Genomic DNA, 72,089 nt, shown 5'->3' on the forward strand with positions numbered 1-72,089 from the left:
TTGACTAATCATTGAATGTACAAGCTGGTGCTTTCAGGTGATTCCTACAGAATTTGTTTAGGGAATGGCTGAGTTATAAGAAAAGCATCCTGCAAGGTTGATTCAGGTATGGCATACCTAGACATGGCCTTTGTTTTGAGAAATGGTCTAAGTAAGTGGGGGAGTGAGGTAGGATTTCACAGTGATTCAATGGAAGGGAAGCTGGAGCAAAATTCAAAACCAAAACATAATAAAACAATACCAATTAAACAACAACTGAGCTGCTGAGCTGGCCGATCAGAAGATCAGTGATTCAAATCCACGTGATGGGGTGAGCTCCCATTGCTAGTCCCAGCTCCTGCCAACCTAGCAGTTCGAAAACATGCAAATGTGAGTAGATTAATAGGTACCACTTCAGTGGGCAGGTAACAGAGTTCCGTTTATTCATGCCGGCCACATGACCATGGAAGTGTCTACGGACAAATGCCAGCTCTTCGGCTTTGAAACGAAGATGAGCACCGTCCCCTAGAGTCGGACACGACTGGACTTAATGTCAAGGGAAACCTTTACCTTTTAAAAGCAGAGATAAAACTACTTTAAAAACTACCTAGTAGCAGAAATAGGAAAATTAAAAGGCCAGGGAGAATAGAAAGATACTTTCCTGATACTGAAAAGACAACAAGCTTTTCTACAGAGGGATTCAAAAATTGGACTGCTACTACAGATATAACTTGCTTTTGAGTAGCCACAAGCCATATCTCAGCATATGAGGACGTTGAGATAAAGTCTGTAACTCAGGAAGATTTGGGAAGAAAAAAAAAATTATTTCAGAGAGAATATCTGTAGCTCAGGGTTGAACTGTGGAGTCCTTGATTCTCTTGGAGCTTGGTTGTTTTCTTGCAGACGTTTCATTGCCCAATGAGGCAACATCTTCAGTGCGAGATTCACACTGAAGTTGTTGCCTAGTCGGGCAATGAAATGTCTGCAAGAGAACAGCAAGGCTCAGAGAGCTCAGAGAGCAAGGACTCTAAACATTTACAAGAACCAAAACAGGGTCTTTGGATCATTAATTGCAGGTGCAAGGTGATGTCACAAAGAAGGGCATAATGTAAGGCTATGGAGTAGATAATGTGACTGAGGATGGAAATGGCAAGAAAGAATTCATTTGAGCAAAAATAGTTTACATGTTCCTTTACTCTGGTATATATGGATTAAGTAGTTTGGAATCTCAGCCACAGCTCTCACATAAAGTGTAATGCTTGTCTTGCTTCTGTAGTGCTTTTCTGTCATTAGCAGTAACAAACTGAGGGCCCAGCACAGGATTTTTCATGGTGCACTATTAACCACAAATGTCCTTTCCTATAGACAAGATTGGTTTTTGTTTTTTAATGCCACCTTGTGAATAGTTTCCATTAAAAAAAAAGGTTCCCTATCAACTTTGCATAAGTTTATTTTTTGCAGATTCAGCCATATCTTATAAAATCCTATTAAAGGAATTTTAGTGGGAGCCTTAGCCTGTGATGACAGCAAATGCTCTCTGTGAATTGTTCCATATTAAGTATCTTTTTCCAGAGATGTGAACTTCTTTACAACTTCCCTTCCCTTACTCTTTCCCTTTTCTTTCTAACTGCACCACCCCAACCCCGCTTTATGGTTATTTTTAAATTAGAGCAAATAAATAATTCAAACCACGTCCTAAGTGAGATGGACATGGCATAATTCTCAGAAAGATCATCTAAATGGAAAAGTATTTACTAATCCCTAGTTAGATGCAATAAAATAAAGAAATAATAAAAATGGCTGAGCTTGCAAAAAGAATTATTTCATTTAAAGACACAGTAGCCCTTAAAAGTATCTGTGCTATCAGTATTGGATACACTGGGGCTATAATGGATATTATTAAGAAAAAAATAAAATAAAAGCAGGGAACACAGAAAACACCAAGCCAGCAATTTGAAACTATGCTATCTAATGTTTGGTAAAAGGTAAGAGAAGTGGCTGTGGGTTAAGAGCTCTTCTGTATCCGGGACTTTATCATCTTTGGTTCTGGATGGGGTTGCACTGCCCCAGACAGACCCGGTGCGTAACTTGGGGGTCCTCGTGGACTCATGGCTCCTGCTCAAAGAGCAGGTGGCAGTCATGGCTAGGAGGGCCTTTGCTCAACTCTGTGTTGTGCACCAGGTACGTCCTTTCCTGGACAGAGAGGCCCTTCAAACAGTCACTCATGCCCTTGTTATCTCCCATATAGACTACTGCAATGTGGTCTACATGGGGCTACCCTTGAAGAGTATCTGGAAGCTTCAGTTGGTTCAGAATGCAGCTACACAGGCTATTTTTGGCACCCCTAGAAGGGCGCACATAACACCTCTGCTACGCGAGCTGCATTAGATACCAGTTTGCTTCTGGGTCCAATTCAAGGTGTTGGTTATCACCTATAAAGCCCTATATGACATGGGACCGGGTTACCTAAGGGACCGCTTCTTCCCTGTTTCATCAGCCCGTCCCACTCGATCTTGCAGAGAGGGCATGCTACAGACCCCATCGATAAGAGAATTCCATCTGGTGGGGTCCAGGAGGCGGGCCTTCTCTGCAGTAGCAACTGCCCTCTGGAACATCATTACAAGCAAAGTTCTGCAAAAGCCACAGCAAGTTCTAAAACACTAATCAAACTACTTAGCTACAACCACCCTTGCTCTCTGTTCCCCATTCTGAAGGTCCACAAGGCAAAAGTTGTACCCGTGCTAACATATGGAGCCAAATTGTGGGGCCTATCAAAGGTCTCCTTACTTGAACAAAATCAAGCATGCTTTTTAAGAACCATTCTGGGGACCAACAGGAATATACCCGCAGCAGCAGTAAGAGCTGAAACAGGCACCCATTCCATTTATAGTCTATCAGTAACCAAAGTTTTCAACTATTGGTGGCAGATTCTCCCAATGGAACATGATAGACTACCAAAAATGTGCCTTGAAGAACAAATGGGCACACCTCAACCCACCACATGGATCAATCAACTCCTCCAAACCATCGCATTTCTCGGCTTTCATCACAATACTTACTTTCAGCCGGAGACCAGGCCAAGGCAATATTCAAACAAAGAGTCTTGGATGTTAATGCCCAAACAGACATTGAGTCACTTGCACACAATAGGGCTTCAAAATGGCTGGCCAAGAATAAACTGTCCTTTCAAATAGAAAAATATCTGACAATGGGTCTGACTCAATACCATAGGATAGCTCTTACTAGAGCAAGATTTGAGCAACTAGATTCTATGGTCAAATATGGACGATTCCACCAAGTGCCTTACCTTGAGAGGACATGTGTTTGTGAAGCACCTGAAGTAGAAGATATTGCACATGTCCTATTTAACTGCCAACTATATGCCCCAGTAAGGGCTCAGTACCTTCAGACAGTAATTGGTAGAAACACATACTGGGACTGTAACAAAAGATTATGTTACTTCCTGTAATGATTGCCTAATCCCAAATACTCAGTCTCACAAGCTCGGGCTTAAAGATAACTGATTTATTAAAAGGAATAGTATGCAAATACAGAGAAAGCTGAGAATGAGCAAAAGCGCGCCAAATACAAACTTAAAAGCCTTGCTTGCGATCAAGTCCCGCCCTATCGCCCGTCAGGACGCTCCCCCTCCCAGGTGCGAGAATCCGTTAGACGCGCCTGGGAAAGTAACCTTGAACAGGAGCGCAAACCCAAACATGCATTCCAAGCCCTGAAAACAATGAAGGGCAAAGGAATGGAAAAACCCCGGGTGAAGGAACACGGAACAGAAAAAGACATGTGAAACGTTACAATGTTAACCAGACATTGAAATGAGAACATGACATATTGCCCCCTCAAAAGAAACTAGGGAGCCGGTTTGTCAGGATAGGCAGAGTGGAATTGGGTTACGAGACGAGGGGAATGAACGTCAGGAGCAGCAACCCATTCAGGATGAGGGAAATGTTTCCAGCGGACGAGGTACTGTAAAGCGGAGCGCAGGCGGCGGGAGTCGAGAATGGATGCCACCTCGAAATGTTGCTGGTTGTCAATCATGAGGGGAGGTGGAGGAATGGGTTGCGGATGCCAACGGTCCGACGACAGGCAGGGTTTGAGTAAACTACAATGGAAAACAGGATGTAAACGTTTAAGGTTGTGAGGCAAATCAAGTTTAAACGTAACAGGGTTGATTTGAGCAACAATTGAAAAAGGTCCGACAAATTTAGGGCCAAGTTTCTTAGAGGGTTGTGGGGACTTGATAAACTTAGTTGATAAGTAGACTTTATCCCCGACCGTAAAGGATGGTTCTGGGGAACGCTTCGCATCGGCATGGCGTTTATAGGTAGCCTGGGCATGGTGGAGAGCGAGTAGAATATTAGACCATGAGTCTTTGAGAGATTCTGCCCAGTCAGCAAGGGTGGCTGGTAGCGGTTGAGGATGAGGAAGTTCAGGAATAGGAACAAAGTCACGTCCAAAAACTGTTTTAAAGGGAACTTGACCAGTGGTTTGATGAACGGAATTGTTGTAAGCAACCTCAGCAAATGGGAGTAAATCGACCCAGTTGTCTTGTTGATAGTTAACAAAAGCCCGGAGGTATTGTTCCAATGTAGAATTAACCGCCTCTGTAGATCCGTCCGTTTCCGGATGCCAGGCAGTGGAAAGGGACTGTTTTGTACCCAAAAGTTTTAAAAACGCCCGCCAAAATTGTGACGTAAATTGTGTGCCTCTGTCACTCACCAAACGGGCGGGGATACCGTGGAGGCGGTACACGTGGATGAGGAAGAGGCGTGCCAGCTGTTGGGCGGTGGGGATAGAAGCGCATGGGATAAAGTGGGCTTGTTTGGAAAAAAAATCTTTAACGACCCAAATGACAGTTTTGCGTTGACTAGGGGGTAGATCAACGATAAAGTCCATGGAGATGTCCTGCCAAGGGACAGATGGAGTGGCAACAGGTTGAAGGAGCCCTTGGGGTTTGCCTGGTTTGCGCTTTATCGCCGCACATACCGGGCACGCAGTGACATACTCCTTCAAGTCTTTAAGCAAAGTTGGCCACCAGAATTGCCGGCGAACGAGGTGCAGGGTTTTGACGTAGCCAAAGTGTCCAGCTAGCTTGTCATCGTGGCAGCGCTGGAGTATGGTTTTTCGCATTGCCTCGGGGACATAGAGCCGATCGTTGCGCCAGGCAAAATCATCGGTGAAAGTTAAAATGTGTCTATGGGCTTGTAACCAAGTGTCTGTTTTAAGGTGGGAAAGCAACTGTTGTTGCAAATCGGAAGGAATTGACAAGTGCGGCGAGCGGCTGGAAGGCAGAGCGGCTGGAGGCTGAGTTGATTGCGCTCGGGTTTGGCTGCGAGTCACTGCTGCCAAACTTAATTGTTTGTCGGTCCAGACGGTACCTTGGACCGTTGGCCCTGGGCCAGCGTCTTGGGGTCTGCGCGAGAGCGCATCAGCTAAAAAGTTTTTCTTGCCTGGTATAAATTTAAGGGTGAAGTCGAAGCGGCTGAAGAACTCAGCCCAGCGGAGCTGTTTGGGACTGAGTTTTCGACTGGTGCTTAGAGCTTCCAGGTTTTTATGGTCAGTCCAGACTTCAAAAGGTTTTGAAGTGCCTTCCAATAGGTGTCGCCATGCTTCTAACGCCGTTTTTACAGCAAAAGCCTCTTTTTCCCAAACGTGCCATCTTCTCTCTGTTTCAGTGAATTTGCGAGAGAGGTAGGCACAGGGTTTTAAAGCGGCTGATTGGTCGGCTTGTAACAGAATTGCTCCTATGGAAAAATCAGAAGCGTCGACTTGTACAACGAAGGGTTTAGAGGGGTTTGGATGCTGTAAAATTGGTTCTGTGGTAAAGATTTGTTTGAGCGCTTCGAACGCTTGCTGACAAGCAGGAGTCCATTTAAGGAGCGCGCCTGGGTTCTTTGAACGTCGCGTATCCCCCTGTCCTTTAGTTTTTAACAGTTCAGTAAGGGGGAGGGCGATTTCTGCAAAATTTTGGGCGAATGCCCGATAGAAATTAGAGAATCCCAGGAAACTTTGTAATTGTCGCCTGGTACGGGGAGGCTCCCATGCCACAATAGCTTCTACTTTTGCAGGGTCCATTTCAATGCCCTGAGCTGAAATTCGGTAGCCTAGGTAATCAATTTGCGACTGATGAAATGCACATTTTGACAATTTTGCGTACAACTCTGCTTTTTTCAACTTAGCCAGTACTTGACGCACCAAGTGGATATGTTCTGACATGGTTTCAGTATAAATCAATACATCATCCAAATATACTAGTACCCCCTTGAATAGGTGGTCATGCAAAACCTCATTGATTAGTTGCATAAAGACCCCAGGTGCCCCAGACAAACCGAATGGTAAGACTTTATATTGGAAAGCCCCAAGAGGACAGTTAAATGCTGTCTTCCACTCATCCCCTTTCCTTATTCGAATGCGAAAGTAAGCTTCTCTCAAATCCAGTTTTGAGAAAATTTTTCCTCTGGCCAGATGTGATAACATATCTTTGATCAGGGGCAAAGGATATTTATTTAATATTGAGACCGCATTGAGCCCGCGGAAATCGGTACAAAGCCTTAATGACCCATCCTTTTTTGGCCGGAATAGGACAGGAGCACCTACCGGGGAATTTGCCGGCTCAATGAAACCCCTAGCCAGGTTTTTGTCAATGAACTCCCTTAGCGTGGTAAGCTCTTTGGGAGACATGGGGTATATTTTTGGGTGAGGCAATTTTACATTTGGTAAAAACTCAATGGCACAGTCCGTTTTTCGGTGGGGTGGCAAGCGATCCGCTTCCTTTTCCCCAAATACTTCAGCAAAATCCTGATACTGATTGGGTAGTCCCTCAAGAGGTTGAAGCGTTTGCACAGTAGTATACGCTACCCCTCCACCCTCCATGTCCTCCAGTAGGTCCTTTTCTGGTACTTTGTAAAATCCATCTGCAAACGTCACAGTTCTATGCAGCCAGTTGATAAAAGGGTTTTGTTGCACAAACCAAGGCATCCCCAAGATTACCAGAGGACCCCCCACTGGAGCTACCACAAATGGCAGCTTTTCCTGATGGGAGCCCATCTGCAAGGCGACCAGTTCCGTGGAAAGATTGACTGCTTTCCCTCCCGCCATAGTTCCATCCAATTGGGTGAAAATCATGGGTCTTGGCAACGGGAACGTGGGCAGTTCCAGAGCCGCTACGACATCAGGGTGCATTAGGGAACGGGAGCAACCCGAGTCTAGCATGGCCCACACTTCCACCGTTTTGGTTTTTGAACTCAGTTTAACTTTAACAGTCAGTGTGGGGAAGTTTCCACTCACCGAATCATGGTTACGCCCGGTTTCTTCCACCTGCCCTAGGGCGCCCTTCAGGGCAGGTGGTAGGCTTTTCCCGCCGGCTGCTCGAATTGCAACTCTTCTTCCTCATCTCCGAAGGGTAGGTCTGGGGGGTCCAGTTCCGCGAGGGCTGCCTTCAGTTTTCGCGGTGGAGCAGGAGCAGGCGACTTTACCGTGGGTTTCGTCTGTCATTCCTCTGGACGGCGTCTCGGGCACGACGTGGCTCGATGCCCCTCTTTCCCACATCTGAGGCACTGACCCTTGGAGAACCGTCGCTCCCTCTCCTCTTCCCAGGTTTTCGGTTTGGGGCGGCTGGCAAGTCCAGATGTGCGCGCTCCTCTAGCAAGACGTGTTTGTCTAAGCTCTTTGGTATGGGCATAGGTTTGTAGGGCATTTTCTGCGCTTCCCGCCAACTGAATCCACCCATATAGCGTTTTGGGATCATCTCTGCCTAGTGCCCATCGAAGGATTTCGGGTTCTAGCCCCTGCTTGAACAATTCGATGATTGTTGGCTCAGACCAGTCTTCCACTTTGCCTGCCAAAGCTTTAAACTCCAACGCATATTTGGCCACTGAGAGGGACCCTTGGTAGAGTTTCCGCAGGTCATTTTTGGCCGTTTCTTGAGCTAGGGGGTCTTCGAAATGCTCCTTAAGTGCCCACAAAAAGTCATCGAAGTCCTCTAACTCATTTGCCTCCGCTTGGCATAGTTGCACATACCAATCCGCTGCCCTTCCTCTCAGCTTGTTGGCAATGAAATTGATCTTGCCATGTTCAGACCGAAAGTTTCGACCCCAATCTTCTATGTAATGTTTGGCATTAGTAATAAAGAAGGAGAGCGTTGTGGGATCCCCATCGAACTTCACTCCAAATGGTGGGAAGGTTCTTGCCGGCTCAGCTGGCTGTGGCGGTGCCGCGAATGTCAGCGTACGCCGAGCCCCCATGGGTGGTCGATCCCTAGGGGGTCTTGCCTCTCGCTCCCCCCCTTGACGTGCTGATCGAGTCTTGCTTCTCCCCCGGGTCGACATGGTACTGTGCCTGGGGTACCGTGACGGCTCTTCTTCCCAATCCTCCGGGGTGGGCTCTGCTTCTCTGGGTAGATCCTCTCTGGGTAGATCCTTGAGGATCGTCACTATTAAATCCATTTTATCTTCCAATGCCCTCATACGGGCCGGAGTGACCGGCTCCTCCTGGGGTTGGTTGGTTACCACCACCCTCGGTGACAAGGGGACTTCGTGCTCCCAGGACAATTGTGGAGACCCCCTCCCCGGTGCTCTTTCCATGACAGTTCTATGTTCACTCCTGAGACTCTCCTGCATGGATATCAGCAGCTCGTCCAATTGGATATCTCGCAACTCCCGACGAGCTGCTCTTTGCGCTCTCGATGTTAGCGCTGGCCGGCTTTTGGCCGCCTCCCGCTCCTCTTCGCTTCCCTCACTTGCGCGAAGTTGAGGTTCTGTCATCGCTAGCGTTCCCTCTCATCCAAGGATTGGATGGGGCTAGCGGCAAATGGATAAAATGATTCTCAGCTTTATGTAATGATTGCCTAATCCCAAATACTCAGTCTCACAAGCTCGGGCTTAAAGATAACTGATTTATTAAAAGGAATAGTATGCAAATACAGAGAAAGCTGAGAATGAGCAAAAGCGCGCCAAATACAAACTTAAAAGCCTTGCTTGCGATCAAGTCCCGCCCTATCGCCCGTCAGGACGCTCCCCCTCCCAGGTGCGAGAATCCGTTAGACGCGCCTGGGAAAGTAACCTTGAACAGGAGCGCAAACCCAAACATGCATTCCAAGCCCTGAAAACAATGAAGGGCAAAGGAATGGAAAAACCCTGGGTGAAGGAACACGGAACAGAAAAAGACATGTGAAACGTTACAATGTTAACCAGACATTGAAATGAGAACATGACACTTCCTCCAGGGCACAAATATGTATGTGGTCAATAGAACTGTTAAGTTTATGGTTAGGGCTGTACAACTGAGAACACAATTTAAAGAACACATTTGGGTGGCATGTAAAGGTGATGAATTCATTTAAACTCACATTGTTTCTATATTTTATTACCTGTTTTATTACATCTTACATTTTTATCTTACAATTTTATCTCCATTTTACCCTACTGTATTTTATTGGATTTTATCGCACCATAGTATATTTTAGCTAATTTTATTGTATTTTAGTTATTTTATGGCATCATATTTTATATTTCATATCTTATAGTGGCTGATGCCCAACTTTCTGATATGGTCATTTGACTAATCAATAAAGTTACTTACTGGAACATCTTGCCCCTGGAGGTGATATTAGCCCCATCGCTCCTAGCCTTCTGGAGGAAGTTGAAGACCTGGCTCTGCCACCGGGCTTGGGGCAGGGAGGAGAATAGTCATACTTGGGGCTGGCTAATACCTTGAAGTGCCCCTCCTATACTGTTTAGTATATTGTTTTCTGCTACAGATTAAGGTTACTGTGGTAACTAATCATTTTGGCTGGGTGAAGAGGTTGAATTTAATTGTCCTCTTTTCAGGTGTTAATAGTTGAATTGCCTGAAGCAAGGGCAGTTTTTTGCTTGTTAGTTTTCAGTTCCTTCTTTTAGGCATGTAGAGAGTAAGCAGCTCTCAGAGAGCCTGTGAGAATGCAGAAGCCTGTAAATATGTTTTTGGGCTTTCTGTAAATAAATTTATTTTTTATAGAAATGCCTGGTGTGTGACTTTTCTGATCTCTCCTGGGCCAAATGCTTTCTAGCACTCTGCCAACATATACAACTGAATGAGACCGTAGACATCTGGATTTTATTATATTTGGTAGCTCTGCAAAATTGTTATATGATGTGTTTTATATTGAAATTTTATTGTGTATTTATTGTTTTATATTGTAAACCACCCAGAGTTCCTCTGCTCGGAGGAGATGGGCGGTGACAAATTTGACAAATAAAAAAATAAATAAAGTTTGGTGAAAGGTAAGAGAAGAAAGGATTACAGCAGAGAAAATGCCCTGAGAAAGGGTTTCTAAAAATAAGTTTCACCTAGGTGGAAACCTTCAGGTGTAGGAAGTAACACGATCGAACTACAGATATTGATTAAATTTGAGGTAGGCAACCTATTGTCTTTCAGAAGTTTTGGATTTCAAAATAGTCAGATCTTTAGTGAGTGGTGTTGTGGGATCTGTAATTCAAGCCATGTTAGCCCTTTGTGATGGGCAAGGTCAAGATATAGCAGTTGTGGGGATTCCAGGATTGTTGTCTATTGTTGTAGGGTAAAATAACAGAATCTTAAAAGCTGGTCAGATTGTCTCTCTGTACTACCTTATACAAATAAAATCAAGGTGGGGTTATTTTGAGCTTCCGTCATTCTTTCCACTTTCTCAGGATGCTCCCTTAATGATTCACTGTTCTCTTTCCCCTTCCCAAGGCCAGATCTTCATTCTTTCACAAGCCGTCAAGAAGAGAGCACCAAATAACCTTTCCTAATTTAGGAGAATACAAAACCTGGAATGGTCACACTAGACAGGACTACAATGTTAGTCGATGTCACTTAGAAATTACTGGTAAATTACTGGATGCTAGAACAACAACAAAACATCAGTCTGTCAGTTCTATATTCATCATAATCATCATCAATATCATTATTCAGAGAAGTGTGTTTCCTTTTATTATCCAGATTTGTGGTCTAACATCACATATTGCCTATTAAAATTGTTTATCTTTCATAAAGTTTCTTCATCATAGCAAATTAAGGGTTTTTACTGCTCATTTTGGTTCAGCAGAATTTGTCTCTCAATGATATGGAAAGAGCAGTGGACCAAGAAGATTATAAATATCACTGAGACAAGGAAAACCAACCAACAATTACAGCAAGGTCAGCAAATAGCAGCAGTCAGCAGTCTAGCTTCTAAAAATATAACCCACCTTGCCTTTCCAGGCCCTCTAATTACCACTCCTCAGACATTTAAATGAATTGAGCCAATCGTGATACTTTTTTTTTAAAGCAGTAACTTTTTTTTGTCCGAATCTTCAGTCACTTTCATGCTTCCCGTTTCCACTGAACTCCCATGGAAGACTTCTAGTTTGGAAAATCCTTTTTAACTTTAATCTAGTTATGAGAATTGTGCATCAATTTCCTAGGTCAAAAATAATGATACCACAATCCAGCAAACATTAAACATTCTGATTGTAGAAGAGGTTGAAACCCCTGTTTAGCGCTCCAATTCAAATGTATGACCTAGACACACAAGAGAGGCTGTTATGTGGCCAGGTGGAAAGAGGTCTGTTTGGATCCAGATCTTATTGTCAATTCTGTAGTTGCTTCCCAACTCATATAAAGAAGTCTCAACATTTGTTAGATGACACAATCATGGCTATTTTGTCATTTGCCCCAACCCACCCTGCAAATGTTTGTGCCAATGGGAAAGCAATCCTACTGATTTTATATGATCTCATGCAATACAGTCATGGTGTTTTGCTGTATTAGTTTGGTGATTTGGTACAGGAAGGATGCTTCTGTATACAGAGCTAGTTTTAGAAAACAGCATTTGGATCTGGTTAAATTCCCTCAGTCCTATAGCATTTATTCCATAGCAAACACACATTTCCTTTTTCCATTCTGTTTTTAAAACAGATGTATGAACTCTGGAAGTCATTGGGGAGGGGGCTGGACTGAGATAACATCAATATATTGATGATACACATCTATTTTTTCTTGTCAGTAATGAATGGAATCAAAGCCTAATAATTCAAATTGAATCATATCAGAATGAAGGTCTTGTAGCTAGGTAATTTTTAGATCTGGGAGCTAGATGTGCAGCCTAGTTTCCCATTTCCTGAAATTATTTCTCTTTTCAATATTTTATAATAAATAACTATATTGGATATAGTGGCTGTGTGACAAATTTTGACAAAGGCAGTACAAGGATATTTTAATAAATATATTAATGAAGATGATAGTCACTTTAGAATTTACTTGTCAAAAATGAATTCATTACATACCTCACCTTTGCTTTGGTTCTCCTCCCTGCACCCTAATTGCATCATGTTTCGATTATGTTTTCTAGTTGTAGTGGACCCAGTCTCTTCTTACAAGAACTATTCCCTTTCCCTTGAGAATATTTCAACCGCTGTGTTATTCAGGAAGGAAAGAAATGACAGCTCCTCTCAACAAATTGTCTGATCCAATATAAGTCACTTTGCTTCAACAACATGCTCCCTAGTTTGAATTCTAGCAGTGTTTCATCTTAACCTTGCCACTAAATTCCACAGTGACTTGTTCCAGGTCTTGATATTGTACTATCACTGCCCTTTGAGAAGACCTACCTGTCTAGCAAGCTCTGCAATCATCATCGACTGGGATTGCAAGTATTCCCACAGACTTCCATTGTATCCAATACTGGCCAGTGTAATGTTGCTTTTATATGCCTCTTTCACAAATAGGATAACTGTTATATTCAGGACATTTGCCTTAAAACCTAGAATATGCAAGTTTAACTTCACAACACAAACCAAAAATCCCAGGGATTCCATTTTAAACTTGGATCTCAACTGCTTTTTCTTGCACCGTTTTTCCCACGGAAAATTACTTGATTAAAAACTATATCATGAATTAGACTCTGAAACTCATTGTGTATACATGCTTACAATATTGCTTTATTTGCCATTAATTCAAGCTTTCTTCCAATCAGGAATCAAGACAAGATCTTGAAGAGATGACCCTATACATTTTTTCCCCTCTTGGACAAATACTGCACCACAGATAAAGAAACTGATAACTATTCCCTTAGTAAATTTGGACTGTATTCCTATTAGCCCAGGGGCAATCATAAGATAGATTGGTTTTCTATTTCCAAGGTCAGAGAGAGAGAAAGTTTCAACCTTTGATACTGAAAATTGTTATTTGTTTTCCTTCCTAAACTCAGTTGAAAACATCCACAACCTTGCCCCTTGCTAAAGTCGGAGCTCATCATATGTTTTGTTATGATATTGTAAGTGTGAACGGGAGAAATATGCTTTAGGGCTCCACTGGATGCCTGGGGACTCCAGGGTGTGAAACATGGTGAAGTTAAATCAGAATTTTGTTTCAAAAAGTCTGATCTCTTATTTCTGCAAGGAATGGCTGCTTGAGAACTCTGTAATGTAAAATACTAACCACTAATATATATATATATATATATATATATATATTAAAAAATCTAAACTGTGTACAGTGTGTTCTGCAAGTAACAGCCAAGTTGATTTCATGAATGGTCAATTTCTTATGAAGGATTATGAACAGTCACTGATTATAAATATTCACTTCCCCTGCCCCCTGGAATCAGCTGAACCTTTGCAGCAATTTCTTATCTTCCAATCCCATCCTTTAATTAACACACAGTGGAAGGCTGGAAATGGCCCACGCTTTTTTCTCATTATGCAGCCTTACGATAAGCCAGGTGTAGAATGAAATTAAAAGCTTTTTAAATAAAGGGAAACAAATGCAAGGAATTGATATTTTGAAATGATATTTTGGATACCATGAGCCTGATATCATAATTAGCAAACTGTGAATTACTTTGCTTTTATCAGAATGCAGGACAGGAGAAACTAATAAGCAAAACATTAAGAAAGGAGATAATATACCTAATAACAGTCTCATTAGTAAAGAAGGTTAGCATTTTGTTTGGTTTCTTGGAAGAGATTGAAAAATCAGAGATTAAAACATTTTTTAAAACTTTTTCCTTCTTCTTTAGGGGAAAAGGACTAATCAGCTGTCTATTTGTGGATAAGTCTTTGGCTATAGCACTCTTGAGTTGGCAACCAAACAGACCTTGCATTCTGTGATATTTCATATTGCTCAGGGCAGTAGAACAGACATTGAATGGGAGTTTCATGATCATTCCATTTTTACTTAAGGCCTGACAATCAATCAAGCAATCAAGCAATTATTTATTTATTTGCAGGACTTACATGGCTGCCTATCTCATATAATGACTCTAGGTGGCTCACAACAATCTATAAAAGATAACTATATATATATATAGCAGAGCGCGGCGGACCTTTGGGGTGGCTGCAGACTCCGTAGAGCCTCTGTGGATGAGGGAACCTCCCGTGGATTCGGGGAGAACTCCACAGACCCTGGTGGACCCTGGATAACTGGTTGGACCTCGGAGGCCCTGACAGATACCTGATAGAACCTGGCGGTGCTTGCAAGATTGCAAGATTCTGGGAGAACGTGGCAGGCCCTGGGGTGGATTCCCTTCGTGGGAAATGGCAGATGCAGCTGCCTTGGGACAGAGGTAGACCCTGGTAGACTGTGGGAGATCTTCGGTGGTCTCAGGAAGACCCTGGAAGACTCTGGTAGACCCTGGCAGACCTGAGAGACCCTGGCAGATCTGGATGGCTTCAACAAGGTGGCAGAATACAGCAGACCTTGGGGGTGGAGTCCCATGGTGTGGAACAGAGGACCATGGGCCCCTTGAGACAGTGGTGGATTCTGGCAGGTCCTGGAGGACCAGGGCGGCCTCAGAAGGGTGGCAGAGTGTGATAGGCCTTGTGGGCGGAGTCCCTTATTCAGAGAGGTAGAATAGGACCTCATGGTGGTTGACTCTGGTGGAACCCTCATAGACATCAGTGGACTCTGGGGATTGTTGGGGGTTCTCGGGCTCCATGTTCAGGGGCCTGGGGAAGTGGTGAAGAATATATGGAAAGGCCTGGTGACTTCTTGGGGTTTTTGGATAGCATAGGGGACCCAGGGGTTGTGGATGGAGCAGGCCCCAGCAGTAGGGGGAAGGGAGGAGGGAGTTTGGAGGGGTGGACTGGTCACGCTCATTTTGTTAGAGGCAGCAGAGTGGTTTTGTGGGCCCCACAGAGTGAGTGTGGGCTTACCTCCGGGGGTGAGAGATGTGGAGGGAGCCCAAGATTGGATGGGAGTGTGTAAGAGTACCCACCCCTGAGTGAGAGACAGGAGGTGGGTAGGAATGGGTGGGGTGCCCCCCGTGACCAGTGAGAGAGGTGGTGGGGTGGACATAGTGAGTGGATGGGGGGGTAGGCTTCAACAGCACTGAGAGCAGGAGCTGGTGCGCTGGAGGGCCTGACTCCACCTGAGGTTGATTGAGGGTGGAAGGATGTGTGCATGGGGGAGGGGCCCCTTGTGTCATCCCAGGGTGGCCGGTGGTTCAGGAGTAGAGGCAACTGGGCCTGGCAACTCTGGGGGTTATAAGGCAGGTTTCACTATCGAGGTGGTGATGGGCCAGGGATGTTATGATGGGAACTGGAGAGCAGGCCATCTCCAGGGAAGACACTCCTGGTGTTCATTACCGGTAGTGTGTCCTGGCCCTCCAGGTTCATACCCAGGCCCTGGTCAGCAGATCCCTGAGGGCCTTGGTCTCCAGCTGCTCCTTTGAACACCAGGTCAGTCAACAACAAAGCCCCCCTTATAAGTGATGATCACAGAGGAGTGGGCAGACTTGGCATGTATCACCAAGACCTAGCTGGGTCAGGAAAGGGGGGTAGCCCTTTCAGAAATGTACCTGGCCAAGTTTCAGGTGTGGCACCAGCCGCAACACCAGGGCAGGGGAGGAGGGGTAGCAGTTGTGATCCAAGAGTCTCTAGTAGCCTTCAGGGCTGCTGCTCCACAGGTGGCCAGTTGTGAGATCCTGTTTTTCAAGTTGGGTTCCTGAGAACAGTTGGGAGTGCTGCTTCTGTACCAGCCTCCCTGCTGCGTGGTAACCTCCCTGCCTGAGCTGCTTGAGGCTGTCTTGGGGCTGGTGGTGGAGTTCCCTAGGCCTATGGTCTTGGGGGACTTCAACCTGCCTTCCCTGGGGCATGCCTCAGATGTGGCTCAGGAGTTCATGGCTACCATGGTAGCCATGGGTCTGTGTCAGATTATTCAGGACCCAACTCGAGACATTGGCCTCACTCCGGACTTGGTTTTCTTGTCGGAGCAGTGGCAATGTGATCTGTGGGTAGAGGTAGATATGTCCCCATTGTCATGGTCAGACCATGCCCTGGTGGCCCTGAGATTCTCTTATGCTGCCCCCCTCTGCAGGGATGCAGGACCTATTCAGTTGGTCTGCCCTCGGTGACTTATGGACCCTGAGGGGTTTCAGAAGGAGCTGGGGGTTATACCTGGGGATCTGCTGCACAGTCCAGTGGAGGTCCTGGCCGCAACCTGGAATAGGGAAGTGGCCGGGGCCTTGGACAGGATCGTGCCTATGTGGCCTCTCTTGCCCACTCAAACCCAGAACTCCCTGTGGTTTACGGAGGAACTGCGGGTTTTGAAGGGGGTTAAGAGATGCCTAGAGCACCGCTGGAGGAAGACAGAGACTGAGTCTGACCAAACACAAGCTAGAGCTGCTATTATGGCCTACCTTGTAGTGGTAAGAGCGGCAAAATGCCAATATTTCTCCGCTCTTATTGCATCCTCAGAATGCTACCCAATGACTCTGTTTAAAATTATGCAATCGTTATTAGGTAAAGGGGCTCTGTCTCCCACCTACAGGGCTGTGCAGAGGAGTTTGCTTAGCATCTGCAGGATAAAATTGCTCAGATTCAGTCCAAGTTGGACTCTAAGCATGGGACAGAGTCTGGGGAGATGCTGAGGGAATGTACTTACCCTGTTATCTGGGAACAGTTTGATCCTGTTGGGCCTGAGGAAGTGGACAGGATCCTCCAGACTGTAAATGCCACCATGTGTCACCTAGACCGATGCCCTTCCTGGCTTGTTAAAGCAGCCTGGGAAGTGACATGTGGTTGGGTCCAGGCAATGGTTAATGCATCTTTGAGGGAGGGAGTGGTTCTGGTTGCCTTTAAAGAGGCACTGGTACAGCCCCTCCTCAAAAAGCTACTGGACCCTACTGTTCTGGACAATTTTTGTCCAGTCTCCCACCTCCCGTTTTTGGGGAAGGTGGTTGAGAAAGTGGTGGCATTACAACTTCAGAGGATTCTGGATGAAATGGATTATCTAGACCCCTTCCAGTCAGGTTTCAGACCGGGATATGGGACAGAGACTGCATTGGTCGCACTTATGGATGATCTCTGGTGGGAGCGGGATGGAGGCAGTGCATTCATCCTTGCACTCCTTGACCTGTCAGCAGCTTTCAACACCATCAACCATGGTATCCTTCTGGGACGGCTCAGGGAGTTGGGGGTGGGTGGCATGGTTCTGTGCTGGTTCACCTCCTTCCTCCAGGGCCAGTCCCAGTCAGTGGTGATAGGAGATGAAAGATCCAACCCTCGACCCCCTGCTGTGCAGGGTGCCACAGGGTTTGGTTCTCTCCCCTCTCCTATTTAACATCTACATGAAACCGCTGGGTGAGATCATCCGTCACCACAGGATGAGGTACCATCAGTATGCTGACGATACTCAGATACATATCTCCATCCCAGGTAAAGTAAGTGATGCGGTGGCTGCCCTCTCTCAGTGCCTGGGGGCTGTGGGGGTCTGGATGGGGAACAACAGGCTTCAGCTGAACCCTGGTAAGGTGGAGTGGCTGTGGGTTGATGGCTCCTCAGTATCCAGGAAGTTGTCATCTTTAGTTCTGGATGGGGTTGCACTGCCCATTCAGAACCCGTTCGTAACTTGGGGGTCCTCCTGGACTCATGCCTCCTGCTCGAAGAGCAGGTGGCAGTCGTGGCCAGGAGGGTCTTTGCACAACTTCAGGTTGTGTACCAGTTACGCCATTTCCTGGATCGAGATGCCCTCCGAACAGTCACTCATGCCCTGGTCATCTCCCATATAAACTACTGCAATGTGGTCTACATGGGGCTACCGTTGAAGAGTATCCAGAAGCTTCAGCTGGTCCAGAATGCAGCTGTGTGAACAGTGATGAGTGCTCCAAGATCAGCACACGTAACAGCTTTACTGCGTGAGCTGCACTGGGTTCCAATTTGCTTCTGGGTTCAATTCAAGTTGTTGGTTATTACCTTTAGAGCTCTGCATGGCATGGGGCCAGGTTACCTGAGGGACCATCTCATCCCCATAACATCGACCTGCCGCACCTGATCATGCAGAGAGGGCATGCTACGAACCCCACCGGTAAAGGAATTCCACCTGGCGGAATTCCAGGAGGTGGGCCTTCTCTGCAGTGGCACCTGCTCTCTGGAACATCTTGCCCCTGGAGGTAAGCAGGCCCCATCACTCCTGACCTTCCGGAAGGGTTTGAAGACCTGGTTCTGCCGCCTCGCCTGTGATGGGAAGGGCAACAGTTCTTCCTGGGGGGTGGCTGGTGACGTAGAGTTCTCCCTACCAAATGGAAATTTCCCACTTGGATTCCATATTTATATTTATTTATTATTTTAGTATTGTAGGTGTTGACTCGGTGATTTTATGATGTTGAGGTTTTAAGGAGAATCTTATTGTAAACCACCCAGAGTCCCCCTTTTGGGGGGAGATGGGTGGTGATATGTGAAATGTGAAGTAAGTAAGTAAGTAAGTAAGTAAGTAAGTAAATAAATGTATATGTATATATATGTATATATATGTTTGTGTATGTGTGTGTGTGTGTGTGTAACGTGTGTGTGTGTGTGTGTGTATCCGTACCTTATGTAAGTCACTGTCCTGTTCCACCTCATGTGTCACTAAAGGATGTTCCCTAAATGACAACAATTTCTCTATACCCAACTTCTTATAAACATGTTTAGCCTTTTCTACTTCCCAGGTGTCACTATCAAATGGCACAATCCCACCTTTGCCTAAAGAGACTGAAAAGCAAGGGAGACTTTTCTGCTCTGTTTTGCTGCGTTTGAGCTACTCTTACTTATAGGGCAAATGTGTACAAGAGATATGCATATATCTCATTAGGAAAACAGTTTGTGCAAAGATAAAAGTAGTTCATTCTTTATCCGTCCAGCAGCTCTCAGCAGCACTGTCTCTCAGATGGTTTGTTTGCTTGTTTTAGTTATTTATGCATTTATACATAAGTATATGCATACACACATGCAAACTTTTGTATGCCTCCTCCTTGCTGAATTCTAAACCAAACATTGAAAAGCTAAGGCTCCAGAGTTTCCTGCAACCTCCCAAAGACTTGGGTGTCTCCCTAAAAAACTACAAACATTCTTACTAAATTGGATTTTAAAAAAATATATGACAGAAGAAAAAATAAATAAATATATGAATAGGGTTAACTATCTTTCCTTGTATTTAATTTGAATTACACCTAAAAATGGAATAAAATTGAATTTTTGTCCTGTTCTCAGCCTCCACTCTTGGGAGAGTGGCCCTCAGCAAGAAACTTAAAAAGCAAGTGCAGTTGTGCACTTTTTTTAGACCCTCTGATTCCACTACCCAATGTAACCATTAATTGATTGATTGATTGATTGATTGATTATGTTCCATCAAGCCACTGTCAACTCTTAATAACCATGTAGATAGGTTTTCCCCATGATGATCTGTCCCTAACCTGGCCTTTCAGGTCTTTCAACAATGTACTTGCTGACACTGTAACTGAGTCCATCCACCTTGCTGCTAGTTGTTGTCTTCTTCTCCTTCCTTCTACCTTTTCCAGCATTAGAGCCTTTTCCAGAGAGCTAGGGCTTCCCATAATGTGTCCAAAGTAGGATAATTTGAGCCTGGTCATTTGTATCTCAAATGGGTTGATTTGCTAGGTAATCCATTGGTTTGTTTTCTTGGCTGTCCATGGTATTCTAAGGAGTCTTCTCCAACACCAAAATTCAAAAGTGTCAATACTTTTTCTATCTTGATTCTTCAAGGTCCAACTTTCGATTCCATAGAGTGTCACAGGGAATACCATTGCTTGCACAATGCTGATTTCTGTAGGTATAGACATATACCTATAGTGTCTATAGGCATGTGAATATCTTTTCCAAGGCCTTCATGACTGCTCTATGAAGTATGTGTGGTGTATATCTTACTGCTTGTTTCTTTACTGTTGATGGTTGATCCTACAAAGGAGGAGCTATTCACCACTTCAATATCTTCATTGTCAAATCTAATGCTGGTTGATATCCCTGTTATCATTAGTTTGGTCATCTTTATATTTAATTTTAGTCCCATTTTTTTCACTGTACTCCTTGACTTTTATTACCAGAGCTTGCAGATCCTTTTACTTTTTTGGCTATCAGAATTGTGTCATCAGCATGATGCAGGTTATTGATATTTCTTCCTCCAATTTTAAAACCAGGTTCATCTTCTTCCAATCCAGCTTCCCTTAATATATGTTCAGTATATAGGTTGAACAAATAAGGGGAGAGTATGCAGCCTTGTCTCACTCCTTTGCCAACCTAGATCAAATCTGTTTCACCATGTTCTGTCCATACTGTGGCTTTCTGACCTGTATATAGGTTTCTCATGAGGATAATGAGATATTCTGGGAAAATGCAACCATTCTGCCCTTTTAAAAAATGGTTCCCAAATAATTCCTGGAACTCATCAATACTGAATTCTCATATTTTGCTGTATACAAGTGCAAAATAACTCATCTTTTTCCTCCCATAAGAATGAGTGGACAACCTGCAGTAGTGATTGGATCAGAACTGGACATTCAGTGCAATGCCACCAGCACATCCAATCACTGGCTCATTTCCCATTGAGGTGACAGATATATCATACATCTGAGCTATACCATTCCAGACTATGGGGATTAATTCAGGGCCTCTGTTCCAACGTTAGGAAAAAAAATCTTGCACTACAAACGAATCCAAACTTCTCACTGGCAGTTTTGCTGAAAATGACTTTAAAAAGAAAGAAGCTTCCAAATTTCTTCATAAATGGAATTACAAATTAAAGCAATTTGAATGAGAGAAACTAAAATTGACAGATTTTTCTTTCTAGGAAAAAGAGGTTTTGAGTTTTCAAAGTCTAGTTTTGAAATCCTATATATTCAATCATGTTTAGTGGTACTAAATTAGGAATACCAATTCTTTTTCCTGAAAGGCTTTTTATTTTCAATAACCGTATGATTATCAGATTTAGCATGGTTTTCCACATGCTGGAACAGAGCCTATGGAAAGGAGCAGAATAAAAATTAATTGAATAAACTGATGGAGATGAAAGGGGGGAAATTCATTTTATTTTATTTTATTTCATTTCATTTCATTTCATTTCATTTCATTTCATTTCATTTCATTTTTTCTTCCTTTCTTCTTCTTCCTCCTCATCCTCTAGCAAACTTTACCATTACAAAAGGATCAGACCTGTTAAAAAAAATAAAAATGGATGGTAACTAACATATTTATATATCACTAATCTGGATCAGAATAAAAGTCTGTCTAGATCCGTATCCTTTTTTCCTACAGTAGCCAACAGCTGAGCTCCTGTCCAAAGGCAAGATATAAATCAAATCAAATCAAATCAATCACTAATATTCTGTGCAGCTGAGTATGATGGAACATGAGAAAAACTGCCAGGAGAGATAGAGATCAACAAAGCTGACCTTTTGGTATAGAGATTATTAAATTTAAAAAAAATTGCAAAGTACACTGTTTCTTCAACCTTGCAGTCTTATCCAGTGCATCTTCAACAACTGACTTGTGATAATGCTGTCTTAAATTACTTTCAGAATATGTTGAATATTTCAGAAGATAAAAGGAAATGAACTTAGTTCTCCATAATTTGACACCTCCAAGAGCAACCAGTGAAGAGTATTCCACAGTTGGGATCAAAGCAGTTAAAAAAAAAAAAACTTTGATATGTGCCCAACAACCTGCTTCTATGAACTGAGCTGACTTCAGAAGGATCCACTAGTGAATGTATTAATCATGGAGGTTCATCATAACACAGGTAGTCCCTCAGATGCCAGGTATAAAGGTACACATACTTCCTCAAAAAAAACCCAAAAGGTAAAAACTAAGTTGTTAACAAATCCATTGACTCCACAAGAGGAGACACATTACTGGTGACAATAGAACCAGTAAGGTAAAGAGTGATGACCAGAATAGCATAGAAGCAAAAATACAGCAGATGGTTATAACTTTTAGTTATACAAGGAAGTATCTGTGGAGTGGGAGTCTATTTAAGATGATTTGTCAAGCTTTGCAGGAGCAGAGTTAAGAACAAGAAGGATAAGCTGACCTCCTTTCATCAACCTGAGATCATCTTATCTGGTTTACTATACTATGGCTTAGTTGCAGCAAGAAAAGGAAGGCTTAGAGCAATAGAGTATTCTTTAGCCTTTGTCCTTTGCTTAAAATATTGGGAGGATATAGAATTATAGCAAAGGAATATATTACTCTGAGAAGCCATTGGGAAACAGCCTTTGTACATACTGTGGCAGATACAGATTTTCACATTCATTTGCAAGTTCATATGAAATAGCTCAATTAGTTGCCAATTCTCAGAAAGAGTGGGCTGAGCTATACCATGCAATAGCAGATATAATAACACTTGAGACATGGAACAGTTCTAATTGCTTGGTTCTGCCTTGGGCTAACAGTTCTTAGGGTCAGTGTCATAAGAAGTAGTTGTGTGTATGTGTTTGTGTATGTATGTGCATTTTACTGACATCTACTCTACTCATAAGAACAATCAGAGGGGAAAGTGGGGATACATATATACTGTATACATACCTCAGTTAAATCAAGGGAAGAAGTACCAGTTCAATTCACTATCAAAAGCCACACAAGCATTTGAGGGTAAGTCCATGTGAGAGAGTTATATGGGGAGGCAAATTCATAAATTTATAATGCAAAAAATAAAATAAAAAAATAAATCATAAAATTAATCAGAATCCCTAGGCCCTAAGTTAGTCTGTTAGCTGAATGAAATAGGTATATAAGTAGCCAGCAATGCCCACAGAATTCATGTTCCATTTTTGGGAATTTAATTTAATTTAATTTAATTTAATAATTTAATTTAATTTAATTTAATTTAATTTAATTTAATTTAATTTAATTTAATTTAATTTAATTTAATTTAATTTAATTTAATTGAACTTATATGACCATCCAACTAGCATAAATGTGAGTCTCAGTGGCATGTGTGATAAAAACAAAACTACAATGTTCCCAATGACAAAAACAACCAAAAATCAACAACAACAAAACCCAGTCATGGGACACCAACATTTACTATACCTCCCAGGAAAAGTTCATCTAACATCTGGCCCAATCTGAGGGCACAGCCAAGTCTTCAAAGATCTTCCTGGTCAGGGTCAGTTGAAGCTCAGGGCATGTGCCATGACAGAAAAGGCTCACCTCATAGATCCCATTGGATGATGTTTCAAGGAATGGACCTGGAGTGTGCCCACTCTGTTGGAGCATGTGTGATGGGCAGAAACAACTGGAAATCAGCTTGTCATAAATAGCAGGTTGACTATTGTAGAAATAGACTGCTGAATTGATGTCATGAGTACTGATGACGAGCAGGAGGGGGCCTCTATCCAGGGGGAAAAACACATGCGTAGTACTGAGGAATTAAGCAGCCATTCAAAGAGACACAGATCAGACCCGCCTTAACTTTTGGGGTTTATCTGTCTGGGTTTTTCCCACGCTTCTTCAGTTTGTTAGGATTTTCTGTCTAATGTAGCAGTAATAAAGCACTAGAGACCTACTCCTTGTCTCAGCGTGATTTCTGACTGTTAGGACAATTAGCAAGGTCTTGGGTCTGATTTAGCAGAATTTGTGTTATATACTTAAAGTTATTCATGTGTGTTTTATATTGTTACCATATTTCCTAATAAGAAGAAATCATTTTACTGTAAAAGCTTTAGGGATTATAAATTGGTCATGAAAATTCAGTCTGCAAGGTATCCTGGTTTACATGAAGAATTGATTTATATCTTACTCATTCCACATTTGCTCTGTTAATTGAGGTAATATGGGATAATGTCAAGTCACTAATTGCTGAGTGTGGTTTAAGGGAAAATGGAAAAGCAGAAAGCACTATACTGAAAAAGAAGAATAGGATAGGATTTATATTGTAACCACCAAATATGAAGGAAATCTAGAACTACAGTATTTCAAAAACAACTTCCTACTTCTTTCAAAACATTCTTAAATAACAGCAATGTGAATTATGATGGCTTAAAGATTGGGCACTCTCTTTCACACATTCTTTGTCTCCCCAGTAACACTGGGGACTTACTGGATTTATCATTCCACTGCTACCTTTGGAAGATTATTTTCTATGTAAACTGCCCAGAGTCCCTGCTTGGGAGGGAGATGGGTGGTGATAAAATTTGATTGATAAACAAACAAACAAACAAACCTTGACCTGCTAGTACCCTGCACACATAGGGATGCAGTGGCACTGCAGGTTAAACTGCTGAGCTTGCCGATCGGAAGGTTGGTGGTTTGAATCCACATGACGGCGTGAGCTCCCGTTGCTAGTCCCAGTTCCTGCCAACCTAGCAGTTGGAAAACATGCAAATGTGAGTAGATTAATAGGTACTGCTTCGGCGGGCAGGTAATGGCATTCCGTGTAGTGATGCCGGCCACATGACCACAGAGGAAGTGTCTACGGACAAACGCCGGCTCTTCGGCTTTGAAACGGAGATGAGCACCACCCCCTAGAGTCAGACACGACTGGACTTAATGTCAAGGGAAACCTTTACCTTTGCCCTGTACACATACGGCTTTTATGCTATGAAAATTCCAGTAATGTGAATACTGATTTATGCAAGCCATGCTAGATATGTAATACTGTATTTAATATTTTTATTAAATTACAGTAGAAACTTTTATTCTTCTCAGTCAAATAAATGATAATAACAATCAACCAGACAAAAACCTCTTCCACCGTTAAGTCTTTCCAAACCTCTTCTAACTGTTATAACTAGACACTGAAATTAAAAGGGCTAATCTTCAGGAAAACTGATAAATGACTGCAAATAGCCAGAACAATCTTGAATTTTAATTACAGAGGAAGAAGATATATGTGTGTGCTATAACAGAAAAATACCTATTGTGTTCTATAGATATTCAGATCAGGAGAATAAGAAAACTGCTTGTGTTGCTGGCTGAAATGGCTGTAGGTCAGATACAGAAGAAGGAAGGAATGAGAGATGCCAGAAAAAAAGCAATCAACAAAGCTTTATTGAATAATTCTGGATACTTCCATAGGAGAGTTCCCTTTGTCCTCAGCTGTGGTGGTTACAGGAAGCAGCAAGTGGGGTAAGCCATGGCAAAACCATCCACAAAACGGGTCCCTTCTCAGGCAGTTTTATAACCCTTCAACCCCATCCCACCTCCCCTCTCCACCTCCAGGTTTGCTTAGGTTGCTTTTGGGAAAATAAGTCAGGAAATAGCTGCATAGTTTAGGCATCAGCAAGGGAACATTAATGAGGACTAGTTACATTGCTAAATGTCTGGCAGGGATTGAGCACCTTGTAAAGTGGGAGATAATTAGCTAATTGAGGTAAGGAAATAAGAAGAGACTAGCTTGTCCAAGCAAGTTTTGGGAAGCCAATTAAAAGTACGGTTCAATCACAGGGCAACTTAGAGAAGTCCAAAATGCCATAAAAGGGGCAGATGTGCCCACAGCATCCTTTGAGATGAGATATAATCCACCAATCCCAAACCAAACTAGTAAAAGTATCCATATGCTATTCACATTGAAAAGCTGCTGGTTTGTCCAGTCAGGGCTTAAAGACCACAGGAGAAACTGAATTCAACTCTTACTCATAGGTCAGTCTCATCTCCGAATCATGCACAGAACATTTACAAGGTACCAGCACTGTATTTTCAACCATGGGAAGCCCAACAGAATATAATAAGGTGGCCTATTCAGCCAGCTGTCAGAAATAAATTTGCCTGGAAAGTATCCCTCCATGTTCATTTGTTCATTAGGCTTTAAGGGGAATCAAGAGTGCCTGGCAATAACATACACAGAAATGCTTAGATGGTTTAGGAACATAACAAAGGAAGCTGTTTATAATGAATTAGATCTGACAGTCTACATTAACTGACAGGGGCTGTCCTAGATTAAATCTGAGGTCTTCTACTGTGAAACAGATGCTTTCTTAAGTTTTCCATACAGGATCCTCATTGAAACCTAACTTCTCAAACTTGTTGGAGAGCTTCAGAAACAGGGGCATGGGAGGAACCAGTCTAGAAACCATGATCATGTCTTGATCCAGCTTTGCTGCCAATGAAAACCTGAAACATCAGATGTTCAGTACAGATATAGCTATCAGGCTGGATAGCAGTAGTTCTAATAGAATAACTGTCATTCTGGCTGATGTGAGACTTCTGTCAAATTCTGTGTTCCATCAGCTGACATATATGATTCCAAATCAAATCCCTTAGGGTGATTCACCACAAACCCACTAATGGTATAATTATATATGTGTGTTTGGTTTTGTTATAATAATTTCTTTTTAGTAGTCAAGCATATGATTAATGTTTTTGGTACATAGAAAAGGAGGACTAAAAGATGAGGTTTAAAAGATGGAGTATTAAACACTGTATCATCACATATTGCAAATCACCCTTCACTGCATGTGCATTATCTTACTGGAAAATGGAACAAACTGTTCTACAGTTATTTATTTATTTTATTTATTTATTAGATTTTCTATCCTGCCTTTATTATTTTTATAAATAACTCAAGGTGGGGAACATATGTAATACTCCTTCCTCATCCTATTTTCCCCACAACAATAACCCTGTGAGGTAAGTTGGGCTGAGAGAGAGTGACCGGCCACCAAGCTTATCTATTTTATAGTAAAATTGTACTAGCATAGTACAATTCTCAGGAATGGGTTTCAGAGATACACAAACATACTTCAGCTACCTGATAACTATGTTTGGTAAATCACCTGTGGTAGGTAGAAATTTAGTACTGTCATTACATAGAACAGAAATGGAAGTGTAGTTCCATATTGATTATATGGTTTTGATTGTGATTCCCCTCCACAATATGAGAACTCTTAACTACTTAGTGATTAATCTTAATAACTGACCAAAACATTTCAGCTAGTGTTTAGGTATTTTGGCCTCATGTCTCTGCATTAAATGTAAAATTTAAATTTATGTAATTACTGGTAAAGTGTTTTTTTTTACCCCAAAAACTCTGAGGATTAGTTTTCAGGGACATAGAGAATTTACCATAATAACAGAATTAAAACTCTATTGCTTTTAGAGGAGGAATTGAGCATTTTTTGGGTGGGGTGGATAGATAGCACATTTAGAAAAGATACCTGTTGTCCTATGTCAGCAACTGCCTGCCAAAAACAATCCAACAATCATCCAGAATCCATATAGAAAGCCTTATAAAAAAGAAATATCTGCTTATTCAAAATCACTTGAAAAAAAATGCATTCTTAGCAAGTGAAAATCACTAATTACCCAATATGTAATTAACCATATAATCAGTAGATCATATATCATAGAGTGCTAGTTTATTGTATTAAACAGGCTCAGAATAGCTGCAGAATACAATCCTGTGGGAGGGAAGAATAGAATAAGGGCAAAAGGGATTTTTGTGTCTACAATACATGATTCCTGGATTTTGCTTGAGTTCCTTCCTTTACAAAGCCAATTGGGCTCATAAGGAATAGCACTTGTTTCTTACTGTGTAGGAATCACTCTCACAGGATATGAAGCTTTGCTCTGCTTGTGTTATCTTCCTATGCTATAATGTGACATCTTGGTTAAAGCCTAGACTACCTTGACAGCCTATATCTCAGGAGAATTACTTATTCACCTATCAACCTTTTGCAGGCATGCCAAGAAGCAAACCTTTGCTCTAATTCACGTGTTAGCTAATGAACAATAACATTATTAGTTTGGTTATCAGCATCATGGTTTTCTGCAAAATGACACAATGAACATGAAGTAAAATTAAATTGTTTCAAAAATGTAAAAAAGGTGTAAAATTAAAAATGCATTTTAAAGATAGAATATTTAGTATTTTCTTTTTCCATCATGCTACTACATCCCATGAGCTGAACTGCAAGTGTGGCTGAAATGGCTGAAATGGTAATATGGATAATAAATCAGGATAATATATTTTCAAGAAATTGAAATCACATTCTGGTGATGTCGCCCCATCATGAGGACAAGAGTGTAGGCAGAATAAGTGGTGGGAAATAAGTAAGTTTGTATGTGGACACATGCAAGTAAACAGTCCAAAAAGGGTTTGAAAGGGCCAGAAAGCTCACAGCTTGTCTGTTGACTTGTCTCTCTGTCTGTATATTTTTTCTCTATTTACAAGATCTATAGCCTGCCCTACTCCTGATGGTCACTGAGAAATAGTAATAATAATAACAACAACAACAACACTACCTGAAGAAAGATGCATATATTAGGGTTAATGGAAGCTCCTGATATATTGTATGACCAAATTAAGACTACTAGTTCAAATCATGTCAGTCCAAAAATTATAAAATCTACACTAAACTGGCAAAAATATTATTAAAGCAATAAACACTTGGTCAATCCCAGTAATTAGACATACTGCAGGGATAATTGACTGGATCCAAGCTGGGTTGGGAAATCTTGATCAGACACCTAGGAAAATGCAATACGTACATCATGCAGTTACTCCAGAAGTGACATTCACAGATTATACATACCCAGAAATAGAGGTGGTAGAGGACTATTGCAAATAAAAGAAATTGTGGAAGAAGAAAAACATAGTCTGAATGATTACAAGAGACTCTATTTATGGAAATTTGTAAGGAAAGTCTCCTGAGGACAACAAAAACTAAATAGAACACAAGAAGGACATAATTCGAAGTCAGATTAATAACTGGAAAAACAAACTACTCCATGTCCAGTATATGCATGATGACACTGAAGAAAAAGCAGATCAGTCTCTAACATGGTTGTGGTTGAAATCTGGAGCACTGTAAGAGAAATGTGGCACCTTAAGGATCTTTTATGGTTAAGGACAATTTCCAGGAGGGGCTACTCAAAGCTATAGGGATCTTTTCCTGTACTGTAGTCCCCCAAATCTCACTCATTTGGAGTTAGTGTGAGGCTGAGACACAATCACATGCATATAGGGTATAGACAAAGAGGAAGAGGAAGGGGATACACAAAATGGTCATTCTGAGATATCAGGGTCATTTTTCTCTAAAACAGAATTTGGGGCCTAAACCACTTGGCCCTCAAATACTTTTTGTTGGGACATTTATTCTTTTAAATTTGTATGCCACCAAATCTTCAAGATTCAGAGGAACATACTAAAATAAAATAAAAATGCCCACAGTATGATAAAACATTCAAAATGCTATACTTAAAACAATAGAACTGTTATTTAGTAAGAGAAAATAGATACCCAAGTCACAATAACTACGATCATTCCCCAAATATACTCTAGGAAAAATAAAAATAAAAAAAATCATATTTATACGTTTTCATGACTGAGGGGCCACCCTGGTTTTGAGACGAAGGTGGTGTCACTGCAGGGATGCTGCAGTGGAAAAGCAGGTCCTACCAAGAAAAACTTCCATGGTTTCTCATCATTTTACTTAAAGAAACCTGTCCACAAACCAAAACAGAAGAAAATATGTGATAGAAAGCATTTTAGAAGGATAGAAGGAATAGAGGGAACCAACCATACCACTTTGCCATGTAGTAAACTGGTGTTTTTTTCACTAATCATGTCAACAGTGGTAGCCATTTTGCATAGAAGCAAGCCCTCCTCACATAACTGCAATTCTGTACAGGCATGTCTAATATGCATCCAACATTTCATGTATTCCCAAAAAAATGTTACTTGAAGAAGCTTGTGCTGTAAGTGGTTCAAAATAGATGATTCTTTCCAATATAGATATATACCTGCCATGAGATCCTTATCATTCTGTCTCTGTTTCATTTTAATCTCCTCTTACACTATACTTAGTGTTAATTTTCCTTTTCAAGTGATTTAAATGGTGTTAATTGCTGATCTAGTTAGTCTAACTAGATTGCATTCAATATAGAACAAAGTTAGCTGTATTTATGTCCCTTTAAATCAATGGTACTTGAACACTTAACTGTGCATTCATTCCATTAAATTCAATATCAGTTTAGGTAACTTTAATTTTCTTCAGATAGTTTTCCTTTGCAGTGTAATTAATGTATGTAAACTTGCAGCAGAACTGGAGAGGGAGGAGCCATAATGACATAGATGTTCAGTTCAGATTCTTTGGGATAAGGAACCAGAATAAGTCTACTCCATTTCCTTGTCTTGGGTGTGGGAGGGGAGATTTTCAATGTGGAAAACTTTCTAATCATTTTCTTAAAGATTATAGAAGTATTTATCAGTTCCTGAATGTCCAGGAAGTGCACTTTCTAAAATGTACAACTGTGGAAAGTTCTTTTCCAATTACAGTTATTTTTCGAAGCTTCTTGGAACGGCCATGTTTCAAGAGCAGGTGATGCTGTTGCTGCTGCTGCTTTTGCTGTAAGGATAAACTCTGTATTTTATGTATTGTCTCTATACATTTTCAATTAGAACAATTTCTGATAATTTAGAATATCAAAGATCTGTTGTTGGAATACTTGCTTCCTATCATTTTTGAGATATGGACATTTTTGCTGCTACCAGCATAAATTCTTTACCCTGTTTTTTTTTTTTTTTTTACTATTTTCCTCTGATTCATGAATGAATCTTTCACAGTCTGTAAGAGAGCAGGTCACTGCTTCCTTTACAACTTTAAGAAATGATGAAACTCATGTATATTGTAGCCAATTTAGTCCTGCAATATTAAACCTCCACATTTAATTCTAAATTCTAAATTAGATATTATTTCTCCATTTATAAACCAGTTATTTAACTTCAACAACTTTGTCTATTCCCATCTCTTTCCCTGTAATGTCTTTAAGGTCTCTGGCAAGGCGCTTTTGGACTATTTACTTGTAATTGAAAAAAAATGAAGTTTTGATTTTGGGTTTTGACAATTTGGGTTTTAACTGTTTAATGAAGCGAAATGACTAGGACAGAGGCAAAGCTGCGAATGGAGAATCCCCGCTAAAACATACATTTAAAACTACATTCCCTTGATTGCCTTCCTTTCCCACGAAAGTATGTCACACACACCCTTCCCATCCAGGTGGTGTTGCTGGTGTATCTCTACTGGCCAGCCTTGATGTGAAGCACTATAAATCTGTAGCCATAATAATGCAATTCACACTGCAACCTAACACCCCCTCCCATCTAGTGACAGAGAGTCTGCCCCATTGATAGGGAAGTAATGGAAGATGCTCCGATAAGGGGTTCTGAGAACTTTTTTGATTGGAGGAATCTGACACTATTCTTGAACTTTTAAGTTTCTCTTTTTTCTTTTAGTTCTTTATTCAAACTTTTCTGTATTTTGTATTTTAACTGTATTCTGAAGCTTTAATAAAAGTCTTACAAAAAAAATAAGGTCTCTGGCAGGGAATTATTTCCTTTAAGTTGCATACTTGGGAAAGGATGTGGTCCTAATATCTGATGACACATTGACAAATTCCTATACAGCACACCAAACAGGGATTTGTACCTCCTATCCATTATCATTTTAAATAATGTAAATTCTAATTCTAGTTCTAATAATTCTAATTCTTTATTATAAATAAAATAACCTATAATTTGTATGAAGTTTCAGTGTTATACTGTATTTCTATATAGAAACAGTTTCTTTCAAGGGAAATGTTTTAAAATAGAGCATTAGGTTGGGGAACCCCATTCTTTTCTGGGGTTTTCAGATGTAGTATATCATCATCATCATCATCATCATCATCCTCACCCTCACCCTCATCCTCATCCTTATCATCAATACACAGCCTTTTTTAAAAAAATACACATGTGTGTCTGTGTATTCCTGAGGTTATGTTTTTCTTTTCTAAAGGGGCTGGCAATGTTTCTAGTAACTTTAGCCTCAATAGTGCTGCATACCAAGTCTATCTAATTTGACCTTATGTCCCTTCTCACTAATTTGAATAAAGTTAATATCCCAGTGGCAACACCAAAGAGGTAAACTAGACCTGATAGAAAATTCTGAGATAGAAAAATCATTTTCACCTTCCCTAGGATGGAAATTGGGCTATAGTGCTGTGATATTACTGATCTTTGCAATCACCTGCCCATTCTCGGTCACCTATAATTTGGCAATTAACATGCACCTCCATGCTCTCTAATTAAATGAGGATGATTTAGGCAGCATACATTTTCTGGTTCTTAATGACAACCTGGGAGGAGCTTATGTCCCCAAGTACAGCTAAAGGCCATTAACTCCAACTGATCATTAATCTTAGGTGCCAAGGTTACTGCTGCTGTTATAAAATGATACAGAAATGGAAATCTTATGGAGAAGCATGTGTATAAATGCTGGGACATGCACACATTGAAATCTAGGGTAAACAGAATATTTCTTAAACATCTTTTTTCAGATGTAATCTATATGTTTTGTAAATCCTAGGAATGTGATTTTAAAAACGAAAACAAAACTCTTAATGTTCATATAGCTACATACATTTTCTATAATTTTTGGAGGTAGGGTCGTTCATTATTTGAAATCAGTTTATAATGGAAATGGATGCTAAGACAATCCACGTTCACCAAACAGCTTTTTTTTCCTGCCTTTTGAAATATATGTATGTATGTATTTGTATGATTAAGTAAAAGTTTTGATTAGACTTCTGGATCCTGGCATACCTAGAGGAAAGCTGAAATACACACACCACCAAATTCTATGCTTTCTCAAGGAAATGCACATTTTCTAGCTATCCACTCACTAGTATCCCTGAGATAGCTATCATTATTCTATAGTATTTATATGCATGCTAACAATGAGATTGAATGCTTGAAATATACGGCTAAGTATAAGAAAGCAAAGGGAATTAGTAAGGCTTAATTAGCCTCTTTGAAATAAGGAAATGAAATGTCATTAGTCTGAACATGGAAAATCAGACTGGCAATTTTATAGCATAGCTGATGGTATCATTATTCTTTCCCACATAAAAGTCTAAGTGTTTACCATATTGATGGGCCACTGGATCAAAATACCTTCCTTACCTCAGAGATCAGGAAGATAGGAAAGGGGTTGCTTTGCTTCTGGAATTAAATCATTTCTAAAATGGTCAGATTTCATGACATTACTCTTACAACTTGCATAGTAACAATAAGCATTTTCTGGGTATATTTGTTTTGTTGCTTAAGTATACATTCTACACATATGATGCTGGAAATACAAAAAGGGACGAAGCTAGATATAGATAGAGCCAAATATACATCCGGGAACAAGACAGGGTTTGAGATATTTGGATGAATATTGAAGATACTGCCTCGATTGTTTTTTTCAAGGTATTGAAAGAAGCAATTGAGATGACAAAGATGATCCCAAGAAAAAAATTTGGGGAAGAAGAGCTATAGTCCTGTAGTTCACACCAGTCAGCCAATAATAGGAGATGTTAATTTCTACAGATGTTCCTAGAAAATAGCGAGGATTCTGGTTCCACATACTTGCAAAATGTTGAATGAAAATGTGAATCAAGATTTTGAATGTGAAAAATCAAGAAATATTGTGTAGGTGCTTACCAAGTAGCCTGGCTACCTTGAACTCTATATTCCTATTCCTTAGGACTACATGGTTTCAATTAAAGAATAAGATTAATTTCATACAGTGCTATGCTGAAACTATTTTCTACATCTCCCCCCCTCAATGAATGGTCTCATTCAGTTGAACGAAAAGAGAAATGGCTTCAAAATATAAAACTAGGCTGTTTCTGTGGAATTTTCATGCTGGGAAACCAGAGGCCTATGCTTACCTCAGTTATGAGAAAACCGGTTGGTATTTGTGAGAATCTGACCATTTATTCATTAAAGTCCAGAAAAGATGTTTCATGCCTATTCTTCCCATGATGACTTTTTTCCCCATGTTGGGAGACATGGGTAGCTAAGATACTGCAGAATAAGTAATCAAGAGATACAAAATAGAAAGAGAAGACAGACCACCTTTGGACCATCTTACAACAAACAGTAAGTTAGAGAATCACAAAAGAAATAGAAAAGAAAGTCTGAAAGCTCTGACAATGATTCAAAAATGAGAAGTTTCTTTCATGGGGAAGGAAACTTTCAGGAAAATGGATGAGAGATTTTGGCACAGTATTTATGGTTTCCATAAATTGAGCTTTTCTGTATGTCACTCAGATCTCTGCTCTGACCATCAGTGACGTTAACTAAGTATAGAATAGAATACTGTCAGTCTAGCTTTCCTGACCTAAGTTAAACAGAAAAGTAATGAGAAAAAATGTGCTTGCTTATATGAAATCAGAAGTTGCAAACTCTGTAAATAAAGTTGCTGATATCAGGAGTGGAGCCTTCTGGAGCTAGAAAATCAAGCAATGGAAGAATCACAGCCACCTTCATAATGCTGCAGTTATAACGAGCTCCAGGATGCTTGATTCTTTAAAAGGAATTATTACATACTCCATTCTTATTTCCAACTCTTTATGTATCAAGACATTTGAATACTGTAGCAGCAATGTTAACAACATTCGTCGTTTGCTTTTAAATCAAATAGTAGATTCATAGGACTTAGAACCCAGCATCTTCCCAACATTGGCTGATTTGATAGGGAGATAGCTTGGTATAAAGACTGGGAGCCTGATCCATTTCAGTAACTCAGTTAGAGTTCAAAGAGAAAGTTTATTACTAAATAAACAGACACATGATGCTAAATGAATGGTCTAACCAAGCACTGGAGTTAGTTAATGCTAGCTGATTAGCAGAGGGGAAGGTAAATGGGACTGCTGCTTAGGATTATCAATAATTGTTTATTTGTCTAAAAGTCTAGAGGGGTTTCACAGAAGTGAAAAGGTATAATATGAAGAATTAATCCCCTGGCTTTCTGGTGGTTTTGTAACAGAACTTGGGAAACAATGGAAAAGTGTGACTGGAGATAAAAACATGTTATAGTGCCACTGTGATATAAATTAGGCTTTATGCTTGGAATTTATATTTCTTAGCAGCTTGTCTTTCCAAAAATGTCAGTCCTGATACTAACTTAACTGATGCAGCCACTAACTAATTGTGGAATCATAATGCTCCAGGATCATTTCAGGAAAACTATTAGAGTTGCTTACCATGTATGGGATTGTAAATGGACTACTATGAGACATATGACTGAAAATCCAGATCCTGAGTAAACCTAAAAGAATATCCATTTTTTTTAGCAAAAAGGAGTTTTCATGAGCATATTCAATAATTGTTTGCTATATGACTAGTGATCAACTTAATGAAAAGTCATGCCAGAATGATCAGTTCATTTCCAAGCAGAATTAATAAAAAAAGTCATGCATGAATGAACAGGGAGGCATTTCATTCTAAACTGGTGGTGTCATGTCAAAGATGTCCATAGAGTGGCTGGGAAGACAGGGGAAATGAGAACCAGTGTGTTCAAAAGCCAAAAGACTCATTCTGATAGATCAAGAATGATCTATGTATGGAGGACAGATATCAGAAGACAGTGTTCCAAAGATGAGAAGAACATTTTTTTCTCCCAATGTCTATCAAGACATTCAAGAGCAATGTCTGCTCTTGAGTCACTGAAGTTATCATAACAGCAACTGAACATACGTCTCACTGGTTCACTAGAAATGTGGTATCCTTGGGGCAGAGTTGTGGGCTTCATGAAGGGAATACAAACAAAGCTATGGAAATAAATTCTATATCACATTCTTTAACAAGAAGGACTTTTTCAAATTGCAAGATAATGACAAACATAGGAAAGGCCAGGAAGAATTCAACAAATCAGAATTAATAGGGTGTGAAATCCACTCACTTCCAGTAGTTCTCATAGGACAAAATGTTTTAGCTTGTGACCTATCAATCACCCTGCCTAATAATAGAATGGAAGACATTCTAATAAAAGGCTATCACAGAATCCATGTTTCCTGCATTTGAAATAAACAATATTTTCAACAATTATCGTCCCTTAAAAAGATAATTATAAAATAAAATTATAGTTTTCTCCCTTTGGCATGTGTGTAACATAATAAAAGCATTATTCACTAGGATTTTATTCAATTGACATTATGTCTGGAACAAAATACCAGCTGTCAAAAATTCTCATAGTTAAAAATACATTTCATTTAGAAAATTAAAAATCATTGATTGACAATATATGGGTATACAAATGGAAACATTATTATTACAAAACAGCCCATTAAAATATGTGACTTTTAATGTCTCACACTGTCTTTCATCAAAATATGATGCTGAACTTAGATGGGTAATTATTCATTTTCAAAACAAAGTGGCATGCAACCGAGTTTCCTAGATTAAATGAGCTTGACCATTATGAATAGGTAGTGGAGGCTAATCCAATGTCCAATAAAACACCTCTTATCTAGAGGGGAAACAGCAAACATAGAATTTAAAGCACAGTATGGTATGGTGATTAGGAAAGGGAGAGGAACCTGTGAACCCTATTTTCCTGCCCCTAATCCAGCACTGCAAAGCATCATATACCACTTACATCATATTCCATTGCAATCAACAATCAACCTTCAACTCCATATTCATATAAAACATTCCATAATTTAAGGACTATTCATTTTATCATATGCTTTTGTTGAGTCAACATATGTGTAAGATTTCTAGTACAAATCACCAGACCAAACCAACTAGTTAGTGCAGCCCATGAAACATAATGACTCAGCTAGTTATGGTGAGAGATTAGATTATAAGGAGATGGTGATCATGATGATGAAACAAAGGATCTCTTTCAATCTCAGAGTTCTCTCAACCTTCCAATATATTATGACTGGGATGATCTTATTTATGATAAGTGGATTGATCATATTTATTCTCAACAGTCATTTTGGTTTTAGTCATTTTTTATATCAGCCACTGAATTTCATACTCTCCCTTCCTCTCCCCCTAATGTTTTACCTAAATGTCATAAAGTTAGAGGAAAAATTCTGCTACAGTGCCATCCTTCACAGCACTACACAGCCATACACACACAGCAACACACATATACACAAAGAAACTATTGAGAAAGTTTCTGTGGAAGCACAAGACCTCTTGACTCTCTTTTGTTAAACTAAGGTTTTCCTATGAGGATGTTAGATTCATCCTACCAGATTTTCAACAATATTACCAAGATGTTATTTTAACACCTATATTAATCATTATACCTCTGTGCTTGGTTGGATAAACAATCTGTGTTTCCTTTGTTCTTGGGTCAATTTACACTAAATAAAGCTTGATATTTCCAACATTGAAAGCTGCTAGACATATTTGGACTTTAACAGGATAGTGGCTACATTTGACCTGGATTCACATGAGAAACTGATGTTATAGAGTTACTTCCTAATTTGAAGATAGGGAAAATAATTTATTGGAAGTTATGAGCTAAACAACTCATTAATACATTGAATCAATTGATTAACAATGGGCATTTAAAGATTTTGAGAAGTTATGTAGAACAAAATTTTCATGAATTATCTGCCTGGCCATATATATATACAATGAAAACATATTTTGTTACAACAATATGCTTTAACAGCCTCAGAAACATCTAAAATACTTAGATATTTAAGACAAGCTGCTTTGATGTAAAATTAATTGAACATTAATTGAATTTGACATGTCATACTATAGAAATGAGAAGATGGAGCATTAGGCTTTTATAAGATCTAGATTTTAATAACATTTTAAAGGGCTGAGCTTGCTATATATTAATATTTCTCATTGGGACTTGTTATACAGGTCTTTATTTTTTTTTCTCTTTTTAAAAATGTTTATTATTATCATTCATTTTTATTATATTATCATTGTTGTATTATTTTTGTTTGTTAATTTCACTTATAAAATAATGAAAATATTTGAAAATATTTGAAAAAATAATAAAGAGGGTTTATTAAAAAAAAAACCTGATAGATAACTTAGGTTTGTAAAATCCCAGAAGTTAAACAAATTGGGTTCAAACCTGCCTGCTTTACACTGGATAAATAGAAATCTGTTCTGTTCCCATTCTAACTCATAGCTCAGATCTGGCCAAATCTAACCCAAAAAGCTAAAGACATTAGATTGGGCCTTCTTAAATAATATGCAATCTACTGCTCAGTATTAAAATTGTAACAATATTATTAGTTACAGTGATGCTAGTAAGTATTGTTAATCCATTATTCATTTCAGCTATGTTTTTCATTCTGGATTCTATTTCTGCCATAATATATAAGCTATTCAAGTTCTACATGAGTCAAGTACTTGCTGAAGCTCACACTACAAATCAAACTTATGATTGTGCTGTAGCATTTTTGGCTTCAGACTTCTCAAAATAATAGTAAGTCATAAAATTAGACATCAGATTGGAATGCAAAGTCTAGGCTTATCTGCTTTACAATGCAATCCATAGCATCTTTTCACAGAAAGTGGTGATTTCAGTTAGATGTATTCCTTAGTAAATTTGCTTAGGAGCTAATAATGAACTTAAGAGTGATTTGAAACTGTCAGTTTTCTTCTACTTTCACTCTACTTATTTGAGGGTGAAAACATAAAAAGCAAAATGAATCACAGCCTTGTCTGTGAGTGTGTGTGAGATGTGTGTATGTGTTAGTGTGTGTATATATGTGTGTGAAAGAAGTTTCACTCAGCCTTTAACCTAAAGCAAATTCATGGGAAATAGGCAGAAGAGATAAAAAGAATAATGTGGATTTCTGTGGTTCTTGCATGTTTGAAAATAAATCTGGGGAATATCTATGTCATAAGAAATGACAATTTCCGTAATACTTTCAAGGCATATGTTATAAACTGCAATGATGCAAAAATGACAAAATATGTGTCATGATGTCACAACATAACCCCTATCTTTTATACTTATGTACAGATACTAGATAAAAATATATGTGTCATATGACTTGAATCATAAAGTCACATATTCTATCATATCTCTCCCTTAAGTATTCAGGTTTGGCTTAATATGTGAGTTAAAACTTTTTTTTTTTTTTTTTTGCAAGCATATCTGAAATGAGAATGAAGGAAAAGGCAAGATGAATATATAGAAGTGACTATTGGAGTATCAGATATTTGAATGTTTGTTTTGCCTACACACACAACCTGAAAAAAACTTCCCTGCACAAACCCATAAGCATGCTAGGAGGAGATCCTAACCTATTCTCTGCTCTTAAAATGCTATTTTTCTTCTCCTCCTCTTCTCAGATGGCAAGCCTACACTGAAATTTCCATGTCTTTTTCTAATGAATCAAATAATGTGAAGGGATCAGATCTTGGAGGAAGTCAGATGAACTTTTAGAAAAACTGATACATGTGGTTTTGATGTACCTTATTTTAATGATGTTCTAAGGATCAAACTGCATTTTATGGTAAACATACCACAACTTTCTATTTTCAATTTATACCAGAGTAAATGTGTGGAGTCCCAAATAAAATTTAAATTTAAATTTGTGGAAAAGAGAGTAGATCCCCTCACTTCCAGTCATGTTAATACAGGATCCCACCTTACCTCCATATACAGGACTTGGCATGTGCAAGTTTATGCCCTTAATAATTTCACTCTTTTTGACTTTGAAGGCCAGAGGTGGTTTTATGAAAAATGTCAGGTGCCAAATAAAAAGCAGTTGCAATCAAAACGCAAAGGGGTACCCAGCATAAAAACGTTGTTTTGATCTCTGAGCTGTTGATCGGAAGGTCGGCGGTTCGAAACCGCGCAGCGGGGTGAGCTCCCGTTGTTAATCCCAGCTCCTGCCCACCTAGCAGTTCGAAAACATGCAAATGTGAGTAGATCAATAGGTACTGCTTCGGCGGGAAGGTAACGGCGTTCCGAGTCGTCATGCTGGCCACATGACCCGGAAGTGTCTATGACAACGCCGGCTCCAAGGCTTAGAAACGGAGATGAGCACCGCCCCCTAGAGTCGGACTCGACTGGACTTTACGTCAAGGGAAACCTTTACCTTTACCTACCTTAAAACAATACATTTAATACTATCTTTTTTACTAAATATTGGTGGCAAAGGAAGAGGACTAGTAGGACTGCCTGCAGGCTATTTTTACCCTTTTCAGATATTCAAAGGATTGAACAAAGCAGGATGATGGTGGAAGAAAGTAAATACATTTATGGCTTTGCTCCCCAATCTGGAATCATTCATTGTAAAGCAGGCAGGAAGCCCTTTCCAAATACAATTGTGAAACTCAAATGGAGTTCAACTTGCCTTAGATTGGCTATTTTGACTTAATTGTGAGTGTATATTTGTACAGCCGTATGAGCTGGTGATTTATAAACTTCTGGATCTTTCAATTCAGCTCTTCATGGTGCCCTTGCTTGAAATCTATTTAATTCTCAGAGGGTACCTGAAGATATATACTTTACAGTCAGCCATCCATCCGGAATTTGCATAGTTATATGACAATGCAAATGTTTCCAAAGGGAGAAGCAAACAGCATGACCGATGTATTATGTAAAAGTTGTTCTTCACAGAGATTGTGTGTGTGAGAGAAAGCACATGTGTGCAAGTTTGCACACATACATAGTGATTTTAGAGGCAATGTAACAAGCCATGGTACTACTGGAAAAACAGCAGGCAAAGGCTGGACTAGATTTCTTTCAGCTTTAGAATCAATGTATCTGCAGCTAAAGTATAGATACTTTAAAAGACTGGGCCTATTAAGTGATAACTCTAGAAATACATTATGTCAGCAGTGTGACCTTCTAATCTATATTCACCACAGAACACATGACTTCTGCCTTCACTGTTCCTCTAATCATGTAGCTGTTGGTGGACGTATAATTGGTGCCTCTGAAGTGGACTCCAAATACAGTGCAACATTGCCAAATATATGGACTTTGCATACATTCAAATATATAGTCAGAATTTTTTTTTTAATTTTGTGATTCCATAATACCTTTAGAAAAAATATTACTTCCTGCATCTTTTAGCCTATGCTATGAAACACTTACATGAAGTTAAAAGGCTATGGGCAATTTATAACATGAGTATGTATTTCTAGTTTTTACTTTTACATACTGAAGGAGGAAACTTGGAAAAAATATCTAGAGAAATGCACCGTTGTATGTGTTGTAACAATACTTCCTTGCCTTTAAAATTTGGGATTTTTAAATTAAAAATCAAGTTAAACACATGATACTTTCAATATGACACCAAGGTAAAGGACAGTATTGCATATGATTAATTCTTACATTAACTTTTGAAATTTCCTACATTAACCAGGAAAACCAATATAATCCAGAGATGTTCCACCTTTTTTGCAAAGGCCTTTGAGTGAAGTCTCTATGGCTGCACACCACAAAGTGGGATAAGACCATCACAAAACTAAGTTCGATTTAATGAAAGTATATAAAAGAAAAAAAAATACTTTAGATTGTATTTTCCCTTTAAAATTGAGGACACTTGCAGTACAAGGGAACATGGGAAATCTGCTGATTTTACTATTCATTAAGGAATTCATTCCTCATTCATTAAGGAATGAGGAGGAGGAGGAGGAAATACATTGGGCATTCCAGTCCCATCTGTCTTCATAGTGACATGGCTACAACTGTAGTCCCTAAGAAATCCACAAAACCTTTATCAGCAAAATGTATGCTACTATTTTTTGCATGCACACAGATGTAGCAGCACTTGAAGACAGAAATTCCACCAAGGTTCTCCACATTTTAAAATTTGCATCAGAGAAATATAAATTTCAAAGAATGAACATTTTAGAAAAAAGGGCCTAAGGTAATTTAAATTAAAATATGCAGGGTTGGCTTAACTAATTTGAGCATCCAATTGTAGGGCAAAAAATCCCATACGCAGTCCAAGATTAACATTGCAGATGGATTCCTGCAAAATGAAATATTAAAACTATGTGTTCAAAATCAAAATCTCAACAAAAAATTAAGGATGCCCTTAGAAGAAGCATAGTTAATCCCCTTTGTAAACTGTATATATATTCACTGGCTAATGTGAAACCATGCTAGAATATAGGTGGACTTGCCTGCCTGGCAATCCTGTTGGCCTCAGTGCCTTCTTTTTCTGAAGGGAAAAAATATATACCAATTATCTGCAGACAAGGAATGTTCCTACATCCAGCAACAGCAGCAACTTGGGTATACAAGAGGTATTTTTGGGAGGCAAACAGTGGCAGGTTCTGATGCTTTCATGTCCTCAGATTATATACCTGCATATCTATCATGTTATTTCTTTTTAAGCATTATTATGCAAAGCACAGAAAAGGAGTAAGAAACAGTAAGCAAAATAAATTAAAGGCATGAGAAAAGGAGAAAGGTTTTTTTCCCCTGTTCTTTTAAATCAGCCTTCCTTCCACCATAGTGTGGAGATAATTTTTATTGTTCTGCATGCCTCTGACATACTCATACCCTGATGGCCCCTCTCTTTGCTTGCCTTTTTGATGTAGAAGTATCTAGCCACAGTAGTCTTAAATGCTAAACCATCTTCCCAGTATATATGTCAGACTACTTTTTCATGACCTATATCCTCCTGGAGTTATTACATCAACAAGCCTTGATCCACAAACTGCAATATTCTCAAGGATACTTATAATGGGTATGTTAACAACTTTCCCTGTTCACAATGGGATGCAGCACCAAACTGTTGTTAACATTCTTACTTCTCAAAGGCTAAGTACCCTGCATTTACAATTACAATTCTCTTTTCAGACACAGGGATACCCAGATTCCTCTGTACCCCTATCTGTACTCATTATTAGTTGTAAAACAATTCTGTCAATGATTTGTATATTTATCTTTAATGGTTAATTGTGATTAAATGATTAAATGTATTCAGTGACTAAATGTACGCTCATCTTGAATCTCTGTAATCCTATATAACAACTCTGTTGACCAGTCTCTGAAACATTTCATTCTTAATAGCAAGGAACTAATTACTCACTGTAACTTGCACGTTTTTATAAAATGATTGTTGAATCCTGAACAATTGTTAGTGCATTTTTAGGTGAGTTTTTCTAGCACAATGTCCACATCCAGCTATTTCTATTAACATTTATTCTGTAAGTTTCCCACCTCTCTCTTTTTGAGGATCTCATGAATTCCACCAAACATGACTTTCTTGATTTTTCCTTTCCTCCATATATTTGCTTTGTAATTCAGTCTTCATTCATTGTTTCCATTAATGTCCCCAGTCAATATATCTTTAATAGTACACTTTAATAAATTGTACTAATAAATATATTAAACAATTAAGGAAAATTATGCATTATTATCATACAATCTGCTCAATGCTGAACAATTCATTAAGCATGCCATTTGTTCTCACTTGTCACTCTTAATGCTTTCAGCCACTAACTTGCAACTCCATATTTGCATAAATCATTCAGGTCTATTCATATTACCATACAGTTTTTCTAAATCAACAAATATACAATATTCTTTCTTTCTCATATTCATACACATCACTGAAGACCAAAAATCTGTTCTGTGTGCATCTTGCCTGGGATAAAACCATACTGGACTTTCCACATTTTGCTTGTTGTCACACTTGTACCCTTTGAATCAGAATCCTGACAAACATCTTTCCAGGCTCACTTAACAAACTAAATTAATATTCCTGTAGAGTTTGCATTCATTCTTGCTGCCTTTCCTTTGATAACAACATTCTTTCAATTATCAGGTGTAGATATAGTGTTCACAAAATTGTTAACCAAGTCATAAACCCACTGCATAAAGAAACCACATCCATACTTTAACATTTCTTGAGTTACACGATCTATACCTGCAGTCTTACAATTTTTCAACATTCTTACAACATTTTTTATTTCCCTTTTATAATTTTTTTCTTGGACATCAATATTTATAGGATTCATTTCAATTTCATTCTTAAATACATCCCTATCGTTATCATACAAATCTCTAAAATACTCCTTCTACTATTCCTCATCTCAGTTTCATTCCAAACTGCTTCATCATTTTTATTTTTAGCCCTCTTTACCCACTTCCAAAACAATATTTTGTTTCCATCAAAATTGCTCTTCATTTGACTTCTTTTAATCACTCATTGCTTTTATTTCCTTCTTTGCAACTCTAATATATGCATTACACAGTATCCTTCTCTCTTCCTCATTTTTATAGCAATCATTTTTGTATATGCATTTTATCTCATCCCTAATCTCTTTCACTTCATCATTCCACCAACAAACTTTTTTCAAGTCCTGCAAAACAAAAATATGCTCTTTCTGAAAAGAACAAATTACTGTACAAAATAGAATAAAACTAAACACTTATTGTGAAGTATAACACTAAGACAAAACATACAGAGAAGACAAAAGGAGAACAAAACAACTCTGCTAAGAGTTACTTTTTTGTGAACATCAGTAACAGGAAGAAGATAGATAGATATATGATAGATAGATAGATAGATAGATAGATAGATAGATAGATAGATAGATAGATAGATAGGCAGGCAGGCAGGCAGGCAGGCAGGCAGGCAGGCAGGCAGGCAGGCAGGCAGGCAGGCAGGCAGGCAGGCAGGCAGGCAGATATTTAATTACAGCCAAAAGTCAGCAAGGTAGAATACTTTACAATACCAGGCAATCATATAAAACCAGTCATCACTTACTACATAGTGCCAAGATAGTCTTCTTTTTATGCTATTGCTTTATGGGGGTTTGGTTGTATGCTACTCAAAGATGTTCACAATTGGAATGGCTCATAAGCAGAATGAAATATGATTATAAATACAAATACATACACACATGCATATAGTCTAAAACCATGCCATGACTGACAAAAGAAAGTTTAAGTTATGGTCAGCTGATAGTTGCAAAGTCATTTCACAAAAGTAGATTAGATGCTAACTTTTGTTGGACTCTACTTGCTGTCACACATTTTGCTACATTTTGCAAATGTTGTCATTTATGTTGGGAAACATATAATTTCTGTAATCAATTGAAAAATGCAATAGGAAGGGTATAATGCACTTGCTATGGTAATGTCTCAAGTAGAACATGAGCAACATTTGCTATCATTCCACAAAAATCTATCTGAAATCTATCTATTATTAACATTATGTAATACTCTAAATGGGAGAACATCAAATCTTTTTTTTTTTAAATGTTCTCCTGTGTTTGGGTAGTAAAAGAGAGGACAAATAGCTGACAGGTTCTCCTCAGGGGCATATAGATTGTTCCTTGTTCTTTTGTTTCCTTGGTTTGTGAGGCTTATTCTTGTGGATAAGCTATACCCTTGATTTACTGCTTTAGTGCCACCTTGGCATGTCCATAGCCCAGAAAAATAGAAATTCTGGAGGGAACCCAAGGTAGTGAGAGGTGTTGCATGCTTCCAACTAGACTGAAGTACATCAAGGAATATGTGTGCAACTAAACTATGTGGGAGAAATTTATTCTTCAGCTGGTAATTGGAAATTACTAGCAAGTTCCAGTGTCCACCCTCTGAGGTTCAGCTTTCAGTTGTAAGGTTGCATCTGGGAAAATGTAAAACTGAATTATTAGCACTGATAAAAGTAACCTATAGTTGGATTAAGGGCCAGGTTGTATATAATCTGTGACAATTATTTTGCCTGAATTGATGGCAAGAACCAACCCACTCCTTTGGATGTAGGGGCAGGGAGATCAGAATGGGTGCTGAAATCTTTTGATCTACCAGAACTACATATCCCATCTGAGCTTTTGTATTCCCAGAAAAAGTGGAGTATCATCCCAAAGTACTTGAAGCATTTTAACTGTTCTATATCATGACTATTAATAGACCAATTATGGAACTTAGACCTTTTTGGGGCGGGGGGGGGGATATATTTATTTATTTATAGATGTTCCTCGCTGCAATACTGTGCAAGAGGCCTCAAGGGCACCTAGGGCCAATTTCAGTATATGACAAAAGTGCTGCATCATCATTATACAAAAGATTGGGATATCTTCTGTCACTGTCCTGACTAAGCAAAGACCACGCCGAGATGAGGAGAAAGTCTCTAGTGTTTTATTTACTGCTATTGTAGACAGAAAATCCTACCAAACTGAAGAAGCGTGGGAAAACCCAGACAGATAAACCCCAAAACTCAAGGCAGGTCTGTTCTGGGTTTCTTTGAATGACAGCTCAAAGTCTCTAAACTGCGCATGCATTTTCCCCCCTGGATAGGGGCCTCCTCCTGCTCAGCATCCGCACTCATGACAGTCACCAAGCTAGAGGGAATATCAGATAGTCTGAGAAAAACATCCTATTTCATAGCTCCTATTAGCATAACTCCACATGTTTGTTTTTTCACTCTGTTCCAGGCAGTTTCCACATTGTCTTTCTTTACATCTGCTTTCCAACTGTTCATATGGGATTCATGCTTTCTCTTCCCTTATTTTACTTTTACTGTTTTCTTTCATTATTTTCCTTTTCTTTGATGTCTGCTTGTTCTCTTAAGATCCATTTTTAACATTACCAAAACATGATGTGTTCCACGTTCAGAACTTTTCATCAGCCTTGTGTCCATTAATTATCTCGGTCTGTTGTCATAAACAACCAACTCAGCCATGTTTTTAAATTCCTATTCATTTCTTTGCCCTGTACATATGAATTTATATTTGCTTAAATCACATATTATAAGCAGTGTTTTCTTAGCAGATAATCACCACTGTCAGTGTTCCCATTTATACCTGAGTCTCCAAATGGTCCAATCACTTTTCATCTGTTCTCTCATCCTGTTCTGATACATCCAGCCATGTCACCTAACAGAGCACTTTCCCTCCAGATCATATTAATTCAGAACATTGCACAATTTTTCTTCATATTCACTCCTGTTTCTTCTATTATCGACATTTGCTGGAGTGTAACTTGCAATTATCGCTAACCGATGAATTCCTATGCTCATGTGCATGCGCAGCGTTCTAGAGAACAACAATTCATACTCTCCAACATACCTTTGAGCCTTTTCGTTCCTAAGTAAAGCAACACCTCAATTTCCCTGCCTGCATTTATCAACTCCATTCCAGGACATTATTCTACCTTCATTCACTTCTATTACATCCTCTTTCTCTACGCTTCATAAGCACACAATGAATCACTCTTGCTCTTTTTCATTCAATTCAACAATCAATGCATGTGGCCCTTTTCTCCTCTTACATTGCAAGTCACAGTCTTTCATATGAGGTCACCAGATAGTCCCCTAGATATGGACCTCCACCCACATCATGGTTTTTGTCAACTGAGACCTTTTGGTTAAATTGGGAAGGTATACACTAAATTACCAGCCTTCAACCCATACCACATGCAGCATTCCCTGATAGATATAAGAATAACACCTATAAATTCAGACAAAAAAGTGGGCAAGGCTTTTAGTAATCTGTCCATTTCAGTTGATAAATACCATAAACTCAGCCACCAGAGTTTATTTATTTATCCTGCCTTTATTATTTTTTTTATAAATAACTCAAGGCGGCAAACGTACCTAATACTCCTTCCTCCTCCTCTTTTCCCCACAACAACCACCCTCTGAGGTGGGTTGGGCTGAGAGAGAGTGACTGGCCCAAGGTCACCCAGCCAGCTTTCATGTCTAAGGCAGGACTAGAACTCACAGTCTCTTGGTTCCTAGCCCAGCACCTTAACCACTAGACCAATCTGGCTCTTATTCAGTTATTCAGGAGTTGGAAAGTGCCCAAATGAAATCAAATCAATCAATAAAAATAAATTCAGAAACCACCATCTTGACTGCAACAACTCAAGCAAAAGCAATCTTCTTAAGTTTTAACTCAATCTCTTTCTGGTTTGATTTTCAGATTCCAAACTTAACAATTTAAAGGGCACTGAGGAGAAAAGTGGGAACCAGAAAAAGTTCAGAATTTGAAGACTTAGCAGCTTAAGTGTCAAACGTTGCTAATACATACACTAAGCTTCATTATATTAATGTGTGTAAACCTATTAATATAACAAATACAATTTCTGAATTGTGCTAATTTGTTGCTTCCTGCATTATTACTGGAATATATTCTACCCAGATGCTGAGCACACTGGAATAAAGCTACTGTCAATTGAAATGTTTATGTAGAATATTATATATGCACACATATCTGTGAGCATATGTCCCATGTATTTCTTTATTTTTATTTTTATTTTAATAGGATCTCATGGATAAAAATCCCAAAGGGAAAAACAGTTTAGGAGAGTTGGAAAATTCTGAAAAATTAGATAAATGAGGCCCAAACTTAAATATATAACAAAGTGAAAGAAAAATGGGAGACATCTGATAAAACTAGCACTATTGCATTAACAGCTGCCTGATAAATTGAGAAACGAAAAGGACAAATTTTTGAAAAAGGACATATAAAAAAAGCAGAATATCATGGAATAGCTGAACACTATAAGGATGTGGTCATATTTTACCTTTGTTATATTTGGCAAAAAGTCAAATTGTTACTCATAATTTCCTGAGAGATTTCAAAAATATTGAATTGGATTCCATCATTTGTACATAGTTCATGTTGAAATAAATTAGACTCAGTTAAATGAGTGACCATGATTAAAAAAGGAAAAGTTAACCCTCAGAATGAGCTGAGGCTTGCAGTGAATGCCAGATATACCCCCCTTCCCCAAAAAAATATTATTTCAGTATATGTGAAACAAGAAGAACATCAAGGAAGCAGTCAGTCTATTGATTGGAGAAGATGGCAAAATAGTGACAGGCAGTAGAGAGAAGGCTTAAGAGCTGCTTAATGACTATTTTACATCTGTCTTTTTGTAAAAGGAAAAAGTGATCCAGCCTGTCAAAAGCCACACATTGGGGGCAGAAAAGAAATGCAGGTCAAAATAGGTAAGGAATTGGTGAGAAAACACCTTGCTACTTTGAATGAATTTAGTTCTTCAGGACAGATGGATTAAATCCTAGGGTGTTAAAGGAAGTGGCAACTATGATTTCAAAACCACAAGTCTTTGAAAACTCCTGGAATACAGAGGAAGAGCCAGAAGATCGGAGAAAAGCTAACATTATTCCAATCTACATATGAAAAAGGAAAAACAATAGACCCAGGAAACTACAGACCAATCAACTTGATATCAATATCTGAGAAAAACCTAGAAAAGATAATGAAGGAGTGGGTTGGCAAGCACTTGGAAAGGAACAATGTGATTAAGAGAAGTTGTTAAAACATGAGGTTGTTAAAAATAGGTTGCACCAGACAAATCTTATTGCTTCTTTCTTTTTTCCCCCAAAGTGACTTGATTAGTAGACCAAGGGAATGCTTGGATGTAGTGTATTTTAGTAAAACATTTGATAAAGTTTACCATACCCTCCATCTTGATAAAATGGAGCAATGGAGAAGGCTGGACAGTCCCTCTACCAGTTGGATTAATAGTGGGTTGAACAATTGAACCCAACATGTGGTCTTTAATGGATCCATGTCTACATGAAGGAGGTATGCAGTGAAGTAACCCAGGGTTCTGTCCTGGATCCAGTGCTCTTCATTTTTGTTCATAAATGACAAATGAAGGGATAGAAGGGATTTTCATCAAACTTGCTGTTGACACAAAGCTGCGGGAGATTGTTAACACAGAAACAGGCCCAAGTTCAAAAGGATCTATCCAACAATAAGCAATTCAGTGGTGAAAAATGTAAGGTTTGGCACTTAAGTAAGAAAAACCAGAAGCACAGGTATAAGAGATGTAGTACCTGGCTTGGCAGTAATACTTGTGAGAAGGATCTGGGAGTCCTAGTGGATCACAGATTAAGCATTAGCCAGCAATGGGTTGTGGCTGCCAAAAGACCCAGTGCAATTTTGGGCTTCATCAACAGAAGTATAACGTTGAGATCACAGGAGGTAATAGTTCTGTTCTATGCTGCACCGGTCAGACCACACCTGGAATACTGTGTCTAGTTTTGGTGGTCACCATACAAAAAAGATGCTGAGGAACTGGAAAGAGTGCAGAGAATAGCAACAAAGCGTATGAAGAACGGTGAAAGGAACTGTATAGATTTTGCCTAAAAAGAAAAGTCTATGAAGAGACAGGATAGCAGTTTTGAATACTTGAAGGGCTGTCACAGGGAAGAGGGTATGGATTTAATCTCTATAGTGCCCAAGAGCAGGTCAAGAACTGGGGGACAGAGGCTTTATAGAAGAAAATTGAAACTCCAAATAATGGGGAATTTCCTGACCAGGAGAGCTATTAAATGGTGAAACAACCCACCTTCTAGAGTCGTGGGTGCTCTGTCATTGGAGGCTTTTGAGGCAAAGATTGGACAGCCATTTGTCCTGGATAATATGAGAATTCCTGCCACCAGCAAGCAGTTGGACATGGGATCCCTCCCAGCCCTGTTGGGAGTTGCTGTTTTCTTTTGTTAGAATTGTGTGTATTATTATTATTATTTCTTTCTATTTCTTGTTTGTATTTAATAAAAGCTAATTAATTAATTATATTGTAAAGTAATCACAGTTTTCTCCCTGGATACTTCAATTAGTCTGCTTAAGGCAGGATTTATTAATATATTTTAATATCATATGGTTCATTGCAGGAAATGGGAAATTATTTATTTCTGTGTATGTAAAGGTCAGGAGGACACAACTTACAGCCCTTGAAAGTTTTGCATGTCTCTCTCCATACCACTCCAGGAATTTCTATCAGGCTGTAATTTTTAGTCTTATAGCAAGGGGGAATCATTAAATACATGAGTGGATAAATGTATTAACTGTTTTAAATTAATTTCAAATTAAATTTTAGGAGAATTTTCCCAAGGGTGCATTTGAAATGGAGACTAGAACACAATTATATTGAAGCACAAATTGGTTTACTGACAGATTCAGTACTGGAGGTGGAATAGAGAAGGCTAAAAAGAGGTGGAGTTAGAAGCCCTCTCTATAGACTTATGCAAATTATTATTTTGGTTGGTTACTATTGATAGCAGTTTGTCACTTAATAGGATCTAGCATTTAATGTGCTTGATAAGGCTAATTTTATTGATTGGGCTAATTCATATGAGTATTAGAATATTTAATAAGGGGAGGAGAGGATGTGGTTATGTATTTCTATATAATGGAGCTTTTGATTTAAACAAAGGGGGCTAGGAATGGTGTCTGAAGTTGCAATTTTACTATATCCACTATCTAGAAAACCTAGAGCTCCCAGCACTAATTGTTAATTATTCACAGCTATGCTTGCATTCATGCAATTAACACTTTCACTTATCTTGCTAGCCCTTTGTTACATTCCATGGGCCTGAAAATCCCCAGCACCTAATTGCTCTTAACTGGGCCAGCAACACTGTATAATGCAAAGAAACATGTGTGGGTAGGATTTTCACCTTCAGATTTTCTCCTACAAAATCAAATTTAGTTTTTTGTCTGGAGTTCACCACTTCTTTGTTCCAGCCCTACTCACATTCTGGAATATAGTCTCTAACATGCTACTCAAAGGCTAAATGCAATCATCAGCCCTTAAAAGGATTGCATGGCCTTTAAAGAATCCAAATACATTATTACAGAAATATGGTTCCAAAAACTGAATTAGTGAGTTTTGCTTGAAGAATCTTAAAAAGAATATTTAAACTTTGAAAATTAGAATATTTTTGAGCTTGCTTTATTGTTGGGAGTTGGCAGATAGTTCTGGTGTCTTTGTGTTAAGTTTTCTCCATTACGTATTTCTCCATGGTTTGTTAGACTTCTTGATTTCTCCTAAATCCTGATCTGAAAAAGGTCCATGGAAGGAATTATCTCATGATGTCTTCCTTTGGAATTTGACTAAAGTGTGTAGAGAAAGGAAACTGCAGATTTCTAAATAAATGGTTGCTTACAAGTTAGAATGCTCAAAAACCCTTGGCCTCTTTGTAACCAAGGCAGATCAGGGACCCTTTACAGGATAATTTCTCCCAGTTTCTCATTTTAAAGTAGAATGACCAGTGGGTTAAACTGGCACTCCCTAGATCAGAGAAGGGAGTAGAGGAGTAGAATTAACATTCTCTCCTACCAGATGATTTATCTGAAACTTCCATTTCACAGGGATTTTCTTCCTCCCATAGTTCACCAAGGTATTGTGGAACCATAGATCTAGATAAATATCAAACTAGAAGATGGCGTATCCCGATAGCCCTATTGATTTTTGTTCTTGAAAGCCATTAATTTGCTTTGCAGAGGACAGTCCTGCTTGACCTTAGTTTTCATGTAAGGCTTTTCTCCAAGAATTTCACGTAAGACAGTAACTGTTCCAAGATGAATAGATCTATTCCTACAAAGAAGGACTTTAGTGAAGACACTAAAACAGTTTGGGTGTGAGATGCAAAACACTGGTGTATTTTGTTATCCCCCCCCCCAAAAAAAAAACAGTAACTGTCCTGCACTGTTCTCAGAGATATGATACAATATGTAGTTTTTTGTTCTACCATAAAAGACAATGCAGAACTATGCAGTTTGGTGGCCAGGTGTTGCAATGCCAGGCCTTTTTCTCTGCAGAGATACGGCATTCCTGAAGAGATCACAAATGGTCCTTGAATAGCATTCCCTGTTACGCAAAAGGCACATACTACTTACACTCCATGCTACAGTCTTGACAATGTAGAATTCTCTGCTGAAATATAGCTTGCTTTGATACCCAAAGAGGAGAATCAGCACTTAATGATTGTTTTAAGTTTGGATGCAATGCTGAGAGCAATATATACATAACTCTTTGCTGTAATTGCTGTCATTATTACAAGCAACAACTATAAATAGGCACAGAAATATGCATTTTATTTTATGCATCTCCAAAGTTTCTGAAGGAAATATCTACCAATAATCCATGAAGAAAGTATAACAGTAAGATCATAGGCAGATACTATGGGTCATGCATATTGGTTTCACAACTGATTTTAGTTTAATGCAGATATCACACAGACTGTTTGGGTGTATATTTATATACAATTAACATATATACATTTTTATACATTAAAATAATGTATACATTTTATACATTATAACATATGTACATTTATGCAATTGTATCTATTATTTCAATAGAAAGACAGATAGAACTAAACTATGTCATTAAATCTACAAATTCTTCAGTGCAAAGTGGATACATATATCCAACTTAATACTGTTATAACTAGAGCATATTCCTTGCTGGATGCTGATGCTACAAAAATGTCATAAAGAATGTTGTAAATTACAGCAAAATGGAAGTCTTGGGAAGTTGGAAGTGCTGGGAATAAAAGTAGCATTCTTACAGATAGCAGAAATATCAGAGGCTCAACCGTTTTATTTTGTTGCTTCAGCGAATAGTTAAAATCTAAATTATGTCCTTCCTCCATTAATTAGATTGAAGAGATTACTCCTGTTGAACAGTCTATATGGGCAAATGCCTACCTAATTTCCAAAGCATGTGGTCAGTCTAGGAAATTAGAAAAAAAAAACAATCCAAAGACATCCTGAAGCAGCTTCAACACCAGATCTAGCTCAATCAAGGTAGCCAAGAAACTTTCCTGTCATTTTCTGATGCATAAGAAGTCCAAAAGGTAAAATCTATTATTTCTTTGGAGGAGAGCTCAGTGGAGTAATAAACAATTTAAGTGAAATGTGTATTTATTTATAAATTTCAACCAATGAGTAGATGGAGATAAATACCATTGTATTACCAAAGAATAAATTTATTGTCATGCAACAGGTCCTCGGAGGATATGAAAATCAGGTTAGATTTAGAATGTGTGGTGCCATCTTAATAACAAGCAATGTCTAAATAAATGTGGAAGGAACTGGAGAGCACCTCCACAATAGTTTCCTGCCATCACAAACTCTTGAATTGGCCTTTCAGCCCCATACAATGCCAGACATAACTTTATATCATTTCTTAAAGCTTTCTCTTGGCAATAAAGGTATATGTTTTGAGGTGTTTCAAGGCTTGAGGGCCACCTCCCACATTTCTTATTAATACCTATATGTTATCAGTTATTAGTATGGAGGCCCTATGTCTGACAACATCTAACACGCAGAAGCATTGAACTGTGTGTCTTCTATTCCGTATCATACAGGGCACCTCCTAATGATAAGGTGTATGATTTGGGGTGGCTTAACACTTACTGCACATATATACAGTTTTTAATCATTTCCACAGACTGTATTTAACTGAAAGGAAAATATCCCTAAATTTAAGATGACCCCATTCCCCTGTCATCATTCTCCCTCTTTCTGTCACCACAAACATGCATCATATAGTAGACAGGAAGACACAAACTTTTCACTAATAATTTGACTTTTCGTCTTCCCTTTAGGCTTTGCTACACTTTTGAGTACTTTGCCTTTTCCACATTTGCATCCTGCAATTCTTCATCAATTCCTTCATTTTCCTTGTCATTCTCTTATTCCTTGTAACAACCACAGTTATTTTCAGCTTCTTTGAACTCAAAGAAATCACCTGGGTTCTATCCAAGGCATTTTGGATAGAGTGTTTCTTAAGTGCCATTCCACAAGTCGTCTATGTATGCCCCCCACACCCAGCCTTTCTACGGCACACTTTGACAGGAGTTGCATGAGTAATGCACTCATGCACTGCCCTGCTTCTCCACCTCTTCTGACTCCTTTCCAGCTCCCTGCTTTCATTAATCTTGCAGAGATGCAGGAGCATCTCATCCACTTCCCTCCAAGATCCTTGTTTTAATTATTCTAGACAAAGCACAAGTAAAAGCACTTGTCAAGATGGGGTCAAGATGAACTTTTGGTTGGGAAGATGAGAGATTGAATGAAGCTGTAATTGACAGATCCAGCTATTTCTAGTTAGTGGATTGCAATACCAATCAAGCTATTTTAACCCCGTATGTGTTATTAAAAGTCAATAAGTTTGGACATGAATGGTTGCACTGTTACCCACCCACCCCACTCCATGAAATGGCCATTCCTACTTTCTGGAAGTGCATTATACAGACCTGTTGGGTACACGCTACAAATCTGGGAATTCTGCTTTGAGTCCTGTGTCTGTCTTAATATGTGAGCATGTGTCAATTTCAAACACATGGGATCAGAGGAAGCACAGCAATACAACTCCCAAAATATCAATATAAATATCCTTACCTATGAAAAGCTAATCTTTTTGCTCTTGATGCAGAATGTTGCTACATATCTGTGAAAGTTGGCATATAATAAAGGTTTCCATTTAGTGATAGAATGTTTTCAAAATGCAGTATGTGTATACAGGTATGTATATTTTTATGTCTGTATATGTGTGTGTATGTGTGTGTGTGTATAATCAACTGTATGTATATGTCTATGTGTATGTGTATATATGTCTGTCTTAGGAATAATGAGAAAATAATGTACAGTACCTCACACCATGAGATGTGAATAAATGCAAATATATAGGTGCATAGCTGGGTTCAGGCCCACATCATTCCTTTCCTACAAACCCAGATATGGTGAACAATAGATTATTTTAAAATATGCCCCCCAAAGTAAATCACTCTATTTATTTACTTACTAACAAAGCCTATTTCACCACACAAGAACAGAGAAACCATACTGAAGACCATAAATATCTGAACAGGTAGTCAAACAAAAGAAAATGAACATCATAAACATGCAATGAGTGGGCTCAAAAGTTCTGAAAAAGGTTCTGATAAATGGGGCAACCCAGAGAAGGTCTCTCAACCTCATTTTAAGGTGCAAATGGAAGAGGTAAGCTTAAAATGAGATAATTGCAAATAAAACCTTTCTCATCTAAGCAGAAATGGGGATCTCCTTTGTTAAACATAACAACACATATTGACTGTTGGGCATACTTCTTTCACCATGAAACAGCAGCAAATCCGGATGATTTTTTTTTTCTTTTTTCTTTGTGTTTTTCTTTTCTTTGAGGGGGGAGGTAAGCATTTGTATAAGGCTGATTCAGTATTTACAATATATCTGTTTAAATAATTTTTATTGTATTGATTGCCTGAGACCCATTCATTTTATTCCCTCCCCAAAGGACTGAAACCTCAGACTTAAATAAATGAAAAGTATAGTCCATCATCTTTAAATCTGCGTTTACAGGGGCTTTCTCCTGTCCTGAGATAACTCCCCTTTCCCTCACTTGTGTCTCTCTAAGAGGCTGTAATTGCAGAAAAGCTGAAAAAAAATACCATCAGCAGTCAGGTTTGCTATACATTTTGTGATCTGTGTCTGAAAGATTTATGTCCTGATTAAAAGAGCCTTGACTGAATTTTCAGATAGAAAATGGGTTTGTTGGTAAACACGTGTGCCTTTTTATCCTTTGATCCCTGCTTGGCTTTCATAGCTATTTGGAGATATAAGAGTTGGAGGGAAAGGAGGTAATCAGGAGAAAAATATGAGGGGGTGGGGAAGTAGGGTGATAAACAGTTAGATACACCCAGCAGACGTTATGATTAAAGTCATGGATACCAAGTGTAACTGTATGTACTTATGAAAGTTTGCAACGGATTCAACACCAAGCTGGCTTGGATTTTTTTTTCCGCTACCTACATTTCAATGAAAGTTTTCTTTTCTTTAAATCATCAAACATTTCTGGGAGAAGTGTGAAGTGCAAAAGTGAATCTTACTTTTGCATTTAATGATCAGAATTCATTTGATTAGCATGTCTGCCAGTGAAGGTCAAATCTGCAACCCTATGAGAAATACTGGACAATATCTTAGTCTATAATCAGATATTCGCAAAATTCTTATTGGAAGAAAAGCACTAATTGTTAACAAAGACAACTTTTTGTAAGTACTGTCACAAGAGTATCAGTAGTCATTGGCATGTCTGGGAGGGTGGGTGCACAAAAGACGACATGTGCATTACAACATTACAATACAAATTCTGTCCCTTTTATACTTGTGTCATCAAACCAAATGTAAGCTTGTTAAGGGACAGTTTGTTTCATGACATCATACTCCAGGTTTCATCATTTTGATGAGATTCCCAGTTGTGAATGGCCACATTAGCAGTATAAATTTCTACTATAGTTTAAAAAACTATTGAAAAGATCAAATGTGCTGGTCCTGTTCACATAACATGCTAAACCCCGTCAACCATTAATCCTGTCAAATCTTACCTCTGCTTCTGGCAAGATATTATATTAACTAAACTGTAAACAATTTATTTATTATTAAATCTGGATGCTGCCTGACTCCCAACAACTGTTAAATCTTCACATTGGGAATAATATTCCCACTCATACTTTCCAGATACCTTATAAGCTCTTCTACCAAATGGGTACTGGAAAGGTTTGATATCACCTTTAGCCCCTTCCCCATCAGGCAACTAGCACCGGGTGTATCCCAGATGTGGAAAGAGAAGAGGAAATGTAGCATTGCTCCAAGCCCCAAGTCCACTCTCTGGCTGCCAATTCCAGCTGTTACCATACTTTCCAGGAACCCCATTCCCTCCAACAACATCTGTTTCACCAACCTCTCCCCACATTCCTTTGCTGCTTCTCCAATATGACTATAGAAGGCAAAAATCAAGGGCAAGAGGGATCTGAGAAGATGCGTTTCACAGCCAAATTGTGAAGCCCCTTTTACAAATGCTTATAGTATGAGAAGAAAACCTGCTCACATTATTTGCAATGAAAGCAAAGCCTTTAATGAAAAGGAAAGTTAAAGCAAAGAGACAGCTGTCCCTACACACAAGCAACTCCAAGAAAAGGATGGATGGATGGGAAGGAGGGAGGGAGGGAGATCAGCAACTAAGAGCACATTCCTGTTATTTGGGACATACAGACTGGCACACTTCTGAGAATAAAGTGGCCATCTCATGGGGAAGAAAGCATTTTTTCTCTAAGATGTGTTCCTTTTGGACTTTTGAGTGTCAGGAAGATCCAGCTTCAAAGGCTGTTTTGGGGGTGACATGAGGAAAAAAATAAGATGTCACTTTTTCCCCTTTAGGATTAGAACTGCAATCTTGGGAAAATCTGACACATTCTATAGCCCTCTTTCTCTTTAACAGCTGTTTCTTTTATACTTTTTTTCCAGTGGAGTCAGTGAGATCAGGATACATGCCAGTTCCTAGGCTATATTTCAGGACTGAGGTCATACAAACAATGCAGTGATGTCAGCAAATTAAGTATCATAATACATTCAGGAGAACAAAGTAGGAATCCAAATGAGGGAGTATAATTCAGGAATGCATCCTGCTCTTAGAATTATATTTAGTCCTTTGAAAAATTAAGCATCTTCTATTCTGTTGGTAATATTTTGTCCTACTTCCTTGTGGACAATATTTCTGAAGCTCTGTCTTCACCTACATGTCCATGATCTCTTGTGATCAGCAGTTAAGTTACAGTAAAACAAATACAAATGTTTGTTTCTCTGCATGCAGATTTTCCCCCCATATAAGATCTGATCTTTTAATAGAGTTTCCTGGACACACAGTAGGGACAAAACATAGTTACTAGAGAGGGCTCCCAACAAGGGTCCCATCAACTTGACCTTCCTCAGACTTCCTGAGACTTCTTCAGACTTCCTGAGGGAATCCAGGTCTGTATTTTAAATAAATCTCAGCCATTTCAAGGCTCAAACATCATGCTGAAGTCAAATTTGGTCCCAAGTTCCAAAAATATAGAAGCCTTTGAGGCGATATTGCATAACTGTGTCTCAATTCATAGCATAACAGATTCAAAAGCCACCTTAGTAAAGGAAGACATATTTGAATGTGAGAAAAAAGGCCTTACATTATTCATAGAGGGCAGAATACCCAACTCCTTGTGAATCAATAATGAATAGCTCATTGTGCCACTATCCTTCAACTTGATTTATATGTTAAAGTGACAAGAGAAATTTGAGCATCCATGCAGGCTGTTTCTCTACCAGCACTTCTTGTCACATTTAATTTTGTCCCTCATTTTCCTGAGTAGTATTTTCAAGCTATGGCTAAGTGTATACTCCTCAGAATGGTTTCTTTTCTTCTAGAAAACACACAATAGGGATTTACGTATTGGTGCCATTTCTAAATTACTTATGTTACAAGGAATTGTATATAAAAGTCAAAATCATTAGTCCTACCCTCAAGAAAGCCATTTAAGGACTAAGTCACAAAACAGTAATAATTTTGTGGGCTACAATATAGAATAGTCCCAAGAGTATAGAGAGGGGGAACAGAAATCCAGTTTTAGCAGGTACAACAGGTGTCTTAAGATTTAGCATTTTTATATGTGATTTCCTGACAGCACATCTCTAGAGAGATTTCTCTCATCACTTGGAAATAGTGCCAGGTCTTAGGGCTGTGCAGACTTTCACAGTGCCGCTTTGCTTTGGTGAAAGTTTGCATGAAGCACCCCTTTGAAGGGCCTCTATGAAGTACTACCCTGCTAACTGGCGAGGTGTAATAGTTCTGGCAGTAGCTTCACTTGCCAAAACTGTGCATGTGCAGCAGCCACTTCACTGAACCAGAGTGGCCAATCAAGGCAGATCACCCAGTTTTGAGGCTTTACAGAAGTGCGATGCTTTGCCTTCAAAAGATGCTTCACTGCACTGGAGAAGAGCAATAGTTGTCAATAAAGTAAAGCAGCTCACAATGAACCTTTATCATGTTCTACCCAGACCTGCCAGGAATGACTTCAGGCAGGTGTAATATTCAGGGTGAGGACTTTGGGGACAGATGCAGGGGGAGCTTTGTGCCATTTACACATACACTCAGGTTCTGTCCTTGTTAGGACAGGTTAATAGGTCATATGGCAGATGATGTGAAATGTTCAGTGCTTGATAATCTGAAGTGTTGATACCAGATAAAAGATGTATCAATATTACTAAATTGCCCATCCCCAGAATGGGCAGTCAGCTCTTTCTGGAACAGATAACATTGTCCTCCATTAATCTTCCCTTCTTTTCCTCTGCTCTAGTTATGCAACATATGTTTCCTTGTTATGTGCTCTCCTGTCCATTTCAGCCAGAACATTTCAGCCAGTAGCAGGCCAACCTCATTAGCTACTTTGTAAAGGAAGGGTCACCCCTTTAGTAGAGCCATATCTTATGATGTATTTTAATAGGTTTTATACTTTCCAGTATCAGCACTGCAGAAATAACATAATGAGTAAGATCTTTGTATAGCATGAAAAGTTTTCCTGTCCAGAAAACCTGGCAGAAATGTGTTGTTGTTGTTGTTGTTGTTGTTGTTGTTGTCATGCTAGTTATCCTCCTGAGTTTTATTTTTTTCAATAATAGATCTAGAGTTTCCAGGTGACTGGAAAAAAATAATAATTAAACCCCTATATTATTGAAAAAAAAAAAGCTCAGGAAAGTAGCTCCTCAGGAAAAGTCACACTTTTCCCCCAGGTTTTTGAACTGACAACATTCTCTATGTTAAACATGGACCTTAACCACTACAATATTCCTGCAATGCTGAAAGGAGATACATAAACATTAGACTGCATTAAAAATATATTTTTAAGCAGCTTGTGCCCACCTGTATCTGCATTTTGATGCCTCACCCTTGTTAATCAATTAACTTAATTGACTGTATGTGTATGTATGTGTATAATATGTCAAGAAGACCCCCCACAAGAAGGAAAGATATTAGCAATTACTGCCTGGGAATTAAAGGTTGGGAGGGCACAGCAGCAAAGGAATTGTCCAGTGGGAGGACATAGTAACCTGCAGTCTGGACCAAATACCTTGTAAGCTGTTGCCAAAGTGTCTCAGATCAGACAAGATTTTTTAAAGGCAAGCCAGCATCAGCCCATGAGAGAAACATGGTAAATTGTAAAAAAATGGTAAGTGTGGATTTGCCAAGTACTGGACAGGCTGGATAAAGACTCTGACCTCATCTACAACACCTCCTATTTTTCAGTTGAAATCAGACTCTGGCCTTTTGCATAGCTTAGGGAATTTCATCTATAGACCATTAGAACTGCTACTCCCTTTCCAGTTTAAGTAATGTCTTGTTTGGCTGCTCAGTGTTACTGAAATGCTCAGCCACAATGCCTTCTACATATATCTTATTTTAGCATCACCCCAGTGCCTTGTCAAATATGTTTCATTGACATGGAAGGTTAGTTAAGGGCAGCTGGAAATAGAAGAATGATGGTGATAATATGCAAAGTACTAGCATTTGACACGTTTAAAGTACCTGATGTATTTTAAGTTCATGATCTCCATGTGTTTCCTTCCCTAACAGAATTAATAGGACTTGCCTTGAAATTTATATACAAAGCATGGGATATTCTGACTATATATACAGTACATTCCTAATAGTGAAGTCACAGCCCTAGTGAGGAACTCACATTAATCTAAATATAAAATCCCAGGAGGAAAGAGTCTATTTTATTTTCACTTCCAGCTACCTCAGTTAGGTTTTTAGGTTATTCCGGGCCTTTGATCCCTTTTCCCCTAGGGGATCAATTAAATTTTCCCTCAGAAACATGGTGATTAGCACTTAACTAGCTGGCACAAATTCAGTCATGAGTGAAGGTGTGTAGTTATTCCCCAGAGCCAAGCTTTTGAATCTTTTTTTTTTTTTTTTGAATTCCAGATTTTGGACAATATAGCAAGCCAGCCTTACAGCCTAGCTAGGGACATGGCAGCTTGTAGATATTAGCTCCTCCCACACATAATGATGGCAGAAGCTCCTTCTTATGATTAGGGTAGAACAATGGCTTTTATGGCTGGAGCATAAAAACTCTCTTCTGTCCATAGGAAGGTTGGTGTGGGGAGAGTGACATAAAGAAACAAATGACTTGCATCAGATATCACTACATATTTACACCATTTGTGCCATGATGTACATAGGTCTTCCATGGATACCTATGGAAAGAAATTACCAATAAACTTAAAACAACCCATTCATTCTCTGATCTGATCCACAACTTAGTAGGTAAGGTAATAATAGCTCTAGCTTTACCCCAGAGTGTATATAGTCCTTTACCCGCTTTGACCGTTGGGACAAGGGGAATTACTAGGACTGTAAGAGGCATTCAGAGGAGACCTCCTTTTGATGGCATGCTCAGAGCTTCAGAGCAACTGAGTATCTCAAAGGCTTTGTGTGACCACTTTGAGGCTGTTTCCCAGTCTTGCTCTAGGGAAAAAAATAAGGAGAGATGCTTTATATGCTCTATAAAGTGCCTCTCCAAATGCTTCACACAGCTCTAGTGATTAAATTGAAATATCTAAAAAAAAAAACATTCCAACTTAAATATATAAACTTTCTCCCAAAAGGTGAAATAAAAGGGCAATGGCAAGGAAATCATCTAAAACTATTGGAGTTACTTTAAGACACCCCTGGGATATATTTAAACATATTGTTCCTCCTATTGTGCACAGCAAAAGTTTCTTTCAGGTATAATAGGTTCTAATGGCTCCCCCTTCGACAGCCGGAGAATGTCAAATTAAGCAGTTCCTGTTAGATACTGGTTTTGATTGGATACCTGTTGAGGTAATGGCTCTCAGTGGTACCTATCTCATGACTGACAGGCCTGAACACAAAGCACTCTTTGGTGTGACTGGGATGAGGTTAAAATGCATGTAGAAGCATAGAGAAAAGAAATGAGATTCAGGAAACCCAGAAAATAGACATGGAAACAATTTGATTTGGGAAGTCAGAACCTGAACTCTGCATTCTGTACATAGGAGTTGCTTCCACTGTAGCTGCTGTTTCCAATATTTCTCTCATCAATTTTTATTTAAGTTATGGAAAACAAATCTGATCACACACTGGCTCTTTCCTTCTGTGGCAGACTGCAGATTTTCACTTCCTGAATATTGCAGCCTCTCGCATCTTCCCTCTGCTCCTTAGTAAACTGTGCTGAATAAAGTATCTGATGAAAAGTGTAAGTCTGTCAACCCAGAGAACAGATCACCACAAAGAAAATAATAATAATAATAAAGGGATAAAAACCAGAGGCCATGAGTTATTCAATATGTCAACATATCAATAATATAGACAGTAAGAGTTGAGAAATTAATCAATCAAGATGATTCTCAGTTCAGGTTTTTTAGGTGTTGGTGCACATTTTGGACATTGCCTTTAATATTATACTGCGAATATAAATCCACAAAGCTCTGCCTTAGTAGCAAATTTATTGAGAGACTGCTTGATTTAGATTCCATGTTCCCTTGTGAACCAAATGCCAATTTTGCTTACTTAATGAAATGATTAATCAAAATACAGAGAGGCACATATGGACATCCTAACTAAATGGTTTGTAAACCTCTGGGGCAAATTTGGAATTAAAGAGCATCTTGGCATCTTTGGGATAGACTAAGCATATGCTTTCAGTAAAATAGTTGCAGTCTCTACTTAGCATATTGATTAAAATGAAATTGGACTGTAAGGCTGAGATATGTTGTTTTTCTTACCCAGTTTTCTTTGTTGTTTCATACTTGCCATAATTTTTATCTGTAATTTATTGTTTATCTGTATTGTGTTTTTAGATATTGTAGTTTATATATTGTAAGTGTACTATATATTTATTGTTTTATTATTTTGTTGTAAACCGCCCAGAGTCCCTCTGGTGCAAGTAGATGGACTGTGACAAATTTGATAAATAAAATAAGCTTTACAATCATCTAAAATCCCTCTTCCCTCATATTCTTGGGTACCTTACCCTGAATTTCTTGAACTGAAATTTGTAATAAACAAACTTTTTTTTAAAAAAAGAGAGAAATCCCTGAGCTGCTTGTCCTTTAATATTTAAGCATAAAGCCCTTGTTAGAACATGTATGTTATGAAAGGCAATATTTCAATATTAACAGCCAATTTTGTAATAAAATTTACATATAATTTTAATGAGGCCAAGTAGCAATATGTTATTAAACTTTCACTTAGATTTCATGAATAATTACTCTAATAATTAAATGAAATAAACTATCATTTATGTTCATGTCCACCATTAGCAGGTTTGCAACCTTCTGTAAAATGGGATGAAATCCAACAATTTGCCAGTGGATTTCAGGGCAAACTTAAAGGTGCACTAGGAGGGGAAGGAATTTGATCCATCTGTGTGCCCTATTCTACTGTGGAAAGATGTGATTGCATTGCAACTTTTTAAATAAAGCAGCTTTATATCAATAAGGCTTTTATCTTAAACGCTGGTCTAATTTTTCATTAATATGCATGCATTCAGGTGGTGTGTGGGAGGAAATCCACTTTCCTAATCTTAAAACATTAAAAAGCTGATATCCAGCATTTACTAATAACTGTAAAACTGATTGCCTCTCATTCCTGTCAAATACATTTAGAAGAATCACAGTAGCAACATGAATATAAATATTTATTTTTATTTATTATTCAGATTTAACGACCGCAAGAGTAAATATTCTTTACTCTTTTCATATATCTGGAAATGTCACCTGATTTTAACCTAAATCAATAGGCATGCCAAATATAGTAGTCAAGTGGCTCTGGAGAAGTTGTATTTATAGGACTTGATTTCTATGTTCAGCAGAAGGCAGATTTTCTGCATATGTCCATCTTAACTCCTTACATTTGTTGTATCCCATATTTTCAGGGACTTTCCTATTTTTGTTCTGTCCCCAGCTTTCAGGCCCACAAGATTTTAAAAGTGCAGCAAGAGTCTTGAAAATCATTCTTGTGCATGAGCATGTGCCTGCAAAATATCAGTCTTGCAGAATCACCTTAAAGAGCTGTTGGATGGCAAGCTAGATTAACACTTTAAACCTTCACTGGAGGAAGAGTGGAGCTGCATCATCAGGCTGTCCTAGCTAGGTCTGAAATGCTAGCAAGGGAGGAGGAGGTATTCAAGAAGAAAGAACCTTCACTGGCTGACAAGGGAAAAGAGTAAATGCCAGGAAAATAAGACCAGAAAAATAAGTGGAATCCTTCTGGGTCCCAAATAAATCAGGCAGCTCAAACATATTGACTAGAAAAAACAGTAATACTTTCTAGGGATGGCAATTATTTTCAAAGTGGAGCGGCAGGGAGGTACATAACAGTTTGATGCTCAAAATCTCACTGGCTTTTTCAATCTTCATAGTCCTTTGGCACTTCCTTTAGGGATTATACCTCCAAAAGATTCTAGGTGAGTTCAGAATGATTTACAGTCTGTTTCCAAGAAAAAAATATTGATCAGCTATGAAATTCTGACTGGATTGTACTTAGTGGGAAACTTATTCAGTCTGAATTTCTAGGTAAATGTAACCATCTTGCATCTCCAGAACCAATGTGTAAATGAAAATGAAAGGCAGTTCCCGGCTGCCTTTAAAGAGGTGTGGGTGCACCCCTTCCTCAAGAAGCCATCACTGGACTCTACTGTTTGGGGAAGGTGGTTGAGAAAGTGGTGGCTTTGCAGCTCCAGAGGGTCCTGGAGGAAACAGATTATCTAGACCCCTTTCAGTCAGGTGTCAGGCCCAGTTATGGGACAGAAATGGCATTGGTCGCACTTATGGATGATCTATGGTGGGAGTGGGATGGTGGCAGTGCATCCATCCCCCCTCTTCTTGATCTCTCAGCAGCTTTTGATACCATCGACCATGGTATCCTTTTGGGGAGGCTCAGGGAGTTGGGGGTGGGCGGCGTGGTTTTACGCTGGTTCACCTCCTTCCTCCAGGGCCAGTCCCAGTCGGTGATGATTGGGAGCAAGAGATCTGACCCTTGGCCCCTTCTTTGTGGTGTGCTTCAGGGTTTGGTACTCTCTCCACTCCTTTTCAACATCTACATGAAACCACTGGGTGAGATCATCCATCACCATGGGGTGAGGTATCATCAATATGCTGATGATACTCAATTGTATAACTCCATCCCAGGTGAAATATGTGATGCTGTCACCACCTTCTCTGAGTGTCTGGGGGCTGTGGGGGCCTGGATGAGGAACAACAGGCTTCAGCTGAACCCTGGTAAGACAGAATGGCTGTGGTTAATGGCTCTTCCGTATCTGGGACATTGTCATCTCTGGTTCTTGATGGGGTTGCACTGCCCCACACAGACCTGGTGCATAATCTGGGAGTCCTCCTGGACTCACAGCTCCTGCTCAAAGAGCAGGTGGCAGCTGTGGCCAGGAGAGCCTTTGAGCAGCTATGTGTTGTGCACCAGTTACGCCCCTTCCTGGATCAGGAGGCCCTTCGAGCAGTCACTCATGCCCTTGTTATCTCTCATATAGACTATTGCAATGTGTTGTACATGGGGCTATCCTTGAAAAGTATCCAGAAGCTTCAGCTGGTCCAGAATGCAGCTGCACGCAGTTTTTGGTGCCCCTAGAATGGTGCATGTAACACTGCTGCTGCGCAAGCTGCATTGGGTACCTGTTTGCTTTCAGGTCCAATTCAAGGTGTTGGTTACCACCTTTAAAGTCCTACATAGCATGGGACCAGGTTACCTGAAGGACCTCATCCCCATTACAGCAGCCTGTCTCACCGGATCGTGCAGAGACGGCATGCTGCAGACCCCGTCTGTAAGAGAATTCCATTTGGCGGGGTCCAGGAAGTGGGCCTTCTCTGCAATAGCTCCCACCCTGTGGAACATGCTGCCCCAAGAGGTGAGACTGGCCCCATTGCTACTGGCCTTCCAGAGGAGTCTGAAGACCTGGTTCTGCCACCTCACTGGCTGTGTTGGTAACATTGATTAGAGGAGTGAGTGAGTAAGTGAGTGAATTGAGGCCAAATCTCATTAAATAGTATAATCAGAAGAGCAGAAATAATAATCACTACCATCATTACCCCCATCACCATCATTTGTGTTCAGGCAGTTGCCCAAGGAAACCATGTACCTACCCAGTACTAAGGATCAAAAACACCATAATATCAGTGCACAACATATAGCAGGGGATGTAGGACTATGACCCTGAAACTCAGGAAACTTAAATTGGATAGAAGATGGAGATGATATCCTACTTCTCACATGAATAATCTTTGGAAAGGAAGAACAACAAGTAAGAACTATGTTTTTTGTTGTTTAGGTACCTTCTGCTTCATCTCTATATCTCTATCTCTATCTGTTGATTGATTATGTGTCATCAAGTCATTTTCAACTCCTAGCAACCACATAAATAGATTAGATTTTCTCCATGAAATTTTATCTATATCTGTACCTATATCTATATCAATATCTATCTTATCCAAAACATGCAGTAACTTGTCTGTAGTTTAGAATCTGAAAACTGGAAAAGTTGGGATTAAAACAGGCAATTAATTTCTTTGAGTAGCAAAATATTAGATAAGTTTGCTTAGAAAGCAACTTGGTATCTGATTTGGTCACTCCTCCTCCTTGTAAATCCCTCTCTCAACCTGACCCATAGTTTGCATAGCCAAAAACTTCTGATCACCTAAAAGGCAAAAAATGCTGTTTTCAGCAAACAGGGAAGCTGGTGTCCTTATGCTTTAAAAGGAGGCTGGCAGCATGCCTAATTGGCTTGCAAAGGCATTTTTGCCTGGCAAAGAATCAGAGTGCCCTCAGAGAACCCTTTTATGACCATCTTTCCTCAGCATATGTTGGTAACATTAGGGAGTAAAACAATATCAAATGGACCCAAGGCTGACCTTCCCAAGCAGATATGTGAGTATGACATTATGCAAACATCCCTCCAGCCTCTTCTCATTTGCATCACTGATTGTGGGATCCTTGTAAACCAATAACAGATGTATCAGAAGACATCTGCATAGCCAATGACTCAGAGCCATTAATTCTTCCTTGACAATTTATTTTGTCAGTCAAATGATGAAGTGCCAGACTCTTGGCAGCCAATTTACCAAAAATAAGATTCTCACAGAGTCTTCTTTAACAAGATCTATTAAAGGGGAAAGAGGTTAGGTTACTGATTTACTTTCACTTTAGAACCCAATTTATCTTTCAGCTTGTTAGGGCAGAGATTATTCAATTTCTTTCTAATGCCCCTTCTCTGAACTGGTGAGCTGGCTGCCCATTTTTCAGACTACTGAGAAATGTACAGATGTTTGTTAATGTTTTCCCAAATGTCCCCTGAATTCTTATCAGGCTGCAGCAAAACATTACAAGAAGCCTGAGTGCTATCTCAAGGCCAGTGCCCTCTTTGTTCCTGTCATTAACCAACCCAACCCCTGGCCAAACCTTTTTCTTTCCTTTGTTCTTTTCTTCTCCTTCCTCCTGTTCTTTTCTTAGGCACTGCCACATTAATTTCCTACCGTTTTTCTCAGGTAGGCTTCTCTTGGATTAACGCTACTTTCTCCTAAAGGTAGGTACCCAAATAAAAAAAAGGAAAGAAGGCGGCACTTATTTTCCCCTTTCTATACTTCAGTATAACTTCCTCTTCCAATTCACCCCTAATTTTTCTGCTTAGGATTTCCAGTTTTCCTGGATAACTCCATACGTCAGCAACACATGCTAATACAACTGATAGTTGCCATGAAGGATGATTCTTTCTCTCCCTCCTTCCTTGATTCAGAACTCCTTTTTCACCAACATGATCTTCTCTGTGTTCATCCTGTATTCCCAAGCTACCTTGTGCCCATTCCAAGTGCTCCACTTAACATGTGCTTGTGTGTGTGTCTGTGTGTCTGTGTCTGTGTTACAGCTTTCAGTCTTGTGCCTTCTTTGCCATAGGAAGATGCATTAATGTTGCATCTATAAATCTCTTGTTTTCTCTGGCAAAAGAACCTTCATGCTATATCATTCCATTTTCATTTTTCTCATTTCACCATCAACAGCTGAACTCTTTGTGTACTCCATTAAAGTGAATTGCTGCTTAAAATCCCATGCTTCTCTCACCTGTCTTTGAACTTGCTCTTTGCTTTCTCCCATTGAACTAAATGGATCTTACAGAATCAACCTTACATTGAATTGAATGGATCTCTGGGTCAGCCAACAAACTACTGTTTCAGGTGATTGAATGTAAAGTTATTGTGTTCTTGCTTTGCATACCACCACCTCAAACATTATTAAACAAATTATACTGATTGGTTATTAATTGTTGTTTGATTTTTGGTGAATTCCTGAATGTATAAGCCAGTTTAATAACCTATGATGTCCTGTCTTGGCAGAACTGGTGCTGGGGGAGGTTTCAGTTCATTACAGATTCTTTAAAAATTCTGAAAATGTAAAATATATATTTCCTTATGTTAAAAGAGTTGCTGAGATCCCATATGAGCATATAGTTGTCACAATGTCACATCACCAGTCATAATAAGTGAATTATTTATAGTCAGGATTTAAATCAGGTGGTAGAGAAAACAGAAATCTAGGAGTCATTTATAGGAGTCACATACACAGGAGTCATTTATAGGAGAGCCAGTTTGGTGTAATGGTTAAGGCACCAGGCTAAAAACCAGGAGACCACCAGTTCTACTCCCACCTTAGGCACAAAGTCAGCTGGGGGACCTTGAGCCAGTCATTCTTTCTCAGCTGTAGGAAGCATGCAGTGGCAAACTACTTCTGAAAACCCTTTCCAAGAAAACTGCAAGGACTAGTCCAGGCAGTCACCAAGAATTAAAAAAAAAAAAAACTGACTTGAAGGCAGGCACACACACAAACACACACACACAGATGAGTCATTTATGGGGATGTGCAAAGTGTTATGTGCACAAACTGTTCCTTTTGAGCACTGGCATCTTCAAGCAGTCTTTGTCTGGGCTAAAATATGCAGAAATGTTTTGGGATAGAGAGATCAGCACAAAAGGCAAGAACACTGATGATGCATAACAGCAAGGTAAAGGTAAAGGTTTCCCTTGACGTAAAGTCCAGTCGTGTCCGACTCTAGGGGGCGGTGCTCATCTCCGTTTCTAAGCCTTGGAGCCGGCGTTGTCCATAGGACACTTCCGGGTCATGTGGCCAGCATGACTCACGGAACGCCGTTACCTTCCCGCCGAAGCGGTACCAATTAATCTACTCACATTTGCATGTTTTCGAACTGCTTGGTGTGCAGGAGCTGGGATTAACAACGGGAGCTCACCCCGCCGCGCGGTTTCGAACCGCCGACCTTCCGATCGACAGCTCAGCAGTTTAACCCGCAGCGCCACCGCGTCCCCTGCATAACAGCAAACCAGAGTTAAATGAAGGTGCTGGGAAGATAGGGGGAAGGGCAGATGATCAGATTATATGCTACAATCCTTGATTTCAAGCATGGCATAGCCAACCATCCCATCTTTCCCTCCCCCCAAGATTGACAGAGAGGCGGGGACTGGTCTGTGGGAGGCCAGCTGGATATGCTGCGTTTGAAATGTATGGCAGCAGCAGCTAAAGGAAGTTAGGGAAAAAATGCATGGGGAAAATCATGTCCATAGGGAAGAAGAGGGAAGAGAGGGGACAGCCACACCAACCTTTTCCTATTCATGTGTAATACCCCTTTGGAATTTCTATCAGCATGAGATGGCTAAGTCGGGGCTTATTCACAAAGCTAACAGTTGAGGAAGTGAACAAAGCCCAAAGTAATGTTAGCCTTGCAGCTCTCAAAAGAATTCTGATAGGCAGAGCATTTAATGAAACAATACATCTTATTGGCTAGCTGCTCATATTAACATATGAGAGCCCATCACATCACTCCACACATACCTCTCCATATATGGTTGGAGAATGCAAAAATACATTTTGCAAAAAAACATTTTGTCTGTATGAATCCCAACAGTAGCAGAAAAGCCAATGAATTTCTGAAATGCTCCAGAAGCATCTTAAAAACATGTACTCATTTTGATTTATATTCTACTTCAGTGGGGTGATTCCAATGAGGCTTCATTGAATTTCACAATCCAGCTAAAGCCTTATACGCCCCAACAAACCAACCCATGAATTGTCAAGATACTTAAGTATGATCTTGAAGACTATTTCAATATTCAGTACTCAAAGACTGTTCTACAATGGTTCCTAATCAAACTGGAATAAGGCATTGAGTGAGGTGCCGCATGTATACTCCTGGGTCCTGTACTTTTCAACATTTGTATTAGGCTTGAATGAAGAGGTAGAAGGAACACTGATCAGATTTGCAGATGGCACAAAATTGGATGGAACAGTTTTGTCAGGAGTGAAATTCAAATTCATATTGGGATGTTAGTGAAACATGCTGAAAGGAACAATACAAAATTTAGTCAAGACAAATTCAAAGTTCTTCAATCAAGAAATCAGATATACAGATATTCAATGGAGGACAGCTGGTTTGATAATAGTACCTATGACAAAGATCATAGAATAATATTTTATTACAACTGTGTATGAATCAGAATTGATGTTTGGCTGCAAGAAAGGCAAATACTACTTTAGGTTACATCAACAGAAGTATAGTTTACAAATCACAGAAAATAATAGTTCCATTTTACCATGTACTGATTATACTCTGTCTCAAGTGTCATGACAGTTCTAGACACATATTATAAAGAGGATTCAGACTAATTGGAACAGATTCAGGGCAATGAGGATGAAACCTGAAACTGGGTCAATTCAGGGGGGAAATATATTAATAGTAACAGTAAAACCATCTATGGAGGTTGTGTTTTATAGTACTTTTTTCTGGACATAGTGATACAGACTTTTTGAGAATGTTTTAATATGGACTCCAATGCTGAATCTAACAGAAACTTTCCTGCTGACTTTGAATGACTTCTCTGGCACTTATGATACAGAAGGAACTCACAGGTGACCTAGACAATTAACGGAGACTTAAGCCAATGCAGCATAAGTCAGAATTTCTGAGCTGGGTGCTCGCTTTCATTTGTTGCTCTAATTATTCTGTTAGTATTTGCACAATAATTAGTAGAACAATTTCTTGTACTTACCTACTAACATTATATTGAATGCAACCCTTTGATTTGAGAGTGACTTTGTTCTTGGATAATTATTCTTTTAGCCTAAGTCCATCGTCTATAAGAAGAAATCATTAAAATTCATTATCCTACCTGATTAATGATTCTATGAGATTTTCCATCTGATTAATGATTCTGTGAGATCAGCATGATTATAAAACCATGCTGATGTCACAATTGCTGCATTTGGTACGCATCCTTTTGCTTCAGTGTGAAACCTCAGTTATCAGAGGAATTTATTTGGCCATTTGGCCTGTGTTTCAGCTGCCAATCTGATGTTTTTAATCTGTGCTATTGATTCGTGAATTGCATGCAGGCTTTTTTGCAAGCATTCTGATTTATTTTGTTTTTTATGCAACCTTAGATGCTGGAAAGATAGCTGTAAATTGCCAAGATGCAAAGCAGCCCTGGATTAACCATTAAGC

The sequence above is a fragment of the Candoia aspera genome, chromosome 2, assembly GCF_035149785.1.
Source record: "Candoia aspera isolate rCanAsp1 chromosome 2, rCanAsp1.hap2, whole genome shotgun sequence".
Taxonomy (NCBI): domain Eukaryota; kingdom Metazoa; phylum Chordata; class Lepidosauria; order Squamata; family Boidae; genus Candoia; species Candoia aspera.